The 69170-nt window shown below is 48.4% G+C and overlaps 7 protein-coding genes and 1 long non-coding RNA gene across 9 annotated transcripts in view; 7 read left to right on the top strand and 1 right to left on the bottom strand.

Annotated features, from left to right (window-relative positions):
- The window catches only part of LOC120649924 (mitochondrial import inner membrane translocase subunit TIM17-2-like), a 2194-nt gene extending 1182 nt beyond the window's left edge, over positions 1 to 1012 (top strand). The window contains exon 2 of one of the 2 annotated variants that reach the window (XM_039926851.1): positions 635 to 1012. In XM_039926851.1, coding sequence (XP_039782785.1) covers positions 635 to 747 — 113 coding nt within the window. In that variant the 3' untranslated portion in view covers positions 748 to 1012. The remainder of the gene's footprint in view (positions 1 to 634) is intronic. The other variant, XM_039926852.1, reaches the window with a different exon arrangement.
- A 562-nt stretch (positions 1013 to 1574) lies between these two features.
- LOC120649923 lies at positions 1575 to 6058 on the bottom strand. The gene is made up of 2 exons (XR_005665422.1): positions 5724 to 6058; positions 1575 to 2007 (listed from the first exon to the last, which is right to left on the bottom strand). It is a non-coding gene; the product is annotated as an uncharacterized LOC120649923 (long non-coding RNA).
- Positions 6059 to 27966: 21908 nt separating this feature from the next.
- On the top strand, positions 27967 to 30927 carry LOC120647687. The gene has a single exon (XM_039924552.1). It carries the CDS (start codon positions 27967 to 27969, stop codon positions 30925 to 30927), a length of 2961 nt encoding a protein of 986 aa, XP_039780486.1.
- Positions 30928 to 39874: 8947 nt separating this feature from the next.
- LOC120647685 lies at positions 39875 to 42605 on the top strand. The gene is made up of 3 exons (XM_039924551.1): positions 39875 to 40207; positions 40293 to 40664; positions 42249 to 42605. The coding sequence occupies exons 1-2, from the start codon at positions 39875 to 39877 to the stop codon at positions 40644 to 40646; spliced, it is 687 nt and encodes a 228-aa protein (XP_039780485.1). The 3' UTR covers positions 40647 to 40664; positions 42249 to 42605.
- A 606-nt stretch (positions 42606 to 43211) lies between these two features.
- LOC120649922 lies at positions 43212 to 45005 on the top strand. The gene is made up of 3 exons (XM_039926850.1): positions 43212 to 43449; positions 44340 to 44535; positions 44657 to 45005. Exons 2-3 carry the CDS (start codon positions 44347 to 44349, stop codon positions 44756 to 44758), a joined length of 291 nt encoding a protein of 96 aa, XP_039782784.1. The 5' UTR covers positions 43212 to 43449; positions 44340 to 44346; the 3' UTR covers positions 44759 to 45005.
- A 35-nt stretch (positions 45006 to 45040) lies between these two features.
- LOC120649921 (7-methyl-GTP pyrophosphatase-like) lies at positions 45041 to 47526 on the top strand. The gene is made up of 9 exons (XM_039926848.1): positions 45041 to 45786; positions 45882 to 45953; positions 46037 to 46111; positions 46278 to 46352; positions 46442 to 46511; positions 46616 to 46707; positions 46818 to 46859; positions 46959 to 47039; positions 47171 to 47526. Exons 1-9 carry the CDS (start codon positions 45748 to 45750, stop codon positions 47255 to 47257), a joined length of 633 nt encoding a protein of 210 aa, XP_039782782.1. The 5' UTR covers positions 45041 to 45747; the 3' UTR covers positions 47258 to 47526.
- Positions 47527 to 51765: 4239 nt separating this feature from the next.
- Positions 51766 to 65671, top strand: LOC120649920 (FIP1[V]-like protein). The gene is made up of 9 exons (XM_039926847.1): positions 51766 to 52610; positions 54104 to 54339; positions 56273 to 56402; positions 56486 to 56554; positions 56637 to 56780; positions 57201 to 57302; positions 57405 to 57679; positions 58615 to 60226; positions 64324 to 65671. The coding sequence occupies exons 1-9, from the start codon at positions 51891 to 51893 to the stop codon at positions 64894 to 64896; spliced, it is 3861 nt and encodes a 1286-aa protein (XP_039782781.1). The 5' UTR covers positions 51766 to 51890; the 3' UTR covers positions 64897 to 65671.
- Positions 65672 to 67435: 1764 nt separating this feature from the next.
- LOC120649919 lies at positions 67436 to 68100 on the top strand. The gene has a single exon (XM_039926846.1). It carries the CDS (start codon positions 67537 to 67539, stop codon positions 67837 to 67839), a length of 303 nt encoding a protein of 100 aa, XP_039782780.1. The 5' UTR covers positions 67436 to 67536; the 3' UTR covers positions 67840 to 68100.
- The last annotated feature ends 1070 nt before the right edge of the window (positions 68101 to 69170 follow it).

Genomic DNA, 69170 nt, shown 5'->3' with positions numbered 1-69170 from the left:
CAACACTGGGAAATGTCGATTTGTCTAGGTTTCTTGCAGCATAGTTACTGGGGCTGATGGGTTGCAAGGTTTGAAGCCTTTACTTTGTAGATTGGTTATCATCGTTCCTTTTGTTGTTTTGTGATGGATTTGACTTTGTTTAGATGTGCTTATTTTGGCTCATATGGAGATCTTTGGTGTAGTTTTTGCTTGTCCCTAAGCACTTCTAATTATTTCATACGAAATAGAAAGTCACAAATGCTGTAGATGCATTGTCCATGGATTTCAAAAAATTCTGGTGTTGAAGTTTAAACATCCGTAGTTCTCTAGTAGCTGTTTACCTGTGTTTGGCCCCCTTGAAGGATGAGGGTGGAGTTGATTTGAGAAACGCTCTGGTGCTTTAGGTTATTGTATGATCTGGTCGTGTCTCATCATTTGATGGGCACTGGTGATGAAGTTTTATTAAAATCGGAGCTGAGCTGAGTTATAGCTAGAAGCGGTGAGTGGAGGGAAAAGACAGTATGCGAAAACAGAAGCAGCGCTAGACGGTTGTGTTCTCATTTTGTTTAGGGTCTTTCATATCCGTAGTTTTTTGTCTGAATGTTTCAGTATGTCGTAAGCTGTAACCACTGCTGGTACTAATGATTGGTGGATTAAACAGCTGTGCAGAACTACTACTACAATTATGTACTCCCTCTGTCTCCAAATAAGTGTCGCTCGGAAAGCGTGTTTGTGAGCAAAACACGGACGGAGGGAGCACGACGGTGAAGTGCTTGGCCTGAACATGAAGCTTCTGCTGGATAGTAAGATGATAAAGGTCTTCGCTCGCGGCCTGGTGCCCTCGTCCTGATATTGGATTCTAGTCAAATTTGGTAGCTGTGTCGCATATCTGGATCCAGCAAACTGAGCACCTCTAAGATGAGAACGTGTTTTATGCGTATGTCTCTGTTTTATCTGGATGTAATACTCCTGCTACCCTTAAATATATGATATTTATGACAAACAATCTTCATTAGATTCGGGCAAGCTTTGACTGATTATCTGATGCTCCCACGCGTTTCTTTTCATAGCTGTTTTTCAGTTTGTGCCTGAATGTTCTTTTCCACCTGTATAAATTCTTTGCTGGACGCTGGTACAAAGGTTACACCGTGTAGCGAGCATGCGGTGACGAGATACATGGCTAATGGAAGCCACATTTCCTGGTGTTTGCACATCACTGCGTGCTCTGCATACTGAGCTGAATGACATGTTACATGTTCTGCGAATTGGCAAGCCTCATCCTCACCTGATCGATAACAATATATTTCTGATGCCAGTTATAAGATGATCGAACAGTTCTTGGGACTGAGCTTTGTCTCCTGAAGTGAAGAATAGCCTAAGAACATATCGCTACTATGATCTCAGTCATATCAAACATTAGCACATACGGAGTATAAGATAGGCCATGACCGCGGAGGATTATTAATGCTCTCTATGCACAGCACAACATTGAGCCAGGAAGCAGCAGAAGCTATGACGAACCAATGTTTGGTAGATACCTGATGAATATGTGCCAAGCACTGATTGTTTGATAGAAATAGCTGTTGTGATATTTGTTTTTAGAACTGACAGGCGCAAAAACGCCCTGCCCCATTGGATTAACAAGGCAAACTGTTTTCAAGTTACAGCACAGTTCAAAGAACACTCCCTAACTCCTACAGCAGTATAGGGAGGGCAGAAGATTTTTGCAGCTAAGCTCACGACACCAGCAAACAGGTCTGAACAACTCAAAGAGGAAAACAAACAGAAAAGCTATGGAGCGCAACACCACAGGTCGAGCACAGCTTCACACCATGCTTCGCCATGCCGCGCCCAGCTTGAAGTTCTTCATCGGTCCATGATCGCCAAAGGGGTCCTGAGGGCTTCCTCCAAGTAGCTGCACCATTGACCCACCCCTTCTGACGACGCGCCCATGAACATCGGTTTCCATAAATTCATGCACTTCCAGCATCTTGTCAGCACCATTTTTATGTCCATCCAAACCTGCCCCTGAAAAATCATTCTATTCCTTGTTAGCCAAATCCCCCAGCATACTCCAGCAGAGATGCTGTTGATCAATCCAAATTTGGAGTTATTAAGCCATTTACTAGCTAGATCAGTGTAACAATTAATCGAGATACCAGTGAAGTTCTTAACATAAGCCCAGCAGGCTTTTGCTACCACACACTCAAAGAACAAGTGATGAATAGATTCATTTTCTCCACAGAACTGACACTGAAGCAGTTTGATAATGTTCCTCTTCAAGAGGTTGTCAGTGGTCATCAGCTTGTTGTGTGACATTAACCACAGGAAAACTTGCACCCATGGAGGGGTGTTAACTTTCCACACCGCAGGGATGAAAACTGGTTTTACTCCTCTACAATTTATCACAGAGTACAAGGACTGAGAGGAATAGATCCCATTGCTTTCATACTGCCAAACCAAGGCATCATCCTCATCTCCCAACCTAATTTCTGTGACAATCTCCACCAACTCATACCATTTTTGCAATAGCATGTCAGAGAAGTTTCTCCTAAAGGTTAGCTTTACCTCATTCCCATCCCAGACATCTGCCACTGTTACCCCAGTTTGGTTACAGATGCAAAAAAGTTCCCAGAATTGAACTGCCATGGGTGCAGTCCCAAACCAAGTGTCTTCCCAAAATCTTATTTTGGTCCCATCCCCTATACATCTATAACCGAATTTCAGGGCCTGAGCAGCCCACATCACCCCCCTCCAAAAAGGAGACATCTGTGACTGAGGTAAGGAGAAGATATTAGTTGCACCCCTCACATCCTTTTGCCTGATGATTTCTTGCCACATTTTACCATCCCCTACAATATATCTCTTTACCCAAGACCCCAACAGAGACAAATTAAAAATTTTCAAGTCAGGAATCCCCAAGCCTCCATCTTCTTTACACATATTCACTAATTTCCAATTGGCCAGATGAATCTTGCCATGCCCTTCATAATCATCCCACAGACAGTTAGCCATGTGAGAATTTATGATATCTAAAGCCCATTTAGGGAACTTAAAGAAAGACATAAGGTACACAGGTATACTAGCAAGGCAAGTTTTGATAAGCACAATTCTACCAGCAAGAGAGAGAAGTTTCCCCCTCCAACCAGCAATCCTCCTAACTATCTTGTCTATCATAGGTTGTACATCTTCTCTCCTGAGCTTCTCATAATGGAGAGGAATCCCTAGATATTTGATGGGGAAAGCCCCAACAGGGCAACCCAAAGTTTCCTGCATACATTTTTCCTCATAGTCCTCCAGGTTCATAGGGATCATCTCACTCTTATCATAGTTGATTTTCATACCTGACATGAGCTCAAAGCAGGTAAGGATATTTTTCAGATTCTTTGCTTTGTTTATGTCATTCTATAGAAATAAAATAGTATCATCAGCATACTGGAGGCTCACAACCCCATCAGGGATGAGCTCAGCTCCCAGGCCACTGATCAGACCATGACTAGTAGCTTTTGAAAGCATTTTGGTTAGCACATCCACAACTAGGTTAAACAGGATAGGGGAGAGGGGGTCTCCTTGTCTGAGCCCCTTCCCAGTTTCAAAATATTCCCCTTGTACATTATTAACCTGGACTCCAACAGAGCCATTATGCAAAATCCTTCTAATCCAACTAACCCATTTAAACCCAAATTCTCTTTTCCTCAGAGTATCCAGCAAGAAATCCCAATTAACTCTATCATAAGCTTTTTCATAATCAAGTTTGAGAACTATCCCCGAGCACCCACTCTTGTAAACACTATGAATAACTTCATGGGCTGTCACCACACTTTCTAGAATGTACCTCCCTTTAATGAAAGCAGACTGATTGTTACTAATCAGCCTGTTGGCAATCAAGTTAACTCTATTGGTTAAGACTTTTGTAAAAATCTTGTAGCTACAATTCAACAAACTGATAGGCCTAAACTTGTTCATAGTGCAAGCATCATTTTCTTTAGGAACCAGCGTAATAGCAGCAAAATTAATCCTAAAAATGTCAAGCTTATCTGAATAAAAATCATCAAACATGTTCATCAAATCTTTCTTTATCAGGTCCCAAAAGCATTGGTAAAACATAAAAGACAAACCATCTGGCCCAGGGGCCCATCAGCATAAGAATCTAGGACAGCTTTTTTAATCTCATTTTCAGTAAAAAGAGCCTCCAAAGCTAGATTTTCCTGTTCAGTCACTTTTTGCTCCTCAAGGAAAAACTCATCATTAATGTTGATATCTTCCTTTTTCTCATATCTAAAAAGATTTTTATAATAATCAGTAGCAATTCTTTGGATATCAACAGTCTCCGTAGCTACCCCTTCAGGGCCCACCATTTGATGAATCGTAGTTTTCCTTCTCCTTTGGTTAGCTACAGTTTGGAAGTACCTAGTATTTCTATCTCCCTCCTTAATATGTTTCTCCCTCGATCGCTGCCTAGCTTTTGTTCCCTCCATAGCCCAAATCTTGTTTAACCCCATCATAACCTCATCCATCCTTTCTTTTTGGGAGGTGGATAGGTTCTGCTCCTCCGAAAGCCTATCTAAAGTATCAAATTATGCTATAAGCTCAATCTTTTTCTTCCTATTTGCTGCTTCTATGTTAGCACTCCAGCCTCTAAATTTTTTCCTGAAGGCTCTAACTTTACCTTGCCAGGTATCAATATGACTATCCCCAACAGGGATGGAATCCCAGAGATCAGTGACAGCATGTTTGAACTCATCATGCTGGAGCCACCACTTTTCAAACTTAAATCTAGATTTAGGAAACAAAAACCCCTCACCAGAGTCCCAAAGGACAGGAGTATGATCACTAGGTCCCTTAGGCAGGGCCCTACAGGTAGCTAGGGGAAACTTGAGATCAAAGTCAGTGGAACAAAACACCCTGTCTAAAAGAGACATGATTAAGTTGTCCTGGTTGTTTGACCAGGTGAACTTCCTCCCCATCAGGTGGAGTTCAACCAAGTTACATTCATCTATCCAAAGGTTAAACTTGTCACACCAGTTTTGGTCTACAACCCCATTACTTTTGTCAAGAGCACTTCTGACTAAATTAAAATCCCCCCTATGATATGAGGGCCTTCACAGTTATCACAGATACTCCTAAGCTCAAGAAGGAAATCCTCCTTTTTATCATCATAGACAGGCCCATAAACAGTTGTAATCATACTACCAAAACCATCTTTTTTATTCATGACTTTACAACTAACAGAGAAAGTATTTACTGACCAATCCACTATATCAAAATTATCTGCATCCACACCCATCAAAATCCCCCCAGCAGTCCCTCTGGCTGGCAGCCATTTCTAGCAGAAATGCTTATTGCCTGCCAAAGAGCTGAGTTATGTGGCACTAAAACTCTCTGACTTTGTTTCCTGAATACCAATAAAATCTAGGTTGTGCTCTTTACAAATATCCATAATTCTAGTGTTTCTACCCTTCTTGTTAGTGCCTCTAATATTCTAAAAAACACCTCTCATTTTCCAACCTTTTTATCAGGGTGCTTGCCCTGTCTAGCTCTTTCAGGCCCCTCTCGGCCCATGAGTTGGTTTTCTACCTCCAACAGAGGGCTGCCACTCATATTTTGATCCTGCATTCTAGCTATACTCTCATCTCCAAAAATCAGGTTATCTACCTCCCCTATATTAATATCTAAAGCATTTGCTAAATAATTTTTCTGGGAATAGTTATTGCTAATAGAAATAGGAGTTTTCTTTTTCATACCTTTCCTGATGTAATTTTCCTCCAGATTCCTGATTTTCTTGATATCTCTAGCTTTTTCTTCCATGGTCCTGGTGTCTTGACTGGTCCTTAGGCTTTTCCTTTCAGCCACTACTGGCCCCCATTTTTTTTCCATTTTTCCTCTTCATGCTGTTCTTCTTGGTATTCCCCAGAGTCTCAACCCCCTCCATCTCCTCTACACCATCACAGTCACCCTTTGTGCCTTCATCTTCTTCAGAGCCAGTCTGTAGATTCCCCCCCCATCTGATCTTTCTGAGCCCTTACATTCTCCCAGCTGCAGTTGGATATTGAAGTCTTGAAACTTGGGCATAATGTCATCAGGCAACATCTCTTCATCAGCATCCCCTTTGTCATCCAGCCTTGCTTCATCTTCATGTCTTCCCTCATCCTCAGAATCCCCCTCAGTTTCTCCTGTCCAATCTTCCTCCCATATAAAAGCTCCATCTTCATCAACAACCTCCATCTCTCTCAAAATCTGAAAGATCTGTTCTTCAGTTATGTTACCATCCTGCTTGTTGATCAATGATTCAGTGTCAGCCATCTCAGCTTGCTTTTTGGAAGTCCCCTGTTGATTTTGGTTTTTTGGGTCTTGTCCTGTCTCCTTCACAGTTTTTGGGTCTTTTGCTTTATTCCCACTCTCCTGTGGGTCATCTAGCAAGTCCTCATCTTCCATTTTGTAATCATCTTTACCATCTCCTCCTCCATCCCCACCATCATCATCTGCTTTTTGCCCTTTTACCTCCTCAGAAGGGTACTCCACTATTATTGACAACCATAAACAGGTTACCCTTCATGCAAAACAACCTTTGTTTTGGTATCTTGGAGTGGTCTCTGCACTTGATCTTGATTCCTGCAACCTCATAAAAGCTCTGGAATAGGCCTTGCCAATCAACTTCTTCCAGTAAGCCATAACTTGAGGCAATTTGGTCAAACACTGGACAAACACACCATTTAGGTGGCACTCCCTTGACCTGCACCCAAACCTCCTGCAGATGGGCATGTGGTTCCAGATCACCATCCCAGACTTCCACCTTAATGGAGACACCTTCCTTATGTAGGTTGATAGAATAGAGATCAGCCATGTCCTTGACTTTCTTGTTTGGAGGAAACCTGACCAGATAGCACCATTCATCAAGTTGTCTGATCTGCCATGGCCATTTTGGGTTGAAGCTCAAAGCTAATTCCTCCACCAACTCTTCTTTGGTGATTTCTCCAGTATCAATGTACACCTTGCCACAGTTGTTGACATCCACCATCAATTGATCCTCAGTTTCTGGTATCTCAATGTTGTAGAAGCCCAACCCAGATGCAGCACTCCCAATATACTTTGCACTCTTGTGTTCCTGCTTCTTGACTGGACATTCCTCCACCACATGTTTGATTTTTTGCAGATGAAGCAAATCCTTGGCTTAGAACAATGTGCTTTGTGGTGGCCAGGGATTCCACAATTATAACAAATCACATCCACATAGCTATCTTGTTTGGCTGCTTTCACCCCTTCCTCTTTAGCTGTAGAGCTGCTCCCTTCCTGATTCTTCTTCTTGTTGTTCTCCTGGATTTTGCCGAGATGATTAACTAGTTGTGTCACCGCCCTAGCCTGGTTGGGGTTGTACCTCTGATTGAAGAAGGGGCCATGTGGCCCTCCCTGGCGGGGAGGCCCATACCCTTGGTTGGCTCCCTGGTGGAAACCATGGTGGGGTGGGGTGGAGAAGGAGGGTACTCCTCGTATGGCGGCCACAGAGGCGGTCTCCATCCGCGTCCACCCCTCCCAGATCCCCTCCCTGCCATGATCACCGCTTCAATTTTCTCCAATCGTGGCCTGATTCGACAACCCCACTCCCTCTCTCCCAGCTTCACACTGCGGACCGGCTTCAGGTGATCTCTCTGAGAAACTGGGAAGCAATCAAGCTCTGTGAATCTGCGCTGCTCAACAAGGTCACGCAGGATCCAGGTCAAGATCTGGCGAGAGTCGGCGGCGGCGGAAGCCCTAGGTGGAGCTGAAGAAGGAATCTCCCATAGCTGCCCGAAAAATTCCTCCACCTCACAGACCTCTGCCACTGGGACCTCGTTGTCAGCTCTTGACCGAGTCCACCTCCCCCTTTTTTGAACTCTGTCTCTCCCGCTTGGGCGTCTGTGGATTTCTCCTTGAGTTTCACCATTGCTGCAGCACCGATCCAGGTACCCCTGACCCCCCTCGAGATCCAGATGGAGATGCGGAGAGCTCACCTCCGCCGGAATCGGCTGTGGTCTTCTCGGGGGGACGAACGGAGGCAGGCGTCGCCCAGATATCTGCACTTTCCGCTTCCTTGGTTCCTGCTTGCTCCGCGTGATCTCAATGAGATCCTCGAGATCCAGCACAACTGGCCCTGGCGGCGTTGCGCGCGTCTCCTCGTCGGACTCCTCCTCCGTGGAGAGGTAGTTGAAGTCGAGGCGGCGAGGATCCCGTCGGGAAGACGGCGGTGGCGGCGGAGTCGCCCTGTTCGCCTCTTCGCTCCCTCTCATTCTCAATTACTCTCTTGCTGACTCTCAATTATGTTGTGATATATATGCACTGAACGCAGAAAAGTTGATAAAGACGTATGACAACATGACTGAGTTAGCAGCATCTACAAAAGGAGGAACACAGAGTAATTTGATTATGATCTATCACCAGATTTTCTGAACGAATGTCACCCAAACTACTGCACAGCGATGTCCACCATGTCCGATCCACCGCTGACGTCGCGCACCGCTTCGTCTCACCACGCGCGGCTGGGCGCGCGCGCGCACTCAGCCACTGTCGACGCCACCACCTGCCGCATCGCCGTGCCGAACAGCGCCGACACAGCGCTCTCCTCGAACGGTATCTTCGTGGCAATCTCCCTCAGCAGGAACGCGCGGTGCAGCAGCTTGTCGTTCGTCGGCAATGTCGGGCATTGGCATCTATCTCGTTGCCCGTCATGAGGTCGCGCTCCCGGAAGAACTTCCCTGGCTCCGGCCGGCGACCACTTCGGCTGCCGGTGCCCGGTCGCCGTCTTGGACACCTCCATCTTGGTTCTTGGACATGTTCTGGACTTCTGGTATTCCTTGAACTCGACGCCTTCAATTCGTTGGAGTACGCCTTGAGCCCTCTTGAACGTCGTGTTGTCGCCAGAGTTGTGCGTGCAGCCGATGCGGCCGGTGGTTGGGGGTTGGAGGCTTGGAGCCCTGCTGGCCGTAGCCCTTGAACGCCACGCCCTAAGTCCTTTCGTCTCGCGAACAAAACACGCCGCCGCCGTCGTCGTTTTCGTCTGGCCGCCGCCCTCCGCCGAGCCGCTCCCTGTGCGCCTTCCCGTGAACAACGTGCCGAGAGCCCGAGCACGCGCGTCGAGCTGCGCCTCCCGCCGTTCTGGAGTTCAGCCGCGCTGCCGCCATGGAATCCGGCACGTGCGACGTTTCAGATTCCAACGCGACGGACCCTGCGTAGGACCAGCGGGCGGGCGCCGTTGAACCCATCGTCGCTGTTGGTCCCGTCGTCGCCGCCATGGATCATGCCATCATCATCGTGAACTATGAACTTAATTTTATTCTGAACCTGTATCCCTATACTTGGATGTATTCCTGAACGGACATGTTTGTTTTCGTATTGGGAACAGTTTAATATAAACTTGTATGCTCTTATCTGAACAGCAACAAGAGCTTCTTATCTGAGACATGTTTGCCATCAATTTTATGGTTCCACTTGACTCAATCTCATTATCAAATTGACTCAATCTTTCAGTTAAATATTTTGGCAGCTGAACCCTTTCAGGTGTTATCGTCTTTCAAGGATCAAATTGGCTTGGTTTTTTCATGGACATCATCATCATCATGAGTTGGTGCATCTGGATGGCAAGAAATGATCTAATTTTCAGAGGAATTCAACCAGACTTGTTATCTGTTAAGAGTCAGTTTAGAAAAGTGTTTGCCTTAGTTATTCTAAGAGTAAGGATTTCGCGTCAATCTTCTATGTCTTCATGGCTAGATGCTTCTCTGTAACCTTTTTCATTTTCTTTATTTCCTTTTACGTTTCTTAAGCTTTGTACTCACTCTGTACCTATTTTAATTTATATATATAACCAGTAGGAGCTCCTGCTCCTCCTGTTCACTCAAAAAAAATCTCATTATCAAATGAGATAACACAGTACAATTCCATTGCATATTTGCAGTCACAATCTTTCAGAGTTTCAGATTACAATATCGATTGGCAGGCCAGGGAACGTGTAGTGCATGGTTGCTTCCCACAGCTAGCTTCGACAAGCTGAGGCCTCCCACAAGACTGTATGTTCTGTACTTGTGTGGGATGATGGTGATGCATGCTGTGAACTTGAGGAGCGCCGCTCTGCTGGCTGTTGCTCCTGTCGGCGAAGCTGTTCCAGCCAACGGTAGTCGAGGAGAGTCATGGCTCAGGATTCAAAATCCAAAACCTAACGACGTTCAGGTACCCGCACGGGCGGGGACACGGCCGCGGCGGCGGCCGGCGACGACAGATGGTAGAAAGCGCAGCTCTTCCGGCCGGCAGCGACGTCGAGCCATGTCATGCCCCGTGTGTCGAAGTCTGCGTAAGAAGGAGGCGTAGAGTGAAGTTTACGTTTTGACTAGTGGGCGCGTGTGTGGCGTGCGTGTCGGCCCTGCGGGTCAGTGGCGGCAAGAGAGGGTTAAGACCCTGTGCCGTGTATGAGACGCGGTACCCTTTTCTGAATCTGAGAAAGAACTCGATGTTCTTTGGGTGACAGGGTCCTCCGCCCTTCCCCGCCCCGAATTTGCTCTTCCTCTTGTGATTTCTCACGTCGTGGATTGATTTCGCGGCCACGGGGCATTACAATTGGTATCAGATTCAGTATCCTTGGCACGCTACCGCTCAATTCGTCCGTCCCCAGTCGAATCCGCCATTCCGGCGAGTTCGATCTGCTTCGTCAAGTTCCGTTCGATCTCGACGCCCACAGCATCGGCGGTTAGCCGTTCCGGCGCCGCCGCCCACATACGGTTCTCGCCGCTTAGGGTTCTAGAGGGGATCGGCTGCTCCGCTGCTGAGGAATTTCTCGATTGCGTCTGTACTACGGGCGCTGTGTCAAACAATTTGATGCAGTTTGTGGGTTCCGGTGGGTGATTACTGCATTCCGTCGGCTTAGTGTCGCGCTCGAGCCTCTCGGGGTGCCATCAAATTGAGTCGTGTTCGCTCTGCTTCCGGTGTAGTCACCACGGCGCCCCCTAAGCCATCCGTGCAGACCCAATTCGTTCTCTCGGCGATGGAGCAAGCAGCGGTACGGGATCAGGCAAGTTGGGATCAGGTGGCCAACAACTTCGATCTGCTATTCTCCCGTGTCGACGACATCCTCGACACACAGATCAAGTTGGAGGCTCAATATGATATGACAAACAAGGTGGTCGAGCAGATGATGAAGGACCAACAGCTTCTGACCAAGCAAATTGAGAATACGGGTCAAGCAGTGGCCAGATTGACCCTGGACTCCACTCGACGTCCGTTCCGAGAGCCAGACAGTCCCACGGCTTCAGAGGCGTCTGCAGAAAACTCATTTCACCGCAATCACCAAGGTACTTCTCCTATTATCCCTCCCTTGCGCCGCGGACATGGGGGTTTGCGTTCAGGTGTTGAGGGATCACAGAAGTTCAAACCACCAGTTCCCAAGTTACCGTTTCCACGCTTTGATGGCACTAATCCTACGATTTGGAAATCCAAGTGTCTCGACTATTTCTCTCTGTATGATGTGCCTGATGCCATGAAGGCCACATTTGCATCACTTCACATCGAGGACAATGCAGCAAAATGGTTGCAAGTGTACAAGAGGCAATATGGTCTAGCTGATTGGCGGTCATTTATTGATGCTGTGGTAGAAAAGTTTGGAGCCTCCGATTACAGGGATGCTATGGAGGAGTTGTTGGATCTCACTCAAACATCAACTGCGGAACAGTATGCTACTGCCTTTGAGAATTTGAAGTATGAGATATGTATGCACAATGAAGGGTTTGGGGAACTTTTCTTCGTCTCTCAGTTTGTGAGAGGTTTGAAGTATGAAATAGGAGCTGTGGTGCAATCTCAACTGCCTCAGACAGTAGATAGAGCAATTATGCTGGCTAAAGTTCAACAACATGTTCTAGAGAAAGGGAAGGGTCGACAGTAGAAATCCTTGTTTCCTCCCAGACAACAGTCTTGGTCAGCTAAACAGGATTCTAAGTCCAGTGCTCCTACTCCCACCTTGTCCAAGGAAAGGCAACTTCTGAATTACAGGAAGTCCAATAACCTTTGTTACTATTGTGGTGAGAAGTATGACCCTACTCATGCTGCTATCTGTACTTAGATACCAAAGGCTCAGGTAAATGCTATAGTGGTAAATGACTTAGATATGCCCTTATCTGAAGAAGTTGTTGCTCAATTGGAACTGAAGGATTCTCTTACTGATGAGTTTGGACAGTTATCACTGAATGCCTTGGCTGGCACTGACCAGGGTCAGACACTGAAACTAAGGGCTCTGGTTAAAAACAAAGTGATGCTTACTCTGGTGGATAGTGGTAGTACCCATAGTTTTGTCAGTTCCCAGTTTCTGCAGCAGGTGGGGATTACTCCAATTCCAACCAGTCCTACTTCAGTTAGATTGGCTAATGGGCAGGTATTGGTTTCTGATCACTGGGTTCCACAGCTGCATTGGTGGTGTGATGGATATACATTACACACTGATATGAAGGTTTTGGACATAGGAGCTTTTGATGCTATATTGGGGTTTGATTGGTTAAAGCAAAACAGTCCAATGACATGTGATTGGGAACACAAAACTCTTCAGTTTCAGTAAGGGAAGACTGAGATCAAGCTGCAGGGTATCAGCCTTAGGCAGACTGAGGTTACTCACCTACCAGCAGACAAAGTTTATAAATGGTGGAAGGGCAATGATATCTGGGCTATGGTGCTGTTAGCTCCGGGAGATCAGCCTGTGCCCACCAATGTTGATCAGCAAGTCGACCAGTTGTTATCTACATACAAGGATGTCTTTCAAGATCCAAAGAAATTACCACCTGAGAGAGTTTATGATCATACTATCTCATTGCTACCTAATGCAATTCCTGTTAATGCTAGACCTTATAGGTATTCCCCTCTGCATAAGGATGAGATTGAGAGGCAAGTAAGAGAGATGTTGGATGCTGGGTTGATAGTTCCAAGTACAAGTCCATTTGCTTCACCAGTTTTACTCATTCAGAAGAAGGATGGCTCCTGGAGGTTTTGTGTGGATTATAGGAGACTGAATTATCTAACCATAAAAAACAGATTTCCTATGCCTCTAATCGAAGAGACCATTGAAGAATTAGCTGGCAGCTCCTACTTCACTAAACTGGACATGAAATCTGGCTACCATCAAGTCAGGATGAAAGGGGAGGATGAATACAAGACAGCTTTCAAGACACACCATGGCCACTACCAGTTCAAGGTAATGCCCTTTGGGTTAACCAATGCCACTGCAACATTTTAGTGTATCATGAATGAGGTGCTGGCCCCTTTTCTTAGGAAGTTTGTCATGGTCTTTCTGAATGACATATTGGTTTACAGTCCAGACTTGGCTAGTCATTTGTCCCACCTAGAACAGGTGTTGGAAACACTGAGAGCACACAAGCTTTATATGAAGAAAAGCAAATGTTCTTTTGCTCAATTACAAGTGGAATATTTGGGACATGTTATCTCTGGGAGAGGAGTGTCTACTGCTGGGGACAAAATTGAAGCTATGCTAAAATGGCCTGTACCACAATCTGTCACAGATGTAAGGGCCTTTTTGGGGTTAACTGGTTACTATAGAAGATTTGTGAAGGGTTATGGGTGCATTGCTAAACCATTGACACAGTTGCTGCAGAAAAAGCTTTTTCAGTGGTCTTCTGAGGCACAAATGGCATTTGAAGCATTAAAAAAGGCCATGGTGAGCACCCCTGTTCTAGCTCTCCCAGATTTCAAGGAAAGCTTTGTGGTGGAGACAGATGCTTCAGATATAGGAATCAGAACAGTGCTGATGCAGAAGGACAGACCCATTGCATTTTTGAGCAAAGCTCTTGGTGATTCTCACAAACACAAATCCATTTATGAAAAAGAATTCCTTGCACTGATTATGGCAGTTGAGAAGTGGCGCCAATACTTACAGCGTCGAGAGTTTATTATCAGAACTGATCATCAAAGCCTAGCATATCTAACTGAGCAGAACTTACACTCTGAGTTGCAACGAAAGGCTATGACTCGGCTAATGGGGCTACAATTTAAAGTAGTTTACCGCAAGGGGAAAGAGAATTCAGCTGCTGATGCACTGTCCAGGGTAGGCCATATGATGGCTATCCAAGCAGTTTCTTCGGTTCAGCCACAATGGATTCACGAGGTTACTAATTCATATGCTATTGATAAGGAGGCCCAATCCTTGCTGGCTCGTTTAACTTTGGTCAGTCCTGATGCACATGGGTTTGAGTTGGAAAATGGGATCATCAGATATCAGGGCAAGATTTGGGTCGGGCACAACTCAGCTATTCAGACTAGGATAATTGCTGCTATGCATGCTAGTCCAGTGGGAGGACATTCTGGGCAGAAAGCCACTTTCCATCGTGTGAACAACATGTTTGCTTGGAAGGGATTGAAGAGAGATGTGGTCACTTTTGTCCAACAATGTGGCATTTGTCAACAAGCCAAGCATTCTCACACTCACCCAGCTGGCTTATTACAACCGCTGCCTGTCCCTGAAGGAGTGTGGAGGGACATCTCCTTGGACTTTGTCGAGGGTCTCCCCAAAGTAGTAGGTTACAGCGTCATCTTGGTGGTGGTGGATCGCTTCACAAAGTATGCTCACTTTATACCACTCAAACATCCTTATACGGCTCTTTCTATTGCACAAGTACTCTATGATCAGGTGATTAAACTGCACGGGATGCAATGGTGTCCGACCGAGACAAAGTTTTTACTAGTACGGTCTGGACAGAGTTGTTCCAGATGGAAGGGGTGCAGTTGAAGTATAGTACAGCTTATCATCCACAGACGGACGGTCAGACGGAGAGAGTAAATCAATGTCTGGAAATGTACCTTCGTTGTGCCGTCAGTCAATGTCCTCGTCAGTGGAAAGCCTGGTTAGCACAAGCTGAATTCTGGTACAATACAATGTTTCATTCATCTTTAGGATGCACACCATTCAGGGCATTGTATGGTTATGATCCGATGGTGGGGGCTATGGTGGAGACAACAGTTAAACCTCCAGCTTCTATTGCTGAGTTTGTGCTAGACAGACAGCTACAATCAAGTTTGCTAAGAGACAATTTGGCGCGAGCCCAGCTGCGCATGAAACAAGCAGCAGACTGCAAGTGCACAGATGTGGAGTTTTAAGTAGGTGATCAGGTGCTGCTGAAACTCCAACCTTATGCTCAGTCGTCGGTGGTCAATCGACCATTCCCTAAACTGGCGTTGAAGTATTATGGCCCGTTTTCAGTACTGGAGAGAGTGGGTGCGGCAGCTTACAAGTTGGATTTGCCACCCGACAGTCTCATTCACCCGACATTCCATGTTTCGCAGCTGAAGCCATTTCGTCCAGATTTCACCCCAGTATACTCTAAACTTCCCTCTTTGATTGATTTGCATTCTGTCGATGTGGAACCTGTGCAGGTGCTGGATCAGCGTTTGGTGAAGAAGGGCAATACAGCCATACCACAAGTACTCATCAAGTGGGACAAGCTACCTGAAGCTTCTGCAACATGGGAGAATTACTATGTTGTCAAAGAGTGTTATCCTACTGCACCGGCTTGGGGTCAAGCCAGTTCTTCGGCGGGGGGAGCTGTCATGCCCCGTGCGTCGACGTCTGCGTAAGAAGGAGGCGTAGAGTGAAGTTTACGTTTTGACTAGTGGGCGCGTGTGTGGCGTGCGTGTGGGCCCTGCGGGTCAGTGGCGGCAAGAGAGGGTTAAGACCCTGTGCCGTGTATGAGACGCGGTACCCTTTTCTGAATCTGAGAAAGAACTCGATGTTCTTCGGGTGACAGGGTCCTCCGCCCTTTCCCGCCCCGAATTTGCTCTTCCTCTTGTGATTTCTCACGTCGTGGATTGATTTCACGGCCACGGGGCATTACAGCCGGGCGGAGGCGCGTAGGGAGCAGCGAGGCGGAGTGCGCCGGCCCTACGAAGACGACGGCGCGCGGCCAGACGAAAGGACGGGGCTTGGCGGGCGGGCGGACGGACCGACGGACGTACGGTGTGGGGTTTAAGTGCGAAAAAGATATTAGCAAGGATGAGTGCGGGTGCTTAAGTGCAAATTAATCTCATCTCTAATCTTATCCATTAGATGAGTATCCTACGGTCTGTCTTGCGTAGAGTTTGCAAAGGTTGCACAGGAGTTACATTTTTCACTTGATACGCTGCCGCTTGGGTTTGCAGGACTGCTGCACCCAGAAAAAATTTCCGCTCTTAGAGCTAATTGTCGTCACAGTACGCGGGCTTCGTATTTAGAGTTCGTGGAGTTGGCTTAAGGATTAATTGTTTCATTGTTTGCACGGTTAAGCAGAAGTCCATTTGCATTGTGAGGATAGATCGGTAAGCGTTCTCACCTTCATAGAAATTCGAATTTTCCTGTGTGCACACGAAAAAACCCCAGAGAAATTCGGCACGCAAGGAAAATTTCGTTTTCAAGTAGTTGTAATTGGCTTTGTAAAGCCTGGCAGATATAAAAAGTTCTCTTTCTCAAACAAAGTGAGATCCACTTGATATAACTGGTTGATCAACATGTTTGTTTCTAGCATGAAATTAGTTGAGCAAGGTGGTACAATATATTATCACACACGGACACACCAGATCCGGAGCGCAGGTTTTGGACTTTGAACACCTAACGGATGATTTTACCTACGTAAGTTCAAATGCTTCATTGACGATAATAACCTTATATTCATCCTGGACACGACACACGGTGAAACAAACAATATATTATTGCGCAGCCCCTGATATAAGATTTGATCCCAACTTGATAGCGAAACTACATGTCACAGTGTATACATTGGAGGTCATCGCCTTGCATATTTATGCAAAAAAAAATGGAGAGGAATTAATAAACTTTGCTTTTGATTACTTCCTAACATTTGTGTAATTTTCCTCTATTATTAATAATCGGCATATAATTTGAGAATATTATTAAAACTTGGTTGCGTGCGGATCCTTTTTCTACTTAAAAAAATGTTATATGTACGTCTTCTGCGATTTGCACAAGGGAAAACACCGGCAAAAAGGTGTACTGAAGAAACAATATTATTCTTTTTAGCAAATGTCCAATGTTGTGTGCTAGGTGCATGCAATATTTTTTCTTGAAAAGCAAGATTCGTTCTGTTCGTTTGGCTGGTGGCTGGTTGCTGGTGCTGGCTTGTTCTGAGAAAAAAGTACTGCTGGCTGATAGCTGGCGGCTGATTTGTTCTGAGAGAAAAGTACTGCTGGCTGATTATCTTGTACTGATCTTATTATTGTTATGGTCAGATGTTATAAGACCAGCCTCAGTGGAGAGGTTCATCGCACGGTTACCAAGACTGTAAATTTGAGAACTGTACCAGCGGAGGGTCATGGTGATCACCCTTCTCTTTCATTTCATGACATTCCATCTCTTCTCTTCTCATAAATTTGTTGATGTGGCATAATATTTAATGTTCATAACCCTCATATGACACTCTCTATTGAGACTGGCCTAATGCACCTATAACACTGCCAAGTGGGCCTCCAAGATTGGTCCGAAAGCTTTTCACTTACCGAGAGTGGTGTGGATCGACCGGAGTTCATCCCTGACATGATTTTGATCAGATCGAGCGGAGTGTGAAAAGTGAAAGTAATTAATAATTAACCAGCTTCGCTGTCAGCCATGCATGCGGAGCATCTCCAAAAGTTCTTTAAATATTTCTTCTAAAAAGTCCATGTTTACCAACTCCTAAAAAGGTTTTAGGAGAAAAAAAAGAAAATCATCTCCAATAGTTCCTAAAAAAAACAGATTCTAGCCGCGCGGCGTGCTGCACTGCTGCTGGTGGAATTCAGGCAACGCGACATGAAGTACTACTTGCTTGTACTCACCAAGAAGTGCATCGAGGACGACGACGAGTAGGACATTGACAACGTACTACTTGCCCGTGCTCATCATGTGTCTAAATACTACTTGCGAGCTGCTTAGTGAGGCGGCGCAAGGTTTGCGGTATGGTGGCTCCGTGGCAGCCTGCGCCGCCAGCTCCGCGGCAAGCCTCGCGAACTCCGGCGGTAAGGCTGCACGAGCTCCGCGGCGGCCGTGGCGTCCTACGCGAGTTCCGTGATGGCGCTGGAGGACATGGACAAGGTGGAGGCGGCGCACCCCTGGTCCGTCGTCTCCGCTAGCGACCAATCATGTTCCGCGACGACGACCCGGGGTATAGTACTCCCCGTGGCTCCTGTACTGCGCTTTGGAAGTGTTCGAGTTCGCGGACAGGCACCATGGCCGGCAGCACGCAAGCAAGGGTCTGCGACGGTTGCATGTGGCAATAGCAGCGAAAGTTACGCGAAAGGGGTTTAGAAGTCCTAAAAGATTAGGAGTACATATTAGAAGTTGTTGGAGATAGATTTTTCCATCTTTCAAAAAAATAAGCATTAGGAGGATGTTTAGGAAACTCTCTACAAGATAGGCAGACAAAAAAAAAAGCCCATTAATTTGTTCAGACAGCATTTGCGCGCACGAGCGTACTCAACCTAATTTCGCAACCAAAGAAAGAATTACTCAACGATGAACAATGGCCAACCACAAGAACCGAGAAGTGACGAAATTCCTTTATTTCAGTTCTGGCGAATGGAGAGTAGAGGCAACTCGGGCATTTTTGGTGCTGCCGTCCCGTCTTCGGGGACCAGCTCAAGACGCGCGCACGCAAACGAACCAACAGTGAACACTGAACAATAACCAACCACAACACCAAATCAAGAAATAAACCTTGTACTTGCATCGTGACGGATCCGTCGTCGCTCTGCTACTTGTCACCGTAGTTTTCCTCGAGATGGACAGCCGACGATGAGATGAACTCGTACACCGGCCTTCTCCGGTGGGTGCAGGCTCCTGGCGGCGCTCTCTCCCCCTCGCCGCCAGCCTCACAGGCACACCTCGAGCCGCCCTTAGCCGAGGAACCATCATACCCTTAGCCAAAGGTCCACGAACGCCTCGCCGCCGGCGAGGAGGTAGGCCATCACAAACCAAGAGAATAGAAACTCCATGGTGCACCAAGTGACCGAGACCGGAGAATTGGATCGATTTCATTTCTCCACGCGGCACTTCAGGTGCATGCCACATATGCTTGGGACTTTGCCTAAGGGAGACTGTGATTCCAAGGAACATGAGAGCATGGCTGCATGAGTGCTATCAGTTTGTCAGTCGCCATGTATATATTGCTGCGTTTTCACCTCAGCCTGTTTGTTTGACGAAATTTTGTGCGTCCATTAATATAAATTTATCAATCATTTGCATTGTACGCTGATTATATAAAGAGACTAAAGATTAGCTGTGTAGATATCACGGGAGCTAAGCTAACGTGTGAAGCCCCAAGCAAATCAAGAGAACATGCAGGGTACGCATGCACGTGAATGGTGTGTGTGAAGCCCATGCTACTATACGTATATGCAGGGCCGACGCGTACGTACGAGAGGCTGTGTGCACCTGTTCATACTTGGCACGATAAGTGGATGAACCGCCATGTGGCCGGGCCCACGCGGCAGCCGGCGCAATTTAGAAGATTCCAGAAGCATCAAGTCGACCCCCTGAAGTCTCTCGCGGTGACAACGGCGCCTCCGCGCATTGGCTTGTAACAAGATATGAGAAGCGTTTGTTGGCTGCTCATGCACGTGTACAAGAGGGTTTTCTGGGACAGGCCCACGATGCAGTGAAGTCGGGCGGCCATGAGCCTAGGATGCTTATCTACTCCGTTCTGCACGCGAGGGGCCGGGGGATAAGCACGCCAGCGGATTTCTCTCAACAGAACGGGCGGCGGCTGATGGCAAACCTAGCGAAAGCCTCATCTGAACCCGGCCTATATAAAGGCACCTACCCCTCCGTGCTCCGGGTTCCAGAGAGAGGGGGAGTCAAGAAGGCAGGCGCGAGGGAAGCCAAGGAGATCACGTCCGCCTGTGTCTTCATCTTCCTCGCCGCCGTCGCCTTCATCCACACCACGCCGGCGGCGACCTCGTCAACCTCGCCAACGCCAAACAGAGGCCGGGAAGCGAGTCAGGGGAGCCGGGGAAGAAGCCATGGCGCCTCGCTTCGTCTTCGGAAGCGCCGCAGGTTAACCTTCTATCCTCTCCCAATTCTTCTACAGTTTTGCATGCACACACACGTCCACTGGTGTTCGCCGGGTCGTCATCCATCCATGTCGCCGAAGAAGTGTTGTACGAGCACGTGACGGAGACGCCGAGCAGATGATAAAGGTCCGGCCGGCGACGACACCACACCGAGCCCGGCCGCCAGCCGACGTTGGCGCCACTACCGGCCACCCAAAATCGCCAAGCCCGGCTGCCGACCAACGACGACGGCGCCGCGAGTACACTGAGATGGCCGGCGATGACGACACCCCGGTACGACTCCGAGCCCGGCTGCCGGCCGATGACGGGGTCGAGTTGCCGCCGCCTCCGATGGCACCGTGAGGACACTGAAGCGCCGAGCGACGAAGCCGGTGTTGCGCCACGAGGCCGGCACGGAGCCGCCACCGACATCGCCGCAAGGACGCCGTGGCAAGCCGTGGCGACGACGGCGCCGGTGATGTTGACGTCAGGCTGCCGTGTCATGTTGAAGGCCACGCGTGGAGCCGAGAAGCCGAGGCCCACATGCAAGCCCAGGCACGCGCCGTCACCGTGCAAGTGCACCTGTAGAGAAGCAAGCAAGATACAGTGCCATGCAAGCACGTGCTCCACCAAAGAACAAGCTGCATTGCAAGATTCAAGTGCCCTGCGGATGGGAATTTTCCCGCAGAACTACTTTGCCTACGATCTGCTGCCACGACACTTCGTCAACTCCGTCCAGCTCGCCGACTCTGCATCGACTACCCACCTCTACTACGACTATGACGCTGTCCGAGACCGACGAGGCCAGACGACCTAGGCGGGCGTCGTTGATGTCCCGGTGACGTTGCACCGCTCATGGACCGACGAGGCCATGGATGACGTCGACGCCATCTACACCACTACCACCACCACACATGCATGGAGAATACGAGCGAAGATTGATGATGACGACCACAGCAGCAGAATCGGAGGTACTCCAGCAAGTTAGACTTGCGGAGGTAATTAACCGGGAGCTTTCTGAGGCCCCGAGAACTAGAAGACCATGTCGCCTGAGTCAGATCACCGCCAGCAGGCTGTCTGCGGAGCGCATTTGTATTGGGAATCTTATTTGTATTTTATAAAAATATGAATAAAACTTGTGTTCCCGTCTCTTATTTCTTTTGTGTATTTCTATATACACTGGCACGCCCGCTTCTTTATTTTCTGCACAGAGAAAATCATGTGCGAATTTTCTCTCCAAACAAACTGGCACGCCCGGTGGGACTTGGTTCTCCTCCCATCTCTGCTGCGCAATGGTCGTCGGATTCGTCTTCGCCATTCTCCAACCAACACAGCATGATGCATGGTGTCCTGGGACGTGGAGCTGTCCTGACGAGGAGTCCCCTTTCTGCAGGAGGACCGTCCGTTACTGTCAAGACTCAGGCGTGCTCCCTGATTCAGTTCGGAGACTTCCCACCTGTGGAGATCCTCAAGAAAGCTGGAGGAGCTGCCCACACCAAGCTGATCCAGTTCGGCGACCTCCCACCTGTGGAGATCCCCGCGGAAGATGGAAGAGCCGTCGTCACCAAGGCCGAAGTGCTGCCCACACCGGCGACGATCGTTGACCAAGCTGGGGCTGCCCAAGTCGCCATCAACACCCAGGAGCCAACCCTGATCCAGTTCGGGCCGTTTCCTCCCGTGGCTGTCTTCGAGTACCGCGACAAGACCTACGTGCACCTGACACAGGACCCAGCGCAATTCCAGTCGGTCCAGCGTGGGAAAGCTCAGAAGAGAGCTTCGGCCAAGGCCAAGAAGGAGCGGCGCAACTTGATGTTATAGGCGCGGGCTCTCTTGAAGAAGTCCGTGGTGGCCGACATGAAGGGAGACGTGCGGGCTGCGCAACAACTGCGCGTCAAGGCGGTCAACAGGAGGGCGGCGACTACGACTCTCTGTACACCTACGCCAACACTCGTTCAAGAAGTGCCTGCTCCAGCGGTCGAGCGCACAGAAGTCGAGCTCCTGGAAGCTCTTGAAGCCACGTCTGGCGATCTGCGACGGAAGATGTCCTTCGCCCGCCACGCCGCAAGTCCTCATCTGCTTCGCAACTACAGGAGAAAGTACCGCAAGGTGCAGCGGCTACATCAACAGATCAGCTCCCGCATCGCCCAGAGCACAGTCCCGGATGAGGACTGGTCCCTCGACACGGGAGTAGTTCTCGACAAGGTGTTCACCTACCCCAGCACGTTGGAGCCGCCGTACGACGTGTTCCCCGACGAGTGGGCGCACGAGCCGGGCAAGATCAAGAGTCTGGTGCGTCGCATGATCATGCGGGAGTACTGGAAGAGGCGGCACTCAAGCAAGCAAACTCGGCTCCCGGGACCTACTGCCTCCTTCGTCAATAGCACGCCAATCCGGCCGACCGGATGGGTGTCCTGCTACCACGCAACGGCGAACGAAGAGCCAACTATAGCTAACACCAACAAGTTTGCAGTTTTGCAGACTAATGAATCAGCACCTCAAGATGAAGGCATGAGGCAGGAGCTGCGCCGACTTCAAGACCAAGTGGCTCAACTCGGGAGAAGGCTTCAACAGCGAGAAGCACCTGAGACGTCGTCAGCACGAGCCAGGGGCAGGGCGGAGCGACCCGTTCCTAGTCGTCGCCCGCAACATGAGCGTCAGACGCTGGCACCACGACGTCGATCTCCGCCACCCCATACTTTCCAACGTAGGCAAGCCACCTTGCCTCCTCGTTGGAATAGTTGGTCAAGGCGACAAGACTACACTGCGCGTCCCCACCCGACTCAGCAATGGCGAGTTCGCGGCTCCTCGTATGGGAGGGAGCCTGCTCAAGCCCCATCTTCCCCGAGGAATGGAGTTCCAGCACAAAGGCGACAAGAAGAAGGTGCTCCTACTACGGCTGCACGACAGGCTGCGCCGGCACGCCAAGCTCCACCTCGCGTTCAAGCTGCTCCCACGGAGAACCAGCGCAAGCGCGAGAGGCGCCGGAGGAACCGCTACGCGTTGTACCGAGAGCTCGAAGAGTTGGTGCTGAGGCACACTCAAGTTCGCATCCAACCTGATGGAGAGCTTCACCAAGAGAACAACCGTATCTCCTTCCGCATCTCGCCTAACTTGGAGGGCGACGAGAGGTATAATTACCTCCTCACTCGGTTGACGCCGAAGCCACGACGAGCGCAGGGTGGTGGCACCAATGCAAGGGAGGCCGCCGCAACCGAGGAACACGCGCCGATCATCCTCGGCCACGGTGGAATGCAAGGCCAAGCTACGCCAAGCGTGGATTCCACAGGGAGTCTACTAGACCGGTCTCCATCACCCACGCCCATAGAAGGAGTCGAGGGGTCATCACCAGCACTAGACCAGGCGGCGCTTCCCCAAGCTCAAGACGTCATCGCTCTCACGCAAGACGCAGCAGCAACACAAGCTTCCGCCCTCCATGGAATAGAACAGGGTGATCGCGCTCCTTCACACAAGACGGAGAAGATGCCAGAAGAAGCCCGAGAGAATGTCGCCATGTGCACCGCACTGGCAGCACACTCCGGAGATGATTCAAAGATGGAGTGGGTCCCTCCCATGGTGACTCACGAGTTCAGTTACCCTTCTGACGAAGAGATCACGCCGAACCCGAAGGCAAACTTCAAGAAGGCGTTCCTACCTCGACTAGGCCACGTTCGCTCCTGGTTCAGAGGCGGGGAAGAAGCAAGAGACTCCGGTACGTCTACAGGCCCTGATGAGGCGAGGACTTCAGCACCTTGCCTTCCCATCACCGCGGGGAAGGGTTCGCTATCCGACGGCGACAGGGCGCTAGCTTCGGACACGTCTCCGAGGCGCTACGTCGACATCGCGTCTCGACTTCCTCGGAATTCTGAGGATCTACTGTACATGGCGGACCGTGCCGGAGCAAGCACACGACTCCGGTCCCTTGCGGCCCAGAAGATGAAGGGGGTTGTACACGAGGAGGAAGACGGAGACCCGCGGAACAGCATGACGGCGAGCGACACTGACTCATCTTCCTCACTGGAGAAGCACGATCACTCACCTCGCTACTCCGACCTCGCCGCATCCATCCCTTCTGATGGTGATGAGCATCCTGATGTCGTCAACTCTGCGCCAGCTCACATGGCAGTAGATGACCACCACAATGGCTCGGAGCTGCCAGGAGGAGCCCAGGTCCTCACCTTGGAGGAGCAAGTCCAAGAACAAAGGCGGGTGATGAACGAGCTATCTGCGAAGTTCGACCGACTGGTTGAACTGGTTACGTCTTCGGCCCAGAATGCCCCACATGGTGGCGTATATCGACCTGGTGAAGACCCACAGTTCGAGGAGCAGGACGGCGCAGCAAGCATTCGCCCTCGACCAACAAACTTCGCTTCGCCCTCCGCCCACGGGGCACCGCTACCGGCGACGCTAAAGGACTACCACGACATGGTCGAAGATATGGTGAACAGGAAGCTGAGGAGGGCGACGAATGACCAGGCCCCTCGGTCGATGGAGAATGAGCTCGAGAAGCCATACGAGTCATGGCATGACCTTGTACCCTTCCCAGCAGGGTGGCACCCGCCTAAGTTCCGTCAGTTCGACGGAACTGGTGATGCAAGGGAGCACCTTGCGTACTTCGAAGCGGCATGTGGTGACACCGCAAACAACTCGTCACTGCTACTACGCCAGTTCTCCGGGTCCCTAACTGGTGCGGCTTTCCACTGGTACAGCCGTTTGCCGGTTGGATCCATTAGCAGCTGGGGAGCCATGAAGGACGTCTTCAGAAGACACTTCGTGGCCATGAAGAAGGATTTCTCCATCGTCGAGTTGTCGCAAGTGAAGCAACGACGTGATGAAGCTGTGGATGATTATGTCATTCGCTTCCGCAACAGCTACGTGCGTCTTGCAAGGGAGATGCACCTCGAAGATGCGATCGAGATGTGCATTCACGGGATGCTACAACATTGGTCACTCGAAGTGTCCCGGAGAGGTCCAAGGACGTTCAGCGACCTGAGCTCCGCTGTGGCTACCGTCAAGATTGAGTTCGACAAGTCCCCGCAGATCATGGAGCTCTACAAGAATGCCAGCGCCTTCGATCCAGCCAAGCGCTTCTCCTCAACGGCGAAGCCAAGCAACAATGGGGGTAAAGGGAAGGCGCAAGTGGAGGCAAACGCTGCACGAGCTTTCTTCACCACACCTCACGGCCAGGTGCCTGTCCTAGGCGCCCGGAGTGAACAAGCGGGAGGCAAGCCGCGTCCTTCCATCCAAGAACTCCTCAAGAAGCAGTACATTTTCAAGCGGGAGTTGGTGGAGGGGATGTTCAATCAACTCATGGAGCACAAGGCGTTGAACCTACCGGAGCCGCGAAAGCCAGATCAGGTAAATATGACTAACAATCCGCTATACTGCCCGTATCATAGGTATGTTGGTCATGTCATCGAGGACTGCGTCGCCTTCAAGGAGTGGCTCCAAAGGGGCATCAACGAGAAGAGGGTGAACCTGGAAGCGGATGCCATCAACCCCGACTACCATACGGTCAATGTGGTGACCGTAAAGACGCAGTCTCCACCAAGGCGAGGAGGCGAGCGTGAAGAGACATGGGTGCCGCTAACCCAAGTCGAGCACAAGCTTGCAGCCTTGGTGCTTCCAACGACTTCCACTACAACAACAAGAGCGCCCCGTGCTGATGAAGATCCGACATGGACTGTTGTGCAGCGTCGACCACGTCCAACCACGCCTCACCCGCGGCACCTTCACCAAGCTACGTCGCCATACGCTACTCCAACAAGAAGGCGTCCGGACCCAAGTAAGCGGCGGCCACCACCGCGGTTCGTCCCCAAGTCAGAGGGAGATGCACCCTTTCCCCGAAGGAGTTACGTGCTGCCCACCATGGAACAATTCTTGCCTAAGGGCTGGGGGCAAACGTCATCGACAAATGAAGAAGAGCGGGAAGAAGCAAACGCTGCCTCGCCTCTTAATGTGGTGACGTGCAACGTCATCCTCGACAACACCAATTCAGAGTCCGAAGAGGTGTTCACCGCCAAGGAGCAACAAGTACTACATGCTGATGACGAGCAAGATGGGGACGCAGTTGAAGTCAACATGAACCTGCGAGGAGGGAAGGTGCTGCCGGAGCTGCCAAAGCCCAAGCCCAAGCCCACAAGAGCAGACAAAGCAGCAGAAGCTGCCCCGCCAGAAGCGCACATTGGGGCATCCGATGAGAAGAAAGAAAAGTTCCAAGAGATCGATTACAATGTCATCGCCCACCTCAAGAGAATACCAGCTCTGTTGAGCGTTTATGATGCTCTCATGCTGGTGCCGGAGCTTCGAGAAGCCCTCGTGAAAGCACTTCTAGATCTAGAACTCTATGAAGTGGCCATGGCCAAGCATCGGCTCTTCACGAACCCCTTGTTCGTGAATGAGATCACCTTCGAGGAGGAAGACAACATCGTCGATGACGGCGATCACAATCGCCCGCTCTACATCGAGGGAAACATCGGAGTTGCGCATCTTCGGCGAATCCTCATCGACCCCGGGTCCGCCATGAACATCCTGCCCATCCGGAGCTTGACACGGGCTGGTTTCATGGTGGATGACTTGGAGCCCACTGATGTGGTCATCTGCGGCTTCGACAACAATGGTACAACGACTCTGGGGGCGATCACCGTCAAGATCCAGATGTCAACGTTCAGCTTCAAGGTGCGGTTCTTCGTCATCGAAGCCAACACCTCGTACTCGGCGCTCCTGGGAAGACCGTGGATCCACAAGTATCGAGTGGTGCCGTCTACTCTGCACCAATGCCTGAAGTTCCTTGATGGCCACGGAACTCAACAATGCATCATCGGCAACCTCACCCCCTACACCACCCAGGAGTCCTATCACGCGGACGCCAAGTACTACTTCCCAGTCGATGAGTGCAAGCATCAGCTAGGTCGAGCTGCGCCCGCAGCGGACATAGTATTGAAGCTCGGCACGTCGTCAGCCTCCGAGGTGAAGAGTTTATGCTCTCCCTCCATGAAGAAAGCTGCTACTCCGAGCTCAATAAGTGATGGGCGAGGAAACCTATCCCTATTTACGTCTCATGGCTCCAGATCCTCATCTTCAAAGGAATCCGGAGTCTCCACTGCCTCGACATCTCAAGTGGCAGGAAACACGACTGCATCGACGTCTATGCCTTTGCTTCTGAAGGCGAGGCACTCCACGTCTGCGCCAATCATGCTGAGGTCTGCAGCAAAGCCTTTGTTGACTCTCGTCCCCTCACCCGGGGAGAAGCTAGCGACTAGCACGACTTCAGCGACGACTCCCCTAACCCTCAAAAGCTATGCAGGTACCCACGGCAGCAATCCACCCATCAACAGTGGTGATGCGCCATTGAGTACCGCTCCCCAGGCGCACTGGAGTCCTAATGAGGAAGCCATACCAACATCTGGAGGAGCTGTCAAGAAGAGGGTAGCTGAGATAGAATATGTCGTGAAGGGTGCTCAATGCGTGCAGCCCCCATCGTTGTACGTATCAGTAGCAACTCCCTTAGAAGTCTGGGCGATCCCAAGTCCTTCCAATGCTGCACCTCAAACCATTTTCTACAAAGTGCCACAGGTACAGGAGTGTGATTCTATTATTAAATTACTTGATCCTAACCCTGATGCAGAGGAGGTATTGATGACCATGAAGGCTGAGCCACGGATGGCTCGCCTACTGGAGAAGGCCGGGATCACTCTTCGGCGAAACAATAGGATGCCGCCACCACCACCTGTGTGCGAGGAATGGTGGGGACAAGCAGAGAACTTCATCAGGAGGAGGCGGAAGGTTCAGCCAAGGTTTGGGCTCGGCTACTACAACACGGACGCTTCCGACGATGAAGATGAGCACTTCTACGTGAACTAGGTTCATTGCCTCACCATAACAGCTTCTTCGGGAGATGATGCTGGCTGCTCGCACTACGTCAAGCGCCAACAGCAACCTACGGAGGCGGGAGCCATCGAGATGGATGAGGAGCTGGATGCTTTATCAGCTCCTCAACAACTAGAAGATGGAGGCCAACCCACGGTTGATGAGCTCGTGGAGATCAATCTCGGAACAGAGGATGATCGAAGACCCATCTTCGTCAGTGCCACGCTATCGGAGGAAGAACGGGAGGACTACCGGAACTTCTTGATAGAGTACCGAGATTGCTTCGCCTGGAACTACAAGGAGATGCCGGGGCTTGATCCTCGTGTCGCCACGCACAAGCTGGCGATTGACCCACAATTTCGTCCCGTCAAGCAACCGGCGCGACGTCTTCGACCGGAGTTTGAAGATCAAGTCATCGCCGAGGTGGACAAGCTCATCAGGGCAGGCTTCATCAAGGAGATACAGTACCCCCGCTGGCTCGCCAACATCGTCCCGGTGGAGAAGAAGAATGGACAGGTTCGAGTCTGCGTTGACTTTCGCGACTTGAACCGGGCCTGTCCAAAAGATGACTTTCCCTTGCCCATCACTGAGATGGTGGTTGATGCTACGACGGGATTCGGCACCTTGTCCTTCATGGATGGGTCCTCAGGCTACAACCAGATCAAGATGGACCCGGTCGACGCCCTCGACACCGCCTTCAGGACGCCCAGGGGCAACTTCTACTACACCGTCATGCCGTTCGGGTTGAAAAACGCCGGCGCCACCTATCAGCGCGCCATGACGTACATCCTCGACGACCTGATCCACCAATCAGTGGAGTGCTACGTCGACGACATGGTCGTAAAGACCAAGGATCGCAAAGACCACCAAGACGACCTACGGGTTGTCTTTGAACGACTACGTCGACATCAACTCAAGATGAACCCTCTCAAGTGCGCCTTCGCCGTCCAGTCAGGCGTCTTCCTCGGGTTCGTGGTTCGGCATCGAGGCATCGAGATCGAGCCAAAGAAGATCACGGCGATAAGAAAGATGCCACCACCACAAGAGTTGAAGGAGTTGAAGTCACTGCAGGGGAAGCTAGCCTACATTCGGCGCTTCATCTCCAACCTCTCCGGACGCATTCAACCCTTCTCCAAGCTCATGAAGAAAGGTGCACCGTTCATCTGGGATGAAGAGTGCCAACACGGGTTTGACAGTATTAAAAGGTACCTCCTTAACCTTCCTGTTCTGGCTGCTCCTGTGAAAGGGCGCCCTCTCATCCTCTATATCGCGGCGCAGCAATCTTCATTAGGTGCTTTGCTCGCGCAACACAATGACGAAGGCAAAGAGGTGGCGTGCTACTACCTAAGCCGCACCATGGTGGGTGCCGAGCATAATTACTCTCCCATAGAGAAGTTGTGCTTGGCACTGATCTTCGCCTTGAAGAAGCTAAGGCATTACATGTTGGCGCACCAAGTCCAGCTCATTGCAAGAGCGGACCCCATAAGGTATGTGCTAAGTCAGCCTGTACTCACAGGGCGACTGGGAAAATGGGCGCTCCTCATGATGGAGTTCGACATCACCTTCATCCCACAGAAAGCGGTAAAGGGGCAGGCTTTGGCGGAGTTCCTGGCGGCACATCCAGTGCCAGATGACTCGCCACTCGTCACCAACCTGCCCGATGAAGAGGTCTTCTCCACCGAGCTTCAAGCCCCATGGGAGCTCTACTTCGACGGCGCTTCTCGCATGGATGCCGACCCAGATGGCACCCCCAAGCGAAGAGCGGGGTCCGGATTGGTGTTCAAGACCCCACAAGGGGGAGTAATGTATCACTCATTCTCCCTTCTAAAAGAAGAGTGCTCCAACAACGAGGCGGAGTACGAGGCATTCATCTTCGGGCTTCTCCTCGCCCTCTCCATGGAGGTATGTTCTTTGCGAGTTCATGGAGACTCGCAGCTCATTGTTCGGCAAGTCAATGAAATCTATGAAGTCCGGAAGCCGGAGCTGGTGCCATACTACCAAGCAGCCCGGAAGCTCATGGAGAAATTCAAACGTGTTGAAGTTGTTCACGTTCCACGAAGCAGGAATGCACTGGCCGATGCCTTGGCGAAGCTTGCTGCTGCGCTTGTTCTTCCTCAAGGAGATGTCGCACAAGTCACCGTTGAGGAGAGATGGCTTCTCCCTGCCGTCCTGGAGCTCATTCCAGAGGAATATGAAGTCAACACCATCACAACCAACGCCATTGAAGAAGGCAACTGGCTCACACCCTTCCTCGACTACTTCAAGCACGGCAGCCTCCCCGACGATCCGGTGAAGAGGCGCCAACTGCAACGACGACTCCCCTCCTATGTCTATAAGGCCGGCATTCTCTATAGGCGATCCTATGGACAGGAGGTCCTACTTCGGTGCATCAATCGAAGTGAAGCTGACCAAGTCCTGAAGGAGATGCACCACGGAGTCTGCGGAGGACATCAAAGTGGACCAAAGATGTATCACAGCATCCGGTTAGCCAGATACTATTGGCCCAGCATCATGGAAGACTGCTTAAGGGTGGCTAGAACCTGCCATAGTTGTCAAGTTCATGGCAATTTCAAGCACCAACCGCCGATCGCTCTTCATCCAACGGTCCCCTCGTGGCCGTTCGACGCCTGGGGCATTGACGTCATCGGCCCCATCGATCCTCCTTCATCGTCGGGCCACCGTTTCATCCTCGCTGCAACGGACTACTTCTCCAAGTGGGCGGAAGCTGTAGCACTGCGCGAGGTGAAGAGCGACAACGCCATCAACTTCCTGGAGCGACACATCATATATCGCTTCGGAGTCCCACACCGCATCACCTCTGACAATGCCAAGGCCTTCAGGTCAGGTAAAATGCACAGGTTCATGGCAAAATACAAGATCAAGTGGAACTATTCCACCGGCTACTACCCTCAAGCTAATGGGATGATCGAGACGTTCAACAAGACGCTCGGCAAGATCCTAAAGAAGACGGTGCACAGACACCGAAGAGATTGGCATGACCGCCTCTTTGAAGCTCTCTGGGCGTACCGCGTCACGGTCCGTACCCCAACGTAAGCCACTCCGTACTCTCTTGTTTATGGGTGCGATGCAGTTTTGCCCCTAGAGATCCAGCTACCGTCACTACGTGTGGCTCTACGTAATGGTCTTACTCAAGACGAACAGATTCGGCTTTGTTTTCAGGAGCTTGATTCCCTAGAATAGGAGCGTCTTCATGCTGTACAAGACTTGGAGCTATATCGGCAGAATATGGCCCGAGCCTACGACAAGCTTGTCAAGCAACGTGCCTTCAGGAGGGGCGAGCTGGTGCTCGTGCTTCGGCGCCCCATCGTCGTCACGCACAAGACGAAAGGAAAATTCGAGCCCAAGTGGGAGGGGCCGTACATCATCGAGCAAGCATATGATGGAGGCGCCTACCAACTGGTGGATCATCAAGGAGCTCGGCCATGTCCTCCAATCAACGGCAGGTTCTTAAAAAAATATTTTGCATAAACTTCCTCTTGCCTCGTAGGTGGTCAGTCTGCATTCGCCATTGCATTACTTGGCCACCCCTTTTTTTTCTTTCTCTCTTTCAAAACTGGACCTCACTTGTCCTAAAAAAAATGGCTATCCCCATGGAGAGTTCAGCTGCAGCACAGGTTGGAACTGCCTCAAGACTGTTTGAAAATGCTCAAGGTGGAGTTCACAGCCGACGCCCCTCCATGCAACGTGTGCAGCTCATGCCGAGCGCGCTCTACTGGAGGTAGTGGGGAGATGACTTGGGCTACTCTTAAGCAGCGAAGCAACCATGCTCCTCACGCTTCTTGGTCTAGGGGCAACACACTCCAGGGAAGACTATAGGAGAGGAGCAAGAAAAGGGCTACCTGGTGCAACACAAGTTCCATTCAGTGTGCAGCCACTTGCCATCCTTGGGATGTGAAAACAAGGGACCAAAAGAAAAAGTGCCTACGAGGATTCACTTAGGTACACATAGGTGAATGGCAGTCTTCCAAATTCCTTGAGATCGTGGCAAGCCTCAAGATTCAAGATTCATGTGTCAAAAGGTCTCCAAAGAAGATGACCAAATAAAAAATCAAGAAGATGATCCTCAAATTCAATAATCAGAAGCCTCCAAAGAAGATGGCCCCAATTCAAGTATCAAGCATGCCCGATCTCGGCAGAAGGCGGAAGCTTGCTGTTCACCATCCTCGGCAAAAGTAATGGCAAAAATCCCTCAGCCTTTACCCCATAGCCTCTCACCTCTATGCAGACCTATGTCTCTGTGCCAAGGGGCATGAACGGGCTGTGGTTTTACTCAATGTGAAGGAGACTGAAGTTATAGTTCCCATCACCTCCGGCAGAGTCGTGGAAGCATGTGTCTACACTCGCAAGTACTTAGGTGGCAAAGCTGATCCACCTCGCCATGGTCATACGGCGGCAGACAGCTCAGTCCTTGGGCAGTCTCGTCCTGAGTTGCTCTTATAGCTAACGCTCAGGGGAGAGCCAACATTTTTTCCAAAACCCAACAAAAAATGTGTTTCTTTAATCCAACCTTTGCTTCGGATGCTTTATTTTGCATGACTAACGAGCATGCACAAGATTTTCTTAAGCATTGCAGGATCCTTTCGCTCTGCTTTGATGGGAGCAGTGTGGCGCACCAGTGCGGGATGGCGTCGAGCTGTGAAACCCTTCGGCCCGATCGGCTGGCACCACAACAGTAAGGTGGTCGCGACTGGATTGATAAAGACCTCTCCACAAGCGGTACGGCGTCTTCATCGCAAATTGGAGGCAAGGCGTTTTTGTTGGCCAATGCCGTAGCAATTACACGGCCCCGACACAAACCCCAAACCATACCTGGGAAGCTAGCAAGAACATTCGCTAAGTATCCTTTCCCAATGTATCTTTTTTTTTATTATTTCTATCTTCTCTCTTGTTCCCCTTGCGTCCCTCCTGTGTGCTAACATTTTATAGGAAGCTTGGTAAGATAGCACGAAGGAAGATGCAGATCTTGATGAGGGCAGATCGCCGTTCGTGTATATGGCTGCGCCAAATGTGCGCGTGCCTGGAGCGGAACCATCAAGAAACTGAAGAAACGTACGAGTGGAGGCTTGACTTCGACCCGGTCACGCCAATCCTGCCCCGACATGAACATGGCCTGATCACGGCCGAGCGGCCCCGATGCGTGCGGCGCTGGGAACTCCATGGCAACTGCTTCGACAGATTGATAGTGGCCGCAAAGCAATCACGGGCGCAACGACGCGCACAGCAGCACAGGTGGTACTGCTGCAGTCGTTGGAGGCCAACCCGGGCGGCGGCTGCAATATGCATGTGGAATAGGGTAGTATCACAAACGGCAGTGGCAGGAGGCCGCGCTGTAACGTGTGCACCACAAAAGACATGTACAAATGTATCCTGCAAAACATATATGGAGCAACGTTGCTTGCCCATGTAGTTCTATATATTATATATAAAAAAAGAAGATGCGCTTATGATGTCCCTTGCCTTCCTGTTGGAATTCGATCATCGAATCGATTAATCTCAAACTTGCCAAGGATTTCAACCAGCACAATTTCTGGCCGGGTTGGAAACACTTGATTTGCAAACGTGCAGTGTTATTAACAAGAAGCAAAAAAAAAAAAAGCTAAGGAAGAGCCATCAAGGAGAAGTACGTAACACTTGCATGCCCCTATAGCTTTCATAGTGGTTGTTGCATGTACAAAGCAGCAAGAAATACTTGCGCATCATCAGTATGCGTTGTGGCAATATTTTCGACACTTGAACCACAGCACTACGGCAGTCCGGACGCGATGGCGGTATAGCGGTTCTTGTCGCCGGAGGCGTTCGCGGGCCGGCGCCTCGGCGGCGATTGATTATCATATCATGAGAGCGCGGCGGCTTCACGGCGGTCTTGACGCTTGATGCATAGTCAAGTCTGGGCCAGCTCCCTCCGGCTGGGCGCACGTAGCAAAGGAGGCATACTGGCTGGGTGCTCCATGTTGACTAGTTCACTGATGCATTGGCAACTCGAGTAAATGAAGAAAAAAGGAAGGAACGCAGGAACATGCTTCTTCATGTTCGTCAAGCTGATAGCTACAGCGACACTGTAAGTTAGGTCGTAGCCATGATCACGACGGCGCGAAGCAAGTGGCCGGCGCCGACATGACGAACTCTGAGCTCGCAGCCATGATCATGGTGGCGCAACAAGGCAAGTAGCCGACAGCGGCGATGAACTTAGTTCACGGCCACGGCCTTAGCGGCGCAGAGACGGAAGGCACAAAACCAAGTCGTTGTCACAGCCTGCGCTAGCAAGTATGCGGCGGCGGCGGCGGCACAGGGCTGGCAAACTTAGCGTGTGCACCTACAACTCAATGAGCTCAATGGTACGGCAGCCGTGAGGTTGCACAGTGTAAAAAAAATATACGAGTTCAAATCTCAGAGATGAAGTTGAATTTTATTCGACAAAAAGGATGACACTAATGGAACAGCAGACTAATCAAAATGGGTGCAGATAATGCCCCGTCCCTAGCTAAGATCCAAAATTATTAAGACGCTGGCGAAACTCTAGCAAAGATGTTCACATGACCAAGACCATGAATAAAAAAAAAACTGTTTGGAGCCAATGCAACATGGCCCTGTTCTACTCTACGGGAGATGCTTTCTTGGATGGGAGACCCTTGACGGGGTATGTCAAGATCGTGGCAAGAGCTGACTGGAACGCGCCCTCCTGGTCCCTCCTCCGCTCTGCAGACTGCTCTACCAGGGCTTTCACCTCGGCTATGTGCTTCGCTAGCATGTCGGTGTTTTCACGCTGCGCGTTGACGGCGTTGTTGCAGGTGTTCAAATGCTGGGTGTAAGTGTCCTCCCGCTCCCGGAGCTCTGCCTCATGCAGCCTTGCGGATCTCGCCAGCCGTTCATACTCCATAGCCTGCGCCGAAACTTCCTGCAACTTGGAAGCGGTCTGCAAACGCGCAGAATCTAGGGCTTCGCGTCCCGACAGCCCATGCTCTATCTCAGCGTTGGCTTCAGTGAAGGCGGCGTCCAGCTTCCCCAAGTACGAGCGCGCCTCCTCTTCAGCTGGATGGATGGGACTCTCCGTGGTCGAAGCGCCCTCCAGGTGCGTCGCTAGAACCCCTAGACATGAGATGAGCTTGCCCAAACTCTCTGGACACGCTCCTTTGCAGCTGAGTGTCCAATATTGGGTACACATGTGGATACGTCGTGCAGCATTCTCCTTGTCAATGGGATCCTCCTGCAAGAGGCGTTGGATGTCCTTCAGATCATAGTGAATGCCGGACGCGTTGGAGAGTTCACGCTCCGACTCTACTGGGAGGTCAAGAAGGAGATCCTCATTAGCTTCAGCTTGGGAATGAACGAGGTCAGCAAGGCACTGCGGACGCTTGAGGACTAGCTCCGAGGTGCGTGCATCTGACTTGGCCTTGAACTCCTGGGCTTGCTCCAAGAGTGTTTGCACCTCATCCTCCCTTGCTTTCTCAAGCTTCGAGAGAGATGCCGGCCAGCCATCGATGCCTTTGTTAGCTGCAGAATTAATAAAGCATAAGCAAGCTAAATTTTATGGAATAGCTAGAAACAAGTGGATTCTGAACGCTTGCTAACCTTTGCTATTTCCAGCTTCACCATCTAGCTGTGCAGGCATTTTCCTTCCGTGAGGCTCGGCAGTTGGAGCGGACGCTTGATCTGTTCCAGGCAGGCTCGCCACGCTAGCAGGAAGAGCAGGGGCGGACGTGAGCTGGGGCTAATGACATGCTGGCCGCCGCCAAAGGCGCCACTGTTACGGCCGAAGATGGAGCCCGAATCTGAATCGTGCCTACGCCATCGGGAGCTTGTGCATCTCGGGCCGCGTCCTGGTACAATAGTAAGTCATCCAATGAACCATCATCTGTAAATAAATACTCAGGTAGCTCAAGGAGGGACATGAGGCTGTCCACGGTCACGCCCTCAGGCCACTTCGAGAGTACATAAAAGGAAGTTACTCCCAAAACCAAGCAAAGAAGAGAAATTATGAGAAAATACTTACGTCCGTGCAGAGCGGAAGATGGGCCAAGCTAGGCAACCCGCTCGTCTGCGTCGGCTGAGTATTCTTATCCTAAAAAAAAAAGCGATTGTGAAGGATGCAAGGATGATGTGCTCCTCTATTTAGATCGTATTAATTCGGAAGTACAATTACCTCACAAACGGCCACCTGCGCTCGTGTAGATGTGCCTCCCTCGGAGGTTGCTGAAGAGTTTGGCTTGATAGATATGCCCGGTAGAGGTCGAGGCATGAGTATAACCGACTCGTCCTTCCGAGCTTTGGTAGGGTGTGCCAGCTTGGACGAACCTTCCGGCGACAGGCCGGTAGACTCATTGTCGCGAGCGCCTCCACCGCTGCTCGCGTTCTTCCCCTTCTTCTTCACGGGAGCTTCTGTGGGAGATGGTGTTTCAGAGGACACATGGTTAACAAGTTCCTCACCTTCTATCGTCATGACATCGGGTGGATTGCCGTTGCGTCGACCACCAGAAGCACTTCCACCATTGCGTGCCCTCCTCCGGCTCACATGAAAGGCTTGAGCCGGCTCGTCCTCGTCGCTGCTCACGGCGAGGCGCATGCGTGTCCTCCTCGCCGGAATCTCTTGGGCGCGTGGCCGACGGGGAGGTTCAACATCAACTCTGGGAGGCTCCTCGTCGCGCGGCGCAGCATCACGACGGCGCCGGCTTGAAGAACCTTGGTCTTCACGGTCACCATGCGACCTACCCGAGCGAGGCCTCCTATCACGCCAATCCATCTCACGGTCGTTGTTGCCACGAGGCATCGTGATGCAAGCCTTGCGAGAGCGAACAAGAAAGAAACCAGTTGATCAGCAAAAGAAAAAGAAGGAAACGAGATGCATTAGCTTGTCATCAGAGCGTTGAGACTCAAGGGTTCTGATTGACTTGCCTGTTGACGGAAGGTCGGTAGAGGCTTTCCTTGGCAACGGAGATTCAACTGAATTGATGAACGCCACGGGGCTGTTTATATATATAGGTAACCGATGGGTCCTTGTGCGCAACAAACAGGGATTTGATCTCATCTCCGGCTGCGTGCGCCGGCGCGTCGGTTGAGATATGGATTCTCTTCACCAATTTGAGTTTGGATTAGCTACGCATCCAATCCCAAATTGGTGTGGGGCATTTGTTTGACGAAATTTTGTGCGTCCATTAATATAAATTTATCAATCATTTGCATTGTACGTTGATTATATAAAGAGACTAAAGATTAGCTGTGTAGATATCACGGGAGCTAAGCTAACGTGTGAAGCCCCAAGCAAATCAAGAGAACATGCAGGGTACGCATGCCCGTGAATGGTGTGTGTGAAGCCCATGCTACTATACGTATATGCAGGGCCGACGCGTACTACGAGAGGCTGTGTGCACCTGTTCATACTTGGCACGATAAGTGGATGAACCGCCATGTGGCCGGGCCCACGCGGCAGCCGGCGCAATTTAGAAGATTCCAGAAGCATCAAGTCGACCCCCTGAAGTCTCTCGCGGTGACAACGGCGCCTCCGCGCATTGGCTTGTAACAAGATATGAGAAGCGTTTGTTGGCTGCTCATGCACGTGTACAAGAGGGTTTTCTGGGACAGGCCCACGATGCAGTGAAGTCGGGCGGCCATGAGCCTAGGATGCTTATCTACTCCGTTCTGCACGCGAGGGGCCGGGGGATAAGCACGCCAGCGGATTTCTCTCAACAGAACGGGCGGCGGCTGATGGCAAACCTAGCGAAAGCCTCATCTGAACCCGGCCTATATAAAGGCACCTACCCCTCCGTGCTCCGGGTTCCAGAGAGAGGGGGAGTCAAGAAGGCAGGCGCGAGGGAAGCCAAGGAGATCACGTCCGCCTGTGTCTTCATCTTCCTCGCCGCCGTCGCCTTCATCCACACCACGCCGGCGGCGACCTCGTCAACCTCGCCAACGCCAAACAGAGGCCGGGAAGCGAGTCAGGGGAGCCGGGGAAGAAGCCATGGCGCCTCGCTTCGTCTTCGGAAGCGCCGCAGGTTAACCTTCTATCCTCTCCCAATTCTTCTACAGTTTTGCATGCACACACACGTCCACTGGTGTTCGCCGGGTCGTCATCCATCCATGTCGCCGAAGAAGTGTTGTACGAGCACGTGACGGAGACGCCGAGCAGATGATAAAGGTCCGGCCGGCGACGACACCACACCGAGCCCGGCCGCCAGCCGACGTTGGCGCCACTACCGGCCACCCAGAATCGCCAAGCCCGGCTGCCGACCAACGACGACGGCGCCGCGAGTACACTGAGATGGCCGGCGATGACGACACCCCGGTACGACTCCGAGCCCGGCTGCCGGCCGATGACGGGGTCGAGTTGCCGCCGCCTCCGATGGCACCGTGAGGACACTGAAGCGCCGAGCGACGAAGCCGGTGTTGCGCCACGAGGCCGGCACGGAGCCGCCACCGACATCGCCGCAAGGACGCCGTGGCAAGCCGTGGCGACGACGGCGCCGGTGATGTTGAAGGCCACGCGTGGAGCCGAGAAGCCGAGGCCCACATGCAAGCCCAGGCACGCGCCGTCACCGTGCAAGTGCACCTGTAGAGAAGCAAGCAAGATACAGTGCCATGCAAGCACGTGCTCCACCAAAGAACAAGCTGCATTGCAAGATTCAAGTGCCCTGCGGATGGGAATTTTCCCGCAGAACTACTTTGCCTACGATCTGCTGCCACGACACTTCGTCAACTCCGTCCAGCTCGCCGACTCTGCATCGACTACCCACCTCTACTACGACTACGACGCTGTCCGAGACCGACGAGGCCAGACGACCTAGGCGGGCGTCGCTGATGTCCCGGTGACGTTGCACCGCTCATGGACCGACGAGGCCATGGATGACGCCGACGCCATCTACACCACTACCACCACCACACATGCATGGAGAATACGAGCGAAGATTGATGATGACGACCACAGCAGCAGAATCGGAGGTACTCCAGCAAGTTAGACTTGCGGAGGTAATTAACCGGGAGCTTTCTGAGGCCCCGAGAACCAGAAGACCATGTCGCCTGAGTCAGATCACCGCCAGCAGGCTGTCTGCGGAGCGCATTTGTATTGGGAATCTTATTTGTATTTTATAAAAATATGAATAAAACTTGTGTTCCCGTCTCTTATTTCTTTTGTGTATTTCTATATACACTGGCACGCCCGCTTCTTTATTTTCTGCACAGAGAAAATCATGTGCGAATTTTCTCTCCAAACACTGTTGAGGAAACGGTAGAAATAATGTTCAGATGCCCGTCTACGTACTACAGATTGAGGACGGCCTCCAGTACTGCTGCTGGCGTCGACGTCCTTGTTCGGCGGCGCGCGCGCGAGCGGCGGCAGACACCTCGACGGCGGCGGCGCTGGTCGAGGACTAGTAGAGGCAATCTCGTGGCTGCATGCATCATCAAATTAAAGTTCAGCTTCCTCTTGTAGCCAGCGGCTACGACCTGGCGCATTCTTGCCAATGACCTGCACAAGTCGGCGACGGCGCGCGCGGGTGTCGTTCATTCCATGGCGTCGGGCGTCTCCTTCCTGCACGGCGCGCAGCGATCTGGTCAAGGAAGCGTTCCGTGGGTGGGTGTTTGCAGGCGGGCGGCGGCGGCGCGACACCTCCTCGCCTCGACCGGCAACGCTTGGCGTTCACGTCGAGGAGGCCCTACGCCGCTGGAACGCGCGCGAGCCGCCCGGGAAAGGCTCGCCGAGCAGCGGGTCTCGCGCCGTCCGTGGACTCGTGGTGCACAATCACGCGCCTCATTGCAAAAGCGGACCTGGTGGTGTGCTCGTTTCGTTTGGTGCGGTAGCGTGCATCGCACGAAGCCACCTGACTCCCTCCAGCATTCCAAGCGGTGGGGACGGTCTATAAAACAGTCTGTCACCGTCCTCCAAAATTTGAATTCATCCTTCCCTTTTCATTTCCACTTCCCCCTACACGTCACACCACCCTCTCGCTCCACCTCCACCCATCCTCTTTGCGAGACTCGATCGCAGCTACCAATGGCGAATGCCATCATCAGGGTAGTCAAGTCCGTGGTCAAGTCCGCCGAGGAGTGGAGGCGCCAGGCGCACATCCTGATCCCCGACGATCCCATCTCCGTCACAGAGGCTTGGGACATGATCACCCGAGTCCTCACTGGTGGTCGGGCGTCGGACGCGACGAGGGGGAGCCCGCGCAGGATCGCAGCTGTACTTCTTCTGGATGACTTCCTGTTCGAGCTGGAGAAGCGCCGTGCAGCTTTCTGGTGGAGGAGGCTTGCAGTCGCGGGCGGCGTCTCCGTCGTCATCATGACCTGGGGTGTGGGTGTGTTCGCCCTTGGGGATGACGGAGAGGTGACACGACTAGTCACTTGGTTTACTCCTATACTATTTTTTAATCCCTTTTTTTCTTTTTCTCATTGTTTTATCGCTGCTACAGGAGGATCTCCCCCTTCCTCCAGCTGGGCTTGCCATGGTGGAGATGCTGGCGGCACTACCACAAGCCATCCCCGCCGCCGCCTTCCAGCAGATCATCCTGTGGGGCCGCACCAACCTCAGGGCGGTCCTTCCTCCGCCGTCCCTCCCAGGTCTCCTCCTGCTCCCGTACATGGACTACGTCCCCGCCGCCCCACGCCCCGCTCCCGCTGACTTGGCTGCCCCCACCCATCCGCTCGTGCTCTGGGGCCTCGTCGCGGGGTTGGATCTGCGCTCCCTGCCGCGTCTCGCTCCGCCGCCGCCCTCCGCTCCCATCTGCTCACCTGATATGGCGCCCGGAGCAGCCACAGCACACTGACGGCTTCCCCGTCGGTAGGTGAGTAATTCAGTGTCTGATTTCTGTCGCTGCCCCATCTCCTCCGTTTGGCGATGCGCGCGCGCGATTGTTCCTGCATGGCGAGTTCTTCTGGTTCGTATGATGGTGTACTACTTGCTTCTTCTGCTTTCCTGGTTGCCAGAAAATGGCTGTGCGCGTTTGTAGTTGATTAGCCCTGTAGGCGCTTGATTAGTCGTGTGACCAGGAATCGCGTGTTGGTGGTGATGCTATGCTAGTCTCTGTACTTTGGGCTGTTTTTTCTGCGCGAATGGGGTTATTCGTTCGCTGGATTGGAATCCATCGCTAGTGACCAACATATGGCAACAATTAGTAATGTTGTTTTGCGTAAGTGATTAGGAAATTGTGTGCTCATGAGTCACGAGTTCCAGATTATTTTTTTTGGACCGCGATGGTATTTTCCCCGATTTTCTCTTAATCGTGAACCGATAATGGGGGATGGGCGTTTAGCATGTCTTCTGGTGTTCAAATCCTTCTTCATACATGGTGATGGTATTCTGCTGGAATCCATCTCAGGCAGTAATGTAGCAGCGAATTTTAAGATTATTTTCGGCACGTGGTCAAAAATTGTTGGACGGTGATGGTAGACAGCTGGTTGAGGTTTTACCGTTTTCTCTTGAGCTTGCCCGGATCACTGGGTGGATTTAGTATGTGTGGGAGTTCAGAGTTCAAATCAGTACTGTGTGCATGCATTTTGCAAGCCTGCGTGTTTATGTTCCTGTTATGCTATTGGAATCCATCTAGGGCACTAGTGTAGGATCAATTCAGTGAGATTGATTTCTCGTAGTTTTTCACTAGTGTGGAAGCATGTGAATTCTGGAGATAATTCTTGGCTGCTAATGCTAATTTCTTGGTTATTTGTGATCATCTATGGGCTCGTTCATACCAGATTTTTCCCCCCCTACGTGCTTAGACTGCGAGAACAAGTGCTAAATGAAGGTTGCCTCTGGTCCAACACTCCAACCATGGATGCTTTTGCTCCTCGTTGTATAATTGCATCATTGCAGCAACTCATTTCTTTTGTTTGTGAATAAAATTGGTCAGAGGGTACTGATGCCACTGCAGTAATCTGAGTTTGCGCTATATTCTTTCAGACTCTTCACTTGGATTTCGGTAGCTAATTTGTTAGTGCTTATCATGCATTTTGAACAGATAGTATTAAATGAAATGAGAGCCTACGAAATTGCAAAGAAGAAACAATGCATTCATCGATAGTTTCATTTCTTGTTTGTTGATGTGGCTCTCTAACAACGAAATGAAACCTTCCATTGGAATTGGTCTTATACTGATTCCTTATTATGTGCATTTAAGGTCTTTCAGAATTGTGGCTTGGATTTCAGCTGCTAATTTGTCCAGTTTATGATGCATTTCCAACTGATATCGGTTGCATTTATGCTGATTCCTGAATATGATGTGCTTTTGAGGCCTTTCAGACATGTGGCTTGGATTTCAGTACCTAATTTGTTCTGTTTATGATGCGTTTCTAAATTCTAATACCTATCGCATCTTTGCTTGTTCCTGGTTATGATGTGATTCGGGGCTAATTTCTTGCTGCTCCTGTCGCAGGTGTTCGGCAAGCAGAAGGTCGAGCCCGTGGTCAAGGATGAGACTCAGGAGGGGGCCAAGCCGGCAGCAGTTGAGTCTCGCTGAAGGGGCCGGTCGTCTTTTTTGGGGAAACAGCCAATGTAATAAATGATCTTGGGCATGTTCTACGGTGGCGAAAACTTGGGACTTTTTTGGTCTCGTCAGAAACTAGTATCGTATTATATCTTGCTAGCTGTTCGAAGTAGTGGTGTGAGCATCATCGATCCAGTAACTCGTCATGAATACAATGTGTTTCTGCATCTTCTTAGAATGTGAACCTTAATCTGCCTGAAATGGAATGGTTAATGAGGCCATTTGAGATGGTTTGCCATTGTTGCTTTCGTTTATGTTGAAGTCTGCTTTTGTCTTTGCATTGAGCTGTTATGATCTTTAGATTCAATATTTCCATTGGTGAGTATGACCTGTTATGATTGTTGTTGCAGTATGAGTAGTACTCGCTCTGTGATCTTGTTCTGGAAGTAAACTCTAGCAGGTTTGTGAAAAAAAATGCAATTCTGACACTTTGGATTGTAGGAATCTTAAGCACCGTTTGGATCAGGTTGCAGATTTTGAAAACCTATATTTGGCCTTGTTTGTTTTACATGCTAGACCATGATTGTTTCTTGTAAGAAAATTCAATTCATGTGAACGTTCAAGGTTGGGATTCTCCTTTATCTAAAAATGCAGTCTGCAACATTAGCAGGACACCTCTGCCAGCCATCCGGAGTATTGCCGTGCAGGGTGCAGCGCCACCAGGCTAGCACACGGGTGAACGGGGTGGTGTGTCGTCGACTCATGGGTACCGTGCGCGGTGCGCCCGTCCCGATGATCATCATCATGGACGCACACGCACGGAGCGAGCAGCCGCTAAATAGGCTGAATACGTCGGCCCATTAGCATAATACGTTGGCCCAACACAACTCTGCTTCTAGTGGAGCCTTCTGGCCCTTTCCTTCGTTGGTCTCGATCTTTCTTTCCCACGCTCCAAGAAAGAAAACCAGAGGCGCCCCCTTCCGCTTCCGCCGCCGTTCCGAAATCCGTTTGTTTTCCCACCGTCCAAGCAAGACCAGGGGCGCGCGATCAAAAGCTGAGACCTCCCATTCCAATCGCCAATTCGCCGTCCCCCGCCCAAAGCTGTTCCTCTCTCCAGTCTCTACCGCCGTCGCTCGTCAGGCTCCTCAAGGTAAGTGGAAACACCATGCCCTATCAATCGATCATCCCACGCCTTTTTCCCCACCCTCGTGCTTCCGGGCGATCGCGTCGCGTTGAGTGTTGCGTGGGCTGGCGGAGCGAGGCAGCGCGTGCCGGGCGGGGCGGGTGCACGCACCGCTGCTTCCGTTGTTAATGTGCGCTGGAGCTCGGATTGCCTTTGCCATGTGGGGTGCTCGCTAGGTGTTCGTCGAAATTCTCCTGTTACTGAGAGAGCGAGCACATGGGAGGGTTCCTTCAAAATTGGTTATGGCGTTTCCTTGTGTTTTGATTGGATTCGTTCGTACGTACTACCAGGTTGTGTCTCGGTTGTATTGGTACAGAAAGCATTAAGCATACCATTAGTTTATCTTCCTACCAGGTAGTGTAAAGGTAACTGTCTGAAGCAGGATTTGCATGTGGTAAAATTGTGTTGCAGTTGATACCTGAATATATGGGCACAACGTGCTGCCGAATTTCCATGTCAGTTAATTCTGTATCCTCAAATGCCTTTTGGTCTTTTTTTTTTCCCGACGGAATGCCTTTTGGTTTAATCCAATCATCCTCTGCTCACCTGACAATTGGCGCTGCCCTTAAGATTTGGTTTATTGTTCTTCCATGACAAGGCTGTACTACTACTGGACTGATGCTGGGTTGGAAACTTAATTTGTCCATTTACTTTTAGCCAATGTAATTCTACTCCTTGCTGTTCTGTGATTACATGAGGGTTGATGGCTTGCAGTTATGTAGTACATTAAAAAATAAGAAATGTGTCACGGTATGCATTCTTGAAATAACATTCTGTGCTGCTAATGATAATTTCTGGTACTTTTTTTTGCTGAAATTCTTGTATGAAAAATTACTTTGTTTTTTTTTTTGTTTCAGTGTTAAGATGGATTCAAGCAATGCCCAATCTGAAGGTTCAGCCCCATCTGTTCCAAAAAACTCTGCCATGGCTTCATGCAGGAAGAAGAAAACTGATGATGCTACCTTCATCGAAGATCTGAAAGACCACATCGATGAGTTCATTCACGCCTCCATGGATGAGCACAAGACCTGCTTTAAGAAGACTATTCAGAAGGTTGTCTGCACCAGTAAACTGAAATTGGGTTTTCTCCAATAAAAAGATCCCCCTGCCCCCGGCCATTCTGCAGCTGTAATACATTTCATGCTGAAATCTTTTGTTTTCCATTTTTGGGCAGATGTTTGGGATGTCAAAGGTTGTTGCAGAGCGATCAGCCGCGGGGGCAAAGGAAGCTGAAGTTGAAAGTGCTCTGCCTCTTCAGACCAGTGTCTCGCAGTAGAATGTAATGGTTGTAATCTGCTGCTCTGTGTTACCTGAAAAGCTGAAGTGCCGGCAGTAGTATGTTTCTGTTACTGGATTCTAGTGTTCCATTCTCCGAAGTTTGCTTTATGAATACTAGTATGTCATAAAATAGATTTTAAATGATAGGAGTGCAAGTTTGGCATTGAAATATCGCCGTGCTTATACAGTTATACTGGTTTCTGATGCTTTAATAATCAAGTTAATTCAGGATCAATTCAGTTTAACTGAATTTGTGGGGGGGGGGGGGGGGGGGGGGTGTGCGCGCGCGCGTGTGTGTGTGTGTGATGCTTCCCTATTTTCTCTAACATTTACTTTTAGCAACTTTGTGTCGTCATCTTTAACCCTAAACATCCTTTCCTAGAAAGAAGCAGCTCTGTAACCTCTGAAAGTGCTTAGTGATGTCAACAAGGGTTAACCATCAGCAGTATCATGTCTTTGTGCCAGATTTCTAGTGCTTCTTCTCTAATGCTGTTTGCGTTCTGACTCCACGGATCATACCAACTCCACTTGCCATAAACAAGTTCTGAACATTGGAATATGGGATTGCAAGTCAGAGGCTGGGAAAGTCACCAAGTTAATGCCCCCTTCTTTTAACCTTTCTCATGCTGTCTTTTTCATTCTGAACACCTAGGCAAGGTGTGTGCGTTCTTTCGGAAAGCCATTTGTGTTACAGAAACCTCTGGGAGAGACATGCTGCACTCGACACCGTTTGGCACGTGGACCGGTCAAGGGTCAAAGAATAAAACGCACTAGAGTAAACGGTGCTCGTCAGCTATTCCTGCCAAGCTCTGAATCCTCTTTGTATTATTCTAGTGCTAGTGACTGCGACAAGCCTTGGCGATCAAGGAAGAAAAAGAAACACCACCATTTCAACGGGTCCCTTGGCCAGTTGGCCTCCATTCCGCACGGTAGCCGTCGATCTCCATCCCTGAAGGCCTCATCTGTCTGCAGGAACCAAGCGTGGGCATGGCTTCCATCTCCTCCACAACCCTCTTCCCTTTCAAGGTGCGTCGTCTCTCAGCATCTGCGCTGGTTGGTTTGGTTGTTTGCTCAACATGGCTTCCATCTGAGCTCCTTGCTTATTGCAACAATACTTGAAGATCATACTGGGATCATCGTCGCCGGCGCGCCGGGAGATCTTGGCTGACATGGGATACGAGTTCACCGTCATGGTTGAGGAAACTACTCCAGATTGCTGAATCTTAGATTTTCTTTCGAATACCAGCTGCTTATGTCTGATTTTCTCTATTGTCAGAGCGCTGACATCGACGAGAAGGCCATCAGGAAGGACAAGCCAGAGGAGCTGGTCAAGGCATTGGCTGAAGCCAAGGTATATTGCTGTGTATATTTCGTACTAGCATCTAGCTACTGCTTAAAGGGATACTAGTTTGAGAAGCTTGTTGCTGCAATGGACTTGAGAAACTATCAAGCTGCTGTTCTTAGTGGCTTCCTCTGAGTTCAGTAGCACAACATGAACTCTGTTTGTTCAAGTGCAGGCTGAGGCCATCAAGCTGAAGCTCCATGACGATTGTGGTTCAGACCAGACTACCCTTCTGATCACCTCGGACCAGGTATGAACATTTAAGTTCAGCCTTTGCAGGATTCAGTTGTGTGCTCTGCGGATTTTAAACCATTCAATCGGTTTTGCACACGGGTAAAGGTCATGGTGAGCAAAGGTGTGATACGGGAAAGGCCACGGAGTGCAGAAGAAGTCAGGGAATTTATCAAGGGTGAGAGGTTCTCCTCCCTTGTGATCGTTAGATATGTCATGACTGAAAGGAAATGCCATCTTCAGGGGGGAAGTGATACGCGTCTTCTTCGTTTTTGTCGACAGGGTATTCAGATGATCGAGCATTTGCGGTAAACTTTGTTCTTGTGACCAACCTGAGCACTGGGGTTACAAAAGGAGGATGGGACATACCAGAGGTAACTGATGAGATGTCAAGATCTTCTCAAAACTGAGATGGTCAAGATCTTTGTTCTGTAAATCACAAGTTCACAACGGCATCTGTTTTGTTCTGTATTGCTTTACGCAGATCAAATTTCAGAACATACCGGACGAGTTCATCGACAGAGTGGTGAGACTCGACACCCTATAAACATTATTCTTCTTCTACCACTGCAATCTACACAGCAAGCAAACTGAAGAGCGCCTGTGAAATGACTTCTTCGTTCAGGTTAATCAAGGCGAGATGACATGCGTAGCTGGCGGGCTTAAGCTGACACATCCGTCAGTACTGCCATTCATCAAAGAACTGGTGAGCGATTCCTCATATTTTGTATGTCTCACAAACAAAAAAAGAGCATAGCATCACTTAAGTTACAGATTAAGCAACGGTGAATTCAGTTTTGTTCTGAGCTCTCTGTAATTTCCTGGTTGGTTGCCCAGGTCGGTACGGCGGATAGCGTTCGAGGTCTTCCAAGGGAGCTCACAGAGAAGCTTATTCGAGAATCACTGGAAGCAGAAGCGGAGTGAATCCGTTTGCACTTTGGAGTAGAGGCGTTAGATGTGAGCGAGCATCATGTCAAAAGATTTTCTTTTCTTTTCTTTTTTTTTAAAAAGAAGCAGGAGCACTGTTGATGCATTTTACTCACTGGACGAAGTTTTCTTCTATCTCTTTTTTTTTTCGCGAAATACTGAGAATTTTTTTTCAGATGGGCAATTCTGTGCTAAAAAATATAATGACGAAAAACTTGAGCCATATGTCCATATGGTTTGTTCGCCGAGGCAATATTATTCATATACATGTTTTTGTTCATGAAATATAATCTGAATGTTATTGTCTCTTGTTCTCCCCAAAAAAAATCCCTGCATTCTAAATGTTATTTTAGAGGATCTTCTCTCTTCCTTCTAAGTTTGAAAAACGTTTTTCTTTCGGGCTTTGGCTGTAACCATGTCGGACCGTTGTTGGGTGGAAATCAGGCCTGGCCCTTCCCGCACTGGGTTTGCCAGCGCCGCCGCCGCCCTCCAGCCCCTCATTCCACGCGCCATCGAGCCTTCTTCCTACTCTGGGTAAGTCGTCGTCGACGTCCACCCGCAGCCCACCCCCTCTGTCGGCAAAGGATCAGAGCGGAGTGGATGTCCATTCGGGCTAGGATTGTTTTCTCTTGTTGGTAAGGAGCCCTCTGCTGCCGTTCGCGTCTTCTGCTTTAAGCCCAACAAAATCTGGTGCAATGGGATCGACAAGAATAGAGTGCACCAATTCGCCGGCGCAGTTCGCAGCTGTAGCCTGTAGACCTCCAGAAGTGTACAGGGGCAAGGGCGTATTGTACATCGACGAATTCATAAAACTGAAGCCAGGCAAGAAGCAAAAAAAAGTGACCCATGGATAAAACCTTGCATTCGGGTTTGAATCTGATAAGATGCTGCAGCACATCTGCAGTGGTGCAACTTGTGTTTGCCATGCAACATCTGGAGCTGGAATGACACATAGTGGGTTACGCGATGTAAGAGTCATTTGATGAACCTTTTTATGACTAATGTCCTGCATAGCGGTAGCATTGCAAGTTCAGTTTACTTGGCCTAAAAAACAAGTTCAATTTACTTGCTTAACAAGCTGGTCAAATGCTACTTCCAATATGTTCGTTGCTACCCAATAAGAATTTTGGGTGTTGGGTCATATTGGTACTCGGGTAAATAATTAGTCTTTAGGATGTACGAGCCGTGACAATGATGTTGATAAAGCAATGCGGATAATCAAATTGCTGAAAACCGATCGGAAAAAAACTGCCGAGCCGTATACTGAGCAAGCGAATCTTCAAGATACTAGCAATAGTCCTAGCTAAATTTAGAGATTAAGAAGCCAGCTAAAAAATAAAAAATATCATAAACTGAGGGGTAAACTAATAGACTCTCCACATTCATATTACAGTTCCAGTGGGCCCATACTATTTTCTTCTTCGTTTTCCTACATCCTCTCGCTCCTACACAGCAATGGCATCTCAAGCTGGCCAAGCCCTCCGCCGGCGACCCTCCTCCCGCTCGCGTTCTTGCGCCTCGTGCGTCGCGTAGAGGTGCCTCAGTACCTGCTCCTTCTCAGTCAGCCTGACCTCCAGCTCCCCGCACCGCTCCCCGACGGCGGTGGCCTCTGCCGCATGCCACTCGGCGGCTCGGCCTATGCCCGAGCCTCCCGTAGCCGCGCGGCCTGGTTGGCGCCCGTGCGCTTGAGGTCATCGGCGAGGTTGCTCGACGGCGGGGGCCGGCGCGGGGGAGCGGGCTGCGGGACCTGCGCGCGGGAGGCGGGATGAGAGAGATGGCCAGCGGGACATGCTCGATTTTTTTTTCCTAGCGAGGAGGAAATAGATATCACTTTGTTCATTTTAGGCAAAATTTGCCACAAGACACGGTTAAAAGATGACCTTTGCTTCAAACCATTAAAAAAGAGTGTTTTTACCACAGGACACTATAAAATTGTGTTTATTTGCCAAAAGACACTACCTGCATTATTCTATTCAATTTAATTGAAGAGCTACGGGAAATGACTAATTTGCCCCTGCTGCCTTATCTTCTCCCCAGACCATTTTCTTTTTCTCCAGAAACTATGCAAAGAATTATTTCCTCCGCTCGCGAATTGCAGCAGACGGCGCCGATTCCTCCCAGCGCGCAGCCCCTCCCCGACGACGGCCGCGCGTGGCAGGGGCCCATTGCGATGTTCCTTCCCCGATGTGCAGCTCCCATGTCATCCTCTCCCTGCGGCCACAGCAACAATATGGAGGCGCCTCCCGACGGCAGCACTCATGCGGCCAAATCGGCCGAACTTAAACCTGATTCCGACTCCAGTTAGCGAGCTAGCACCAGCAGGGTAGCACGCAGGGAGATGCAGGCATGTAGCTGTGGTGCGGACTGCGGAGGCGAGGAACGGTGGCGGGCCGGCGGGTAATGTGCTTCGAGGTAGCTGCTATGAGTGCCACCACTACTGCTGTCGCTCTCTTTTACTTGTCTCCCTCGATTTCGGTTTCGCTTTCGTTTCTCTCGATTCCTCTCGTACTCTTCCCTAATTTCTCTTCCCTGATCTCCATTGGCATGCCCTCTCCATTTTGTGTGCGGCATAGTCTTACGTTGTGCCTCAGCAAGAAGAGCCTACAGGAACGCACGTCATAGATACACAGGCCTAGGGGTACAATTGTCCATATTTAAGTATTGTGTGATCGATTTGAGTAAAAATATTACTTTATGAGCTGTAGTGTCTCCCGACAAATAGACACAGTTTTATAATGTCATATGACAAAGACACTCTTTTTTAATGGTTTGGAGCAAAAGACATCTTTCAACAGTGTCCTGTGACTAATTTTGCCTTCAACGCCCTTAGAGATAATAAAAAAGAAGTCTATTTTACTATCATGGACAATTCACTTTGTTCATCTAACCCTTTATACAAAATATTGTGTTGATTTACACCCAAAACTTTTCAAAATACGATCAAATCACCATGTAATAACTTATCCCTTGCCCTTTCTCATATCAGATATGTTTTATATCCAACACCAACTAGTTCTTTTATGTTTACCATTACAACCAAATTATAATCACATGATAAATAGGCTTGACTATGAAGTTATGTATTATTCAATTAATTGTTTGTTAGAAAAACAAAGCTAGAATACTTGCAGGGGCGGAGCTACATATTCTCCGGTGGGTGCCTGTGCACCCACGCTGAAATAAAAACTCAATGCTAATTATCAAATTTTCAACTTATAAATTAGAGAGCTAACAGTAGAACCATGGACAATGCACACCCCTCGATTCAACTCTAGGTCTGCCCCCCAAATACTCGAAAGCATACATGCTTTATAAAATTTAAATTGAGGGAGCTTTGGCGTTCATCCTACTACAAAAAGCCTTAAAAGTGGCTTTAACAAATCATTTCTCTTCAATATTTCAATTGCTACGAATCAACCCTAGATAGAAATGCATATATTTTCACTGATTATCGGCCATGAGTAAAAGCTAATAAAAAGGTTCTTTCCATCAAAATACTTCTTACGATTTACAAGCATGCATAAAGCTAGTGTTAAAGTTGATCCAAGTGAAAGTTTTTCGATAAAAAATACCCTTTTCATCATATTAAAACTTACGGTTATGAAGGGGTCCAAAAGAATCATCTCGAATATGCATGGAGTTTCATTTTTTCTGAAATTTTCAAAACTCTTCCAAAACTATTTCCAAGTTCCCCGTATCTGACCTTCGGTACTCATGGCTGGTATCTTTTACTGTACTTCCATGGCAGTAATAACGTTCTAGTGTCCTAAACACTCTGTTTGACGGAGTTCGATGGGGAGGAGGAAGAAAAATCACTGCGCCAAAGAGCCTTCTAAGACTGTCTCCAATATTACCCTCTAAAATCCACCCCTAAAAGGAATATTCTCCTCCCTCTAAACAGATTCCGCACTACATATCAAAATCCTCTCCAACAATACACTCCATACCACAACCCCTATACCCCATCATCCAATATTTTATATTTCCCTCTCCAACTAACTCCAACTACCTATTCCCCTCTAATTACCTCTCCCCCCTAAAAACTAAAATAACTTGTAATTAATCAAAATCTAAACAGGAATACCAATGATAGTCTAGAGTGTATAATATATTTTTTGAAAAATAATTAATTAAGATAAGAATCAAATTTACAATTGCCTATTTTATTAATTACACGCAGAAGGCATTGCCGCTTTGCATCATCGTTACATGCAGGCATGCTGCTTTCACTATCACCATACCAGTAGCCTTTGCTTTTTTTTTACATACACATGGAATATTCACTTTGCTCGGCCGGAACTTCAGCAGCAGCGCGGGCAGTAGCCGCCGGGGGCGGAGAGAGACGGAGAGAGAGACGAGAGACGGGGAGAGAGACAATGGAGGGCCCTGGGTCTGTGTGTGCAGGGCGATCGGGCGACCCCCAAATATGCAGGGTCGGATACCAGGTACCGCTGGAGCGGGTACCGGATCATCCCACCCTCTATATTTGGGTACGGGGTCGGTTCCAGTGCACCATTGTGCACAGCCTTAGGCCAACTCCGAAGCGAACTCGACGACTCGTCCTCCTCCTCCCGCATCCCGCCGCCGCCGCCTTCCACCCCACCTCTCCGGATCCCGCCACAGCGCCGCGATGGAGGACGACGACGAGTTCGGCGACCTCTACACCGACATCCTCATCCCCACGCAGACCCCCGCCTCCACCTCCGCACCATCCAACCCTGCTCCTGACGAAACCCTATCCCGCCCGCCTCCAAACCCTAATCCTACCCCCGTGGCGGCGGCGGCGGCGCCGGCGGAAGACGACGATGACTGGCTCCTAGGAGGGGGCGACCCCATACCCGGGGTCGACCCGACCGGTGACTGGGCCGACGAGGACGACGATGGAGGCGCGCCCGCGCCGCCCGCCAAGCATGAAGCTGCTGCCCCTTCGAAGCCGCCCCCCGCCGCGGACGACCTCGATCCGCTCATGGGGGGCGGTGTGGGCGACTCCGGGCCGGCCATCCCCGGGCTCTCGTCGTCGGCGGCAGCTGGTGCGGCCGGCAGCGAGGATTGGGACAGCGATAGCGAGGACGACATCCAGATCGTGCTCAACGAGACTGACGGTCGCCGGGGGCTTGGGGAGGACGAAGGCGATGATGAGGACGGCGAGGACCTCGTCATCGTCGCTGACGGACCTCACATCCCCGGGATGGAGGAGCAGGATTGGGGAGAGGACCCAGCAGCGGCAGGGGTGGAGGGGGAGCGGAAAGATGGCGGTGAGCCTGGTAAGGCGGTGGCGGCCCCCGGCGGGAGGATCGGGTACAGTGGCGGCGGCCCAGGGTTCCATCCGCAGCACCATTCCATGTTCAAGGTCAGTTACTTGGGCCCAGAAGGCGTACGATGCGCTCTGGCCACCCCTGCAGAGGGAGACGGCGCAAACCTGGTTGCAACTCACTATACTTTATGTTGTACTGCGTTACTTTGTGGAAATTTCTTGTCAACTTTAGTTTCTTTTACAATCCTTTGCTTACCATTCCACAATGTAACTGTAAATGCACTATTAGCATATAAAGGAAGAGAAGAAGGCAACAATCCAATGATCTTGCATTTTCTATTTGATGCTTCCATATAGCATCTTCAAACGCTCTGCCCTTGGAACGGGTGATCTCCATGTTGGACTAGCTATCATGATGGTAATATTGAGGCTGATTGGTACTAAGTCGGAAGTCAGTAATCGAATTTCAATCTACGTATGCAGATGTGATCTGTACAAACTACAAAGCTGTCCGTTTTGGAAGAATGATGCCACTATTTCACTTGTACAGAGGTGTGCAGCATTTCCAGTTCACTAATACCATCGCTGTCCTGTCAATAGGGGCACAGAGTAGTTGATATCGTCAGGCTCAAAGTGCATCTCCATGTTTGCCAAGCTGCCATTAATTCAAAGCTTCAGCAGTGTCCTAAAAACCCTAGCTCTTTGGCTACTCAAAGTTATGGTGCTGTATGTGCTCTAGTCTCCCTGGCTGCAGGTTTAGAATTTGATAGCTGAGTTAGTAGTTAGTGTTGACCTCAAAAGCAAAAAATGACGATTTTCTGCTGATGGATATGTTTCCTTTTCCTCACTACCAACAGAAATATGGCCCTGCTTACCTAGAGGCTAGAAGAACTGGTGATAGCATGATAACCATACTGAGCCTCTTAGACCTTCAGTTCGTTCAAGGGAGGTTATACCTTGTAGGCTTGTATATACAAGCTGGTGTAGCCTTTGTCCCAAGGAGCTGAAATGTTAGGCTTAATGCTAATCTATCGTCAACACTTTATCACTGGAGGGTTTTTTTTTTCCGCATGGATTGTTGCATGACCATTCATGCTCATATTGAGCTCAAATATGGTAAAACCAGTTTATGGTTTAGGCATGTATGAATAATGTCTTAATTTTGTGGTTTTGATTTGTCTTAAGACAATTTGCATGAACTTCATTTTTTTTGGAAGAAAATGTTGATTTCTACAAAATGGGTGTGTAATATTGGATGATATAACAGTCAGAAACTCAGAATCCTTATTTTCAAGCAACGTTTCTTGAAACTACAATATCTCTTACACTGTAAAAAACAAACTGCTGTATGTGAACAGAAGTCAGTTTAATATCGATATAGCAGTTAAAGTTTGTTTCTTTTAAATGAACTAGCAATTTTGTCATGTTCTTTCAGTTGATTAATGCCAATAACTGTTCTCCCACTTTCCTGGCTGTATTTTTTTTGAAAGTTAGCTTATCCTAACTTGCTTGTGACTAAAAGGCTTTATGGTTGTACTTTTTGATAGTTATTTTATGTTTGCCTTGTTGATTCTTTCTTCATATTGCAGTATGTACGCCCCGGCGCTCCTGGAGCTTCAATTGGTGGGGCTCCTGGTGGTGCTGGCCAGTTCCGTCCTCCTGGGCCTTCAGGCCCTTTCTCTGGTCGTGGAAGAGGTGATTGGAGGCCTGCTGGTGGTCGGGGCATGAATAAAAACTTCCATTCAGGCTATGGAATTCCTCCATGGGGTGGTGGTTCAGGGCGTGGTTTTGGTGGTGGACTAGATTTCACACTTCCTCCTCACAAGTGAGTTAACTGATAGCAGCGATAAATATACTTCAGAATACAGCGTACCCATTTATTTTCAGTTTTTCTGCCCTTGCAAATGTCTTACTGGTTATCCCATCTTTAATCATAATTCTCTAGCAGTTGCTATCTTTTTATTGTGTGGCTTAAGTCCATAATAGGCAGCTATAAACACTTGTGTGATGTTTGTACATCCAAGTGGACGGTTGAGGTTATAACTTGATGTTGGAACCAAGTCTTCCATGAGCTGCAATATAAGAACATCCTGTACAGATTAGCATAGGGTGTATACAGTTCATAATGACTACATTGGACACCTATCGTATTTATATGATACTACATAGTAGTGTCAGTTCTTTTATGTCAAAGAACCCCATGGAGAGTGGCATTAGTTTATATAAAGATGATATTCCATTAAGATGGAAGGTGACAGGCTGGAACTATTTTGGGTGGGAAGTTTCTTGTATTAACATTTGTGGACTTGGGCTAATTCATCCATAAAACCTAATGGTGGTTGTTTGAAAGCCAGGTCACATGAACAGTATTTTTTGTGGTGGGAAAACTAGTAGAAATATTACCTCCATTTTGAAATTATAAGGCGTATTTAGTTTTGTGAGGACAAGGCTTTGACCAATAGTTACTCTATTAATATTCATTTATGTGATGCAAAAGTATACTCATAAGAAAGTATATTTAAATATGAATATAAGGGCATCAGCTTTGTGTCCCAAAAATTGTGTCCTACAATAGAGTAATTGTTGGTCAAAGGTTTGTCCTCAACGAATTAAGCCTTATAATTTCAAACGGAACGAATGCCTGATCCTGAAAGCTTTATATTTTCATGTGGGCATGGGGCAGATGATTTACCTCTTTGTCTGTGATCAACCAGGTCTAACATAATGACATTTTTGATAAAATGAGCAATACATGAATTTGTGTTTATTTATTAGAACATAGTGCACATGACAAGATTTCTTGAAGTGGAGACTTTATTTCTTATCAGAGTTTGTAGATTTCCCACTCATATTATGTTAGTTCAGAACATACTGTGCTATATCCGTTCCAAACACATTGGTATTGATTATGGCCATGATTTTTTAGAGTTTGTGAAACATCGGTAAGTTGGAAGAGAGTCTGGGAAAATCTTATTGTATATATTCACGGCTTCCTTTTCCCAAAATGTGCTTCCCTCACTGTACAAAAAAAGGAAAACCAATTAGTTTTTATTTCAGTTGTGGATTCAAAATCGAGCAATTGATTACAAAACCCCCAGAAAGACCAGCTTTCTGGCAGTACTCTGCCTGTTTCCTGAAAATACCAATCTAAAAGGTTTTTTATTTCTTCTCGAACCATATTCAGGTCATCGCAATCGATTCTGAAAACTTTTGGCAACTTGCATTTTGCTTTTTTTTTTGGTATAAGTTACCAACCTCGAGTCACGCAGATGTTTGAGAACATGGGACTATAGAGAAAGGAGAATAAATGCATCATATTTACCCAGTTACCTAAGCTTCTTTCTGCACACAACAAAATTTTCACAACTGTTATATGATTTTTTTTTAAAAAAAAATCACCTTCCCTGCTGTTAAGAAGCAGCTATATCTTGAATAATATTTAAGCAATCATGTACAATATTTTCGTTCACATTTGATAGTAGATAAATCCATTGAACATTCTTACCAGTGAGCACTGAATGGTGGGGATATGCTTACTGGATTATGATAATACTTTCGATTCTCAAACTTAGAATCACTAATAGTACCGTGTTGGATGCCTGCATCTTAGTTTCTAGGATGAGATTAAGAGTTCAGAAGCAATCCCAGTTTAGCTTCATTCATTATTTTCTTCATCTAAAGATAATTTATTTTTTGATTATGGTTCTGTGCTCATTCACTGTTAATTTATAGCAAAGATTTATTATTATTTGGAACAGGACAATATTTGATATTGACGTGGATACTGCATTTGAGGAGAAGCCATGGAAGTACCCTGGTGCGGATATTTCAGACTTCTTTAACTTTGGCCTTGATGAAGAGAAGTGGAAAGACTTTTGCAAGCAGCTGGTGAGTCCATTTCTTACATTTGGCAGTGCATATATTTGTTTACCAAATCCATTCATTTAAGCAATAAAATTTTATATCATCAGGACCAACTGCGCATAGAGTCCACAATGCAATCTAGAATACGGGTGTACGAAAGTGGCCGCTCAGAACAGGTAATGATAGTCCTATCATGCAAAATAATATCCTGTTCTATCTGCAGTGATGATGAATAATGTTTTATTGATTTGCATCCAGGATTATGATCCAGATTTGCCACCAGAGCTAGCTGCGGCTACTGGTCATCCAGACATATCTGTTGATAATCGCAATAAAACGAATAATGGGCATACAGATTTCAGTGCTCAAGGAAGGGGTCCTGCAAACATTCGGACTCCAGTGGTATTGAGTTTCCCTCCACCTCTGGAACATTTTATGTCTGATTCATGTTTTCTTTTAAATATTGCTTGATATATTATGGTTTATGCGTGTATGATAGATCATCACTTCCAAGAATTGGTATATCTGTTGTCTGTATTGTGTTCCATACAATCAATCCAGTGCTTTGTTTTTATAGTTATGTAACAGAGCAAACATGAATTTATGTCATTAACAGCCATTCATCTGTGAGTCTTTTCCTGTTTAACTACTAGTACGTGTGGGCTTGATCTACAAAACAATAGATATTCCATAGCCTTTTCTACCCTTGAACGTGTGTCCGGTGTTAATATTTGAAGTTTAGCACACACATACAGTTTATTTTTGTTCATTTTTCTGTTCCAGCCTGTCTACATTATGCAGTAATGTGAGTTTGCTTTTCAGATGACAGGGAGACCTATACAAGTTGAAATGCTTTACTCAGATCGGATTCCATCTGCTGATTCACGCCCACATCGAATGCGCGATTCAGATTCTGTTATTGAGGTAAATTGTTATGATCTGATCCATGTTACATCTGTTCTGAAACATGTTGGGGGTTTGGACTAGATATTCATTATCCACGCTTAACATTTCCTTGCCTTCCAGATTGTGTGCCAGGGCCGTGATTCAATGGATGATGAGACAGTGGACCAAAATGAGAAGAATTCTCAAGGAAGTAATAAAGGAGCCCATGATGATGAGGAGGACAAGCCCTATCCATCAAATAAGATTGATAATTCTGGCCATAACTCAAATTTAGGGATAAAAACAGAACATAAGAGGCAGTTACCAGTTTCATCTGAAAGTGATATGTTGAACACGGATGTCAATGCTCTGTCTCCTCCCAGCTACAAAACAAGAGGATCTCCTTGTGGAGCTAGGTATGGCATACTGGAACTTCTATGCACACTGGATAATACATTATTTAGTTCATGTTTTTGTGATTCCATATGTGTAAATTTCCTTGATGAGAGGTCATTGCACGTACTGTTCCTCTTACTTGTTGATCCTTGTGCTATGTGGGAGCCAGTGTTATATCCAGTGTTATATTTAAACACAATGATCAGCTTTGCTGCCTGTTGTAACATTGCTGAGCTGTTTGGAGGGAGGGACTGGGTGCAAAATTTCGAGCTGGGACAGTGGCGATAGCTACAGTTTATCTGAAGCCAAAAGAATGAACTAGTCTGGGGCTCTGGGCAACTGAAAATCTAAAATTTGAGTCTGAACTAACCTGCTGAATTGTTCAGTATTTTTGTGACCTAGAGACTTATTATGGTAAATTTCCTGGTTTTCAGTGTTTAATCAGGGGTGGAGCATAGTAAATATGCTGTTCCATAAGAACTTGCACCATAATTTCTCCTTCAAAATTTTGTGTCTATGAAATTTAAGAACAAAGATTTTCTGCTGTAAATACAACTGTTCTTTCATTAGATGCTATATGTCCTATAATCAATGAAAAGTAGGGACAAGTAATAACTAGACATCTTACTGCCAACAATTCATTCTATGTGTTTGACCCTCCGAACAAAATTACAGCTCATTTTACTCCCCTAATCTATTTGAAGTGGTCCAAAACTCTAATCTACTTCCTAATGGAAATTGTCTTATATGTCTGCCCTCATAAAATTTGAATATTAGGTTTGAATTTTGCTGGGTCATAGCTGACATCATACTTATGCTACAAAAATGTATCCAAATTTATTTTACTTGAACTGCTTCATTTTAATGTCTCTCAAACAATATTTACATTGGTACCTTTGACCATTTATTTGTTAAGGTATATTTCTAACGCTTGTCCCCAAAATTTTGTCTTAAGGTCATTGAAAGGAAGGTCCTTAGATCAGAACTCTATCCGAGAAATTAAAAGCTCCAATGAAGGAATACCTCGTCAATCATCCTCAAAGAGATGCCATGATTCACGGAGAGAGAACCCTGTTGAGGTCCCAGAAACTAAGGGTGACTCAGAAGGGTCACTTGTTGCTGCTGATGACGTGGCAGATAAGTTGAGTACAGAAGGTCACTTTGATGATGATGATAGGCTCGCATTGGTTGATAGTGTTGAAGTGGATGGTGATGATGCTACCTCAGACCCACCTAGTGACACAAATGAGGACGATAACTTAGGTCACTTTGGTAAAAAGCAGAAACCTGTACCTATGGTTGAGCAACCAGCTGGACACAATAGCAGTGAACCTGATGAATTGAGGACTAGTGAAAATAGTAAAGGGAGGTCTGGTAGCAGCAAAGATCAGCATAAACGCCTTGAATCTGGTGAAGAAGTTCTTCAGGATAGGCATTCAAGGAAAGTAAATGATGTAAGAAGGCATCATGATGTGGAAGAACGCAACCTTCACCGAAAAGATGAGTTTTCTCGAGATGGCAAACCAGATGTAGAAAGGTCACATTTGCCTCCCAGAGGCAGGGAAGATATCCACCAGTCTTATGCAAACAGAGATCGGGTTGACATACGGAGTAGAAGTTATGATAGGGTAAGAGAGACAGAAATTTGGCCTAGGAGAGAAGATATTGTTCACAGCAGACGAGGTAAAGAGGAAGATTTGAGGCTGGAGTACAATGCTGAAGTTGGTGCAAGGCATAGAAATAAGGTGAGGCCCACTGATAGGAATGATAGAGATGAAGATCTTCATTCGCGTAAGCGTTTGGATGATGGTGACTGGAGGGGCTCTCGACAAAGAGAGCGTGGTGATGTGGTTTTGAATCGCCGTGATAGTTTGGATGATTCTCATATCAAGAGAAATAAGGACGATGAGAACTTGAGGAGAATGAAGCCTGAAAATGAAGACATGGTGCATGGTTATAGAGCAAGGGATGATAATAACAGAAGAAAAAGAGAGAGGGATGACGGAGCAGATCAGAAAAGAAGAGACGACAGTGGTAGAATGCGGGACAAGGCTGATGATCGCCATCATGCCAAACACAAAGATGACAGTTGGCGACAGAGAGAGAGGGATGACAGACAGAGACCCAAACATGAAAATTCATCAACCCTTCAGAGGGAAGAAGGAAGAGGAACTGGTCGGGGTAGTCGGGTTACGGATGATAAGTTAGTCAGTGGTGGTAGGAAGAAGGATGAACTGAGGTCTTCGGTATTAAGCAAAGAAACACAAGAGCGTACCAGGCAAAATGAACCTTCAAGGAGAGGTCAGGGTGCGGAAGAAAATAGCATGCAGAATAAAGGGCGTTCTGATGCACATCCACGTGATGACAACTCAAACAGTGAGAGGAACTCCAAGCAGGAAAAACAAAACAATAATCGTCTACCTGGCAGTTCTGATGCACGCCACGTGGGTAGAGATAGGCATAGGGAGAGCACAAGAAAGGGCAGAAGTTCAGAGCCTGGTGAGCACGATCTTCACAGATCGAGCAAAAGGAGACGTGAAGACCATGAAAGCCATCGCAACGGGAAGGTATGAGATTATTTGGAAAATGGCTCCTACATGCATAGCCATTAGAAATTCAGGCTGTAATGCACCTACTACTTACAAGAAATATGAAAAATAAATTAGATAAACTGGAATTTTCTGTGTATGGTCGTTAAGTGAAAAGTATATACCGGTCATATATATTCTTGATGTGCACTTAGGGGTTTTATTCTACAGTGCTTATGATGACTGTTTACATAAATCTGTGAGTGCTGATGAGTCGGTGGTTTTTCAGCAATCTGGCCAGTGATAAAATTGTTTGCATAAAGCTATAGGTTATCTTTTTTGAAAAAGAGGTAAAATTTCCCACTGCGCTAGGATCCTTTTTCTTGTTAACGCACTTAATGAGTTAATTACTTGGATATATTGCATAATTTGTATTAGTACTGCAGTGCCCGTGCTTTGCCTCCTGATATTTTTTAGTTTTAAGAACAAAATAGTAACACTTTATATGTTGATTTAAATTCAAGAAGCACTATGCCGATAGAGTACTCCCTACAACCTGAAATATAAAGTATCCGAGCATTCAAAATTTGTCCCAAAAAATAAGGTATTCTAGGTGTATTTGGACATCCGTCAATTAATTCTCCACTAAACTTTCCCCTTCCGCCAAGTTAATGGCGTGCAAAGATGCCTTCTTTTTTTTTTTTGGCTCTAACCATCCCCTTTAATAGCTGCCAGTTAATGAGAAGCAATGTTTCCCTTTAAACCATGCATCACCCAATCAGCCAGCCGTCTTTGAAATCCACCAATTGACAGCCGAATGGATTCGTAAAGGTCATGTTAGTGTTTTGCTTACCTCCTTAATTTGTCTTAAAATTGCTAGAATACCTTATATTTCATGGCGAAGGGAGTATTAGCCTAGTAGGTATGGGGTACCATGATGTATTTTATGCATCATTTATTTTCCAACATTGAAGACTCCCATGTAAAATAAGCTTGCCGTACCATCAATTGGCTGTACCCTGTTCAGGTTACTAATATTGTATTGGGGGGGGGGGGGGAGGGGGGGGGGGACAGCAGAATATCAATACATTTACAACCACCAAATGGTAAGGTCACCTAAAGCAAGTGATATATACACTAGTAAATTGAACTCCCGCAAAAAAAGTAAAGAATTATGTAGGGCCCTTTTAGGGATCCGTCCAGTATGCTCACTTGAAAAGAAAATTGATATCATATGTGCACTACTCTGAGATCAAGTAACAGCTGTTACAATACTGAGAAATGTGCATATAGCTCACCAAGCCGGACCAGTCATTTTCGTGCTTGTTTGTTACAGTTCTGGATTTGAGTGTGCATGCTTCTATTTCACCAAGATCTATCTCACAAATTAAGATGTGTACATATGAATTGCATCCATCTGTTGCATCATGTCCGAATGCTAATGTCATCAACCAGCCTGGCTGCTGTAAAACAAGCGATAACTGCTGTCATGTGAGCTCTGAATGTCTCTTCTGATTCCACTTTGTAGTCAGTACACCGATGGCATCTTCAATAAGGTATGAGCAACCATAGTTCTTTTTTAGGAATGCAAACCTAATAGTTGCATTCTGTTTGAACATTTGTTTTAGCGGCAGGATTAAAGCTTAACTCTTCCACATTTGAGCTAGCATGGTGCCCTGGTAGATCATCTATATTATGTTCCTTTATGCATCAAATTAGTAGATTTCTATGTTAGTTATACAACCCTAAACTAAACTGCAATTTCTAGGGCTCTCTAGGAGTTACACCTTCCAAGGCTAGCGTCAATAAGAAAAAAAATATAATCATCATTAGGCCAATGTTTTTAAATCGACTAATCGTCTGATCGAACAATGGGTGGACCAGACGACTAATCGTGATTAGTCGTCGACTAGGGTCGATTAGTCGGGTCTGATCGACCCTAGTCGTCCACTAGTCGTCCAGGACATTTAGGATCCACACACACACACACACACACACACACACGCTTATAATATTCATTAGCTTCAACAAAGAAGGACAAAGGAAAGGAAGGAGACAATTTTTGAAAACTTACTAGGATTTTTTCTATCTCTATCTCTTATTGCTCCTTGCTTATCTGGAGCTTGGCGGACCAGTCACCCGTGCTCACGCTCGCGCGCCGGCAGAAGGAGGTCGCCAGTCGGGGTAGCTCACCGGAGAGAACAGAGGGAAGAAGGGAGCTCGCCGGAGGGAAAGGAGGGAAGGAGGTCGCGAAGGCCAGGAGATGAGGGGCCGGACAGCGGCCTGGAGAGGAGGGTTCGACGGCCGGAAGCAATCTGTGCTCAAGAAAATCAATTAATACGCGCTGAGCTTTGAGGCTTTGTGCTAGGGAATTGGATGAGTGGCGAGAGCAGAGGGAGGCGCATTGGATTGTCCGGCTGATCTGAGCTAGAAGGTGAGGGAACGACAACGCGGGGTGGAGCTCCCCGTTGGCGAGCAGCGGGAGGTCGCGGGAGCCGCCTCCCTGTCGAGACGAGTGGCTGCCGACAACCCTAGACGCGGTCGTGCCCCTCCAGTTTTGTTTCTAACCAAGTGGGCTTGGGCCTCTCACTCTCCAGTCCAGCCCACAAGCAAACCAGCTACACAAACCTAGTCGAGATCACGCCTAGTCGGATGATTAATCGCTTCTAGTCGCCGATTAGTCGGTCGACCGGTCGATCAGGGTTCCTGATCGAGTCGTGGAGCCTAGTCGAGCACGCTGGACCGATAAGGTCGATTAATCGTGATTAATCGCGATTAGTCGCGCGATTTGAAAACATTGCATTAGGCTTCACAAAATAACTTTGGTGCACTGCATGCTTCAATTTTTTGCTTCTTTGTTATGGACTTATGGAACTTGTAGGATTCTGGATACTGATGAATCAGGTAAGGTGCAGAAGATTAGACATAATTTGGAAGGAGTATTTTTGCACTTCACCCAGAAAATGGAAAAAATAGGGACTAATTAAGCACGACAGAGAAATAAACCAATATCCATGCTTCTAGTAGAAGTGACCATCATGACGAAAGAGTCACCTTGGGAGTGGGACTGTATCCATGTGGATCAACATTGTGTGAGACTTATGAGTGGAGACTGGAGAGAGATGTACATTATTATCTAATATTTTTTAGTGGCTGAGTGAAGATCTTTACCCCTGTGGGGTCAAACCACACCCACACTAAACCTATGGGTTCTATTGTTTGCTGGTATAATTTTTGGAACATTAGTTTTCCCCATTTTTTTCTATCAGGCAATATAAACAAACATGTTGAATGGTGCCTTGCTTTATCTATTCCCATATTTGTTTGTCATGCAGTTTAATTTGTTGCAAAGGCAGAAGATGGATGCATCCATTTATTGACTGAACCACTAATACTTCTGTTCAAACTGAATAACATGCATGTCTTTATCGCATATCTGTTAAGTGTAGACTATGCTCATCATCATCTGCTGTTTTATTATAAATCATTCCAGGATTTCTTAAGTATACATGCATATCACATATTTAAGATTCATTTGAAGTTTCCCTTCATAGCACTGAATTTGTTGTATTTATTGCAACAGTCCTTTTCTGGTCAGTAGTGGGCCTGATCCATGTGTGTATTCATTGGGATTATATCTGTGGACAAATCTAAAGAATTCTTAGCCTAGTGGTTGTGACATTGTGACACTTGAGTACCACTTCCAGTGCCTGGATTTGACTCCCCGAGTGAGCAAATTTAAGGGATGGTTTAAAGACCTCCTTCGCTGGCAACCCATAAAATACCGTGATGGCGTCTCCAGCCCAGTGAATGCCTGAACGGTGTGTCTGACCATGTTATGGAGTGGCCCTAGGGTTTGCACTGTAAGGGTTCAGGGGGTTCCTCGGCTGGTTGAAGGCTGAGGTTCCTTCTTCCAAACAAATACCGTGAGGGCGGTCTTCCCCCCAACGGCCAAGTTATTTTAGTCTGTGGTCACCAAATGTGTACTGAATAAAAACCATGAAGCATGACTGTTATAATTAATGAGCACTAGATTCTTATGAATTAAATTTGCTAATTTTGCTATATACTTTTTTTTTAATCCTCTTTTGGTCATATTTGCCGCTCAACAGTTATGAAAATATAACTCTGTATAGGTTGAAGCAAAAGAGACGAATGAGCAAGAGAACAGTAGAGGTCATGCAGCCTCGTCCAAGAAGAGTCAGAATCCTCAACCAGATAATTCATTGGTGAATCAAGTGGAAGAAGAGGCCATATCAGATGATGAAAATAATGAGGATTCTAGAAGGGGTCGCTCTAAGTTGGAGCGATGGACGAGCCACAAGGAGATAGAATATAGTAATATAGATGATGATAGTACACAGACATTTCCTGACATCAAAGCTGATGTTCAAGCCCCCACTGCCGATGAGTTAGGTAAATCTGAAGTTTCTGCTGCAGTTGGTAATTCAGATATCAAGAGCAGTGTTGATACTGGGCAGACTTCTGATAAGATGGCTGAAGAGCGTGACCGGCATCTAGACACAGTTGAGAGGCTCAAGAGACGAAGTGAGCGTTTCAAACTTCCCATGCCTGGCGAGAAGGATGCACCACAAAGCAAAAAGGTGGATAATGAAGTGCAGCTTCCCCAAAATGAATGTGCTGCTGCTGATATGGAAGTGAAGCCAGAGCGGCCAGCACGCAAGAGGAGATGGACTTCTGGAAGTTGAACTGGAAGGACATATCCACTGGAAGAAATTTCAGATTTCATGGCAGATGCTTTCACTTGGCCATGTTTTTCCCCTTAAAATTGAAAGTTGAATTGATGTATGGTTTCAATGTTTAACTTGTACCTGTACGTGTAAACTTACATAGTTGTTTTGTGACTGGGAACTGGATACTGTACTTAACCCCATCCATTTCCCGCTATAATTCCGGTGACCTCAACGTGTGGCACTGGTGCCACTGAACTCCGGATAGTTCCTGAGGCTATCATGAGCAGCAGTTGCCTCAGGAGTTTCCCAGTTGAATGCTGGATTCGGCGTGAGCTACATTTTGAAGCTGGAGGCCACTTCTCCAAGTGGCATTCATATAGTGCAGTTCCAAGTGGCTTGGAAGCACTGGGTTTTGTACATTCTTGTCTTGCTGCAAGTTACAAGCTGTGGACCTGTGGTGGTTGGATGTTTCCTATGTGATATGGCTGCAGAAGCAATAGGTGTTAGAGACAAAGAGCTAGAAGATTTCAGAACTGATATAGCCACTAATTTGTATGCTCAATATCTTACTAGTCATGTACATTCTTATAAACATATACAACTGGCGTGCATGGGTTATTGTGTGCAGCACGGGAGTTTGTAGTGTAGTGTTGCAAGCTGCGCTGAATATTTTGGTTGGAGCAATAGTATATATACATATAGGCAGAAGCATATGATTATTTATTTGTAGATTAGCGATGGATGTAATTGGTTCGTTGTGGAATTTTGCTAATCATACAGAGTTCGGAATCGCACGATCTAACCTGATTGAAATTTGGCGCTGCAGATTACTTGCTTGCTATTTGTTATTTTCTTGGATTGGCGGTTGCAAGTTCGCGTTTCTTTGCTTTGCTAGCGTTGCTCTTGCTCCTGACCCATGCCATACTGATTCTGTTTCCTGAATGCGTTTTTTTAATCACGGCACGGGACACAAGAATTCGGCGCCATCTGCTAGTTCAGTCTGAGGTGCACACAATGCAGAGGCATTCTCTGGCCACCTCAAGTACAAAATCATCTTGGGTGTTTAGTTGCGTTTCGTAAAATTTTTGAAAATGCATTTTTCTATATTTGAAGTACTAAACATAGACTAATCACAAAAATAATTACAGAATCTGTTTGTAAATCGCGAGACGAATTTAATGAGCCTAATTAATATGTCATTAGAGATTGTTTACTGTAACATTATTGTAGCAATTTAGCGTCTGATTACAGCCTAATTAGGTTCATTAGATTCGTCTCGCCATTTACAGACAGCAGTCGCAATGCGTTTTTTATTTCGTCTAGATTTAAGTCTCCATGCAGGCAGGTGGTAGAAAAAAAAATTTGAATTTTGAATTTTGTAACTAAACACGGGCTTGGTCCTAGACACGCAGCTCGCAAATTTTCATCTCTGACCGTGGTACTTCAGTTGGAGGTGAGGTTTCATGTTTGGTTCAGTTCAGCACTTCAGCTGTATCGCCGTGGGCCCGGGGCCTCGGCACACGCCGGCGCTTACATCCCACGGGGCGGCGCGCCCCTGCTCGTGCTCGCTCGCAGCTTGCCCCTGCCCAATCATGGTGTGCTCCAGTGGCCTGCGGGCAACGCGCCTGCCTCGGTCCCGCACCCGCTGCGTGCCTGAAGCCCAGAAGCCGACCCACGGCGGGGCGCGAGCCCCACCCCTGACCGCGTGTCCGCGTGGCACCCAGAAATAGTTGCCATCGCTCTGCGCCCAGCACCACGGCGTCATGTGCCGGCACGCGCCGGCACAAGGATTCCCAACGCCGGCAGCAGCCCCAGTTCAGGACTACGTAGTGGATAGCATATTTATATTCATAGTGATGACTAGCAATATTTTGTACTGTTGCTTGCTCACTCAATTTTATACCAGTAAGCATTACTAGTCTACTAAGGACTCCCTCCGTTTCAAATTATAAGACATTCCAATAATTTTAAAGAGTCAAAGTTTTTTATATTTGATCAAATTTACATAATAAAATAATGATATTTATTATATAAATTAAGTACCATTAGATTTTTTATTAGTTCTATTTTCATAGTACATCAATTTGATATCATAAATCTTTATAGTTATTTCTATAATTTTAATCAAACTTGAAATTGTTTTGACTCTCCAAGATTCTTGGGATGTCTTATAATTTAGAACGGAGGGAGTAGTAGGTTAGATTAGATTTCAGTTTTGCCAAAAAAATTAGGTTAGATTCCCCCGTCACATGGTCCAACTCCAAGATGATTTCGTCGGCCATATCCTTTTCCCTTCGTGACCGCAGCAAAACTGGCGCCTGCGCACCCGGTCTCCTCCCACGGGTTGGCACGTATCCCACACGAGCCGCTGGCTCCCGTTTCGTTTCCAGCCCGTCTCCGAAAGCGTCCCAGAGAAAGAGAACCAGCCAGATATAGCCCACAGGTTTCCCCCCAAAACCCCGGCACACCGCCCGCTGGCTGGCCCACACCCACCGTATCCGATAGGCACCCACGCACGCAATCCGGCGTCTATAAATTGCCCCGCTCCCAGCCAGCAACAACTCGTTACCGCGACCAGTCCGAGCACAAACCGATCCGTGTTCGTTTCGCAGGCATCTTCTTTCCCGATTAAAGCAGCCAGGCAGGGCAGGCGAGATGGCGCCGAGCGCGTCGATGCTGTTCCTGAGCTACCACCAGCTCCACCAGCCGGCGGAGGCGCCGCCGCCGCGCAAGGAGGAGGTCACCTCGGGTGGCGCCTTTCGTCGACTCAGCTTGAGCAGCGCGCTGTCGCTCCCAATGTTCGAGCGGCGGCGGGAGGCGGCGCCGGCGGTGCGGGAGGAGGGGAAGACGGTGCGCGAGCACGACGCCGGCGAGGGCGTCAAGTCGTTGGCGGCGGCTAACAAGGAGCTGGAAGAAAAATTCGACGAGGCACTGCGCCTCAGCTGCTGGTCTTCCTGAACGATCGAAGCAGAGACGCAGGCGTGCCGTTCCCCGATCGATCGAGGCGAAGGATTTGCTTCTTACTCTTGTGTTCTCGGACACCGCTAGTAGTATGTAGATAACTTAAGATGACAGCTAACTACTGCTCCTGCTCTCTTTTGATCTGTGCATATTCTTCCTTCCGGGGAAAAAAAATCTTTGTAAGTAGCCTCCTGCCGTTGTCGTTCTCGGAGTAATCTCGTAATGAACACTTGCTATGTGCTAGAGTAATTTTCTTGAGATTTGCGTGCGCTCGTAGCAGCCTTCTCGATCAGTTTCGTCTGCTTATTTGGCGATGGCCAACCAGTTCACGCTGGTGCTTGGTTGTACATTGTACTAGTGTGGCCGGATAATGATCCTTATTCAAAAAAAAAATTGTGCTCTTTTCTCACTATCTCAAGTTGCAGCGATAAGTTTGTCTACGAAGTCGATTGTAGGTAGCATTGGAATGGAAATTTGGAGTGACTTTGGCTGATCTCTTTTTGAAAAAAAGGAAAAAAAAAAGTTCAGTACCTCATCAGCCAGCCCCGCGACGACCGGAAAACCAAAACCAGCAGCACATCACGTCGAGACTCGAGAGCAATTGCGACGAGAATCCTTCCGTGATTGGTCGCCACGCTAGTGTCAGAGCAGAAACCATCGTTGACTTGTCAACTAATCCTCTTTACAGTTATGGGCCTAATCTCATCCAAAGACCGATAACTCTAATTGGGCCCATAACAATCCGAGTCCACAGCGAACACTCCCCCACCCCCGCGTCGCTCCCGCAGGCGCCTCAGGGGGCCCTTTGCGCCGCTGCCGTCGGACCCTCGCCCTTCCCCTTCCCTTCCTCGCCGTTGCCTGAGCGGGGGCCGGAAGTTCGGCGCCCGCAAGGAGGGCGGCGGCGGGGGGACTCGGGCGGGCAGCTGGCGCGCGCCGTGCGGGCGGAGGCGTGCTTTGGCCCGACGCCGGTGGAGCTCCTCGGTGGTTTGGCGGCCGGATCCGCCGCCCCCATGGCCGGATCTGTCACTCTGAAGCGTCCCCTCATAAGAGAAGACTTAAATGTGATACAAAACATCAGTCCCAGGAGGCTGATGCCACATTTATTACATCAGATGGTTCAAAACCTTACAAACCTTGGAGGACATTCGATACAGATGATAACAAGGATTAACCAAGCTACGACAATACACCAAAGTGCTACCAACACGGGATCTAACTCAGGCTCAGAGTGCTGCGACAGCGGAGGCATCTCGACAGGGCCGGTACCACAGGCAAGGTTGGGTGTAGAACGATAACCCTACTCGGCGTCGTCTGGCACGAAGTCGGGG

Source organism: Panicum virgatum, chromosome 9K (genome assembly GCF_016808335.1).
Source record: "Panicum virgatum strain AP13 chromosome 9K, P.virgatum_v5, whole genome shotgun sequence".
NCBI classification, from domain to species: domain Eukaryota; kingdom Viridiplantae; phylum Streptophyta; class Magnoliopsida; order Poales; family Poaceae; genus Panicum; species Panicum virgatum.
The sequence above is the reverse complement of the archived record's forward strand: the minus strand, read 5'-3'. Positions and strand labels throughout refer to the sequence as shown.

Coding starts and splice junctions, on each gene's coding strand:
- LOC120647687 (XM_039924552.1), top strand. CDS start 27,967: ATGGATGAGGAGCTGGATGCTTTATCAGCTCCTCAACAACTAGAAGAT.
- LOC120647685 (XM_039924551.1), top strand. CDS start 39,875: ATGGCGAATGCCATCATCAGGGTAGTCAAGTCCGTGGTCAAGTCCGCC. Junction 40,208..40,292: donor CCCTTGGGGATGACGGAGAG/GTGACACGACTA, acceptor TCGCTGCTACAG/GAGGATCTCCCCCTTCCTCC.
- LOC120649922 (XM_039926850.1), top strand. CDS start 44,347: ATGGATTCAAGCAATGCCCAATCTGAAGGTTCAGCCCCATCTGTTCCA. Junction 44,536..44,656: donor TTAAGAAGACTATTCAGAAG/GTTGTCTGCACC, acceptor ATTTTTGGGCAG/ATGTTTGGGATGTCAAAGGT.
- LOC120649921 (XM_039926848.1), top strand. CDS start 45,748: ATGGCTTCCATCTCCTCCACAACCCTCTTCCCTTTCAAG. Junction 46,512..46,615: donor AGTCAGGGAATTTATCAAGG/GTGAGAGGTTCT, acceptor TTTTGTCGACAG/GGTATTCAGATGATCGAGCA. Junction 47,040..47,170: donor TGCCATTCATCAAAGAACTG/GTGAGCGATTCC, acceptor TTGGTTGCCCAG/GTCGGTACGGCGGATAGCGT.
- LOC120649920 (XM_039926847.1), top strand. CDS start 51,891: ATGGAGGACGACGACGAGTTCGGCGACCTCTACACCGACATCCTCATC. Junction 54,340..56,272: donor TTCACACTTCCTCCTCACAA/GTGAGTTAACTG, acceptor TATTTGGAACAG/GACAATATTTGATATTGACG. Junction 56,781..57,200: donor CAAACATTCGGACTCCAGTG/GTATTGAGTTTC, acceptor TTTGCTTTTCAG/ATGACAGGGAGACCTATACA.
- LOC120649919 (XM_039926846.1), top strand. CDS start 67,537: ATGGCGCCGAGCGCGTCGATGCTGTTCCTGAGCTACCACCAGCTCCAC.